Source organism: Pinus tabuliformis, chromosome 6 (assembly GCF_031772625.1).
Source record: "Pinus tabuliformis cultivar Carrire ecotype Pingquan chromosome 6, CPIR1, whole genome shotgun sequence".
NCBI classification, from domain to species: domain Eukaryota; kingdom Viridiplantae; phylum Streptophyta; class Pinopsida; order Pinales; family Pinaceae; genus Pinus; species Pinus tabuliformis.
In genome coordinates this window covers 1,485,885,136-1,485,957,224 of record NC_142292.1, presented here as the reverse complement: position 1 = coordinate 1,485,957,224, position 72,089 = coordinate 1,485,885,136, and the positions used below count along the sequence as shown (strand labels likewise).

General features: G+C 40.3%; 1 pseudogene; it reads left to right on the top strand.

Annotated features, from left to right (window-relative positions):
* Positions 1–45,246: 45,246 nt before the first annotated feature.
* On the top strand, positions 45,247–67,527 carry LOC149264252 (calcium-transporting ATPase 2, endoplasmic reticulum-type-like; annotated as a pseudogene).
* The last annotated feature ends 4,562 nt before the right edge of the window (positions 67,528–72,089 follow it).

Here is a 72,089-nt window from a genome sequence, read left to right as displayed (position 1 = left end):
TATATCCCTTTTTGGTAGGGACAAAGTGGACCTGGTCCATATTAAAACTCTGTCTAATGAACTCAAGGGAAAATATTCTCATAGGTATGAATATAGGTAAGCGGTAAGAAGGAAGCTCACACCCATAGACCTGAATCTTTATTTAATCCTTAAACAGATACCAGTCGCCCACCCTAGTGTCCTTACTCAATTGAAGGATTGCTTTTTGTTGAGGGAGGATTATTGGAGGGGAAATATTATGAATAATTTTAAAAGAAATAGCCATGTAGGAGGATATGAACTATGAATAACCATCATTATCTGGTCTCCTCCTAACAGCAGTGCCCCAGTAAAAAACATACTTCCTCTGTTTTTTTGGGGCCATTAGACTGAGACCCACGCACTCAAACTCATCCACATGGGTGTACACAAATAAATAAAACAACAGTGAATAATACCTTAAGTATGAGGTGGTGGGAAAATGACATAGTTGGAATTTTATGGACTCAACCAAGTAAGAAGGTATGTAAAACATATGGCCTCGCTACATCATCTCCCTTAGAAAGCTTAGGGATGATTTATTGGCCATATTGGCATTATCATCCCAAAAAATATGAGGAATTATAGACAAAATAGGCTGAACAGACTCAAAAAATATAGTTATTGGGAAACTATCAGCAATGGGCAAGGACTGCAAGCGAGGGGTTAGGACCATTTGAAGAAAGGATTGTTGTTCAATAGCTGAGAGGGTTGTATAATTATAAACTAGAGTGGTTTCTATGAATTTCTAGGCTTTAGGGGAGTTTGGGTAAATCATAACTTTTTGAATAACTATGGGGTCGCCTCTAGGATTTTGGCTCCAGTGGGAGAAACAAGAAAAATATTTTCTTCTACGTAAGCAGCAGTTAACCAAGAAACTAACTCAAGGAAATGATGCACTGAAGGAGTGATATGATAATATAGCCCCTAATAAACTACATAGAGCGGGTCCTCTCCTTTGATGTGGTGGCCATACATGTCGACTTGAAGGTCTAATAGGTGGTAAGAACAAAGGGGGTCTAAAATTTGTGCCTCTGTGTCCATGAGAAGTTCATGATTAGAGGAGAATTTGGCTTCCCGAGATTTGGGGGGTTTTGGGGTCCACTTTATTCATTTTAAACAACTATTGATTTAATTCGCAGGTGGAGGGGACCGATAGGCTATCTGATTGACTTGGTGAAAATTGAAAACAACGTTGGAGGGGAGTTTTGGACTAGCTTGGTGATCGAACAACATTTCAGAACGGATGACAACGCGAGGAGTTTTCACTGGGAAAGCAAAATTAAGTAAAAAAAAAATTGGAGCGGGAAGGGTTTTTATAGGCAGAGAGGGGCAATAGTTGTCGTACGTTGGATGAGGGGAGGGGGGCACATGGCGGAGGATGATTGGGTGATGTAGTTGACAAGTGGATGGGACCGTGGGATGAGGAAGTTGTCGTTTTACCTTTAATTTCATCGCTTGCTTGAAAAATGGTGTTGGTTGAACAATGACCCCCTGAAATTAATCTAGGTCGTTAGATCGACGAACTTGCTCATTTGAATATTCCACTTCGGGGGGTAGCGTCGGTATATCATCCGCACATGTTACCCCCCCCCCCGAAATGTTTAAGGTGATTGATCGAGCGGATCTGCCATGCGATCTGCTCAACCTTTAACCAAAACTGTGTGCCTATGCTAATTTCACTTTTTCCCCATTGCGCTTGCTTTGTGGAGCATTCCAGGGATGAGGGATATGGTATTAGAGCTTCTTATTATGACACTAGGGCCTAAATTTTCCATCATCACCAATTTTATTATTTTTTTAAGCTATAGGTCTTGAATGCAACCTTTTAACACCCATACAACAAGAAATAATGAAGGGAAACAACATTGGCTCCAACTAGGGACAATGTATTGTATGCAATGCACTTAGAACCTATAGATTAGTGTCTCATTCCATGGGCATGGAGTCATTTTATTCAAACTTTCATAAAATAAAACAATAGTAATAAAAACACAAAACATTTCTGGTCTTTACAATGGCTCACTAGTATTTACAATGGGTGAGAATGGGCTTCTTCAGTTCTTGAAGTAAAGCTTGAGAAACTACCCATTCATAGGAAGTCCAAGCATTTCACCATCTAAATTTTCTAGCAGGAGAGTATAGTTCCCTTTTGCTTCAACAATCTTTAAAGGTCCAAACCAAAGAGGATCACACTTCCCATGTTTTCCTTTATCTTCTCTTCTGACATCCCACCTAAGTACTAACTCTCCTAGTTGCAAGGATATGTCCTTTTCTTTTCTGTCAAAAAGAGACTTCATCCTCTCTTGACAATTGAGCAAATTTTGGTTTACCTATTTCCTATTTTCTTGAAGCTCTACTAGCTAATTTATCCTTCTAGTCAATGCATTCGACTCCTCCTCAATGCATTATTGGAACTTAGCTCCTAGCATTGCTAATTGTATAGGTAAAATTATAGATTTTCCATACACTAATTCAAAAGGATATTTCCCAGTGGACTTCTTGGCGGTAACCTTATTTTCCCATAGGGAAAACTTCAGTTATGAATCCCAATTCTTTTGATTTTCTACTATTGTCTTCTTTAGAATAGTTACTAAGTTTTTATTAGAGGATTCAACCAATCCATTTCCTTGTGGGTAATAGGTAGTGGAATGACCTACTATAATGTTGTACCTTTGGCAAAAATCAATAAATTTGGATGACTTGAGTACCTTAGAATTGTTAGTTATGATTTTATTTGGGTAGTCGAACCTGGTGAGGATCTTTTCCTCCAGAAACTTGATGACTACTACATCAGTTGCATTTCTAGATAGGGTAGCTTCCACCCACTTAGTGAAATAATCAGTGGGTTTTGAGTATCCATTTGTGTTGGCCATTAGAAGGTGGATGTATTTCTCCAATGAATTCTAACCCCCATTCCCTAAAGATTTCTTCTACAAAAACAAGGATTAAAGGAAGGGGAGCTAACCCCTGTTTTTTTGCAAACATTTGAAATTTATCATAGGCTTGAACATAGGCATGCACCTCACTAAACAACTTAGGCCAATAAAAGCCTTATTTGAGAATTTAATGGGTTGTATCTCTCCAACTATAATGTCCTCCACATACATAATTATGGAAATTGTTAATCACTTTATGGATCTCTTCTTCAACCAGGAATAAGAGTAATATCCCCACTAGATCTTTCCAATACAATTGGCCATTTTAGATCACAAATTTCTGAGCTTATAGCCTCAAATTCCTTTATTTAACTTTATCAAAATTGACTAGACTCCTAAAAAAAAATTAAATAATGGACAATATGTTTATACCATTAGGACATAATGTATTTCACCTGGATTTTTTGAGTTGAGGTCTAAATTCTTTGTTGTTCCTCTACTTTTCCACTTCTTCCATCCTTTTCTGTTAGTAAATTGATCCAGGTGGATATTGGTGGCCACCTGCCAAGTCCACCTGGACCCCCACCATTGTTTCTCTCAACATTTTCAGTTTCCTTAATTGTAGCACAACTTACTATTTTTAGCAGTTTTTCGGGTCCTGAACTTCTGGAGCCGTTTTGAGGCCCTAAATGACGTTTTTTGGGAAATCTGGGGCCCCAAAGTGGTAATGCTCGGATAGATCTTTCTAACGAGCTATTGTACGCGTCAAACAGAGATCATATGCCAAAGTTACGACCCCGGGAAGTTGATGTACCAATTTACCCAAACGGGGCCCACAGTTTGGCGTTTCATCTCCTAGGGTTAGGTTTTGGAATGTTAAGGGTTTTCCATTGTTTCTCAACAATAAATAGGCCTTCGAGCCTCATTGTAACACAGTTCAGAGGCATGTAGCCACCACATCTCTTCTCAGAGATAAGCTACCATCGCCCTAGCTGGTTTATTTCCATTTCTGGTTGTAAGCATATTTCAGTATTTTCCATTAATGAAATGAAGTATTATTTCCGCTGCATCTTTTGTATATGGTTATCTCTGTAATTTGTTGCGTTCCTATTTAAATCCTGATTAGTGGTATCAGAGCGGTATGCTTTTTCTCTGTTTTTCTTTGCATGTCCCCAACAAGGTCGAGATATAAGGAGTTAGGGCTTGAACTGGTCGAACCTTTGCAAGACCAGCCTCGCAAATCCCGACGGCCTCCCATGGCAGATGAGAAGAAAGACGAGGGGGCAGGAGATCGCATCAAAATCTTGCTCGAAGAAGCCCTCGAGCGACAACAGAACGCGATGATGGACAACTTTGCCCAGATCCTTCAGCGGCTACCCAGAAGCGACGCATCGGCTTCCAGCAGCTACTCTGGAAACGCCACGCCCTTTAAGGTACAAGTTAATTTTGAAATCCCCATATTCGAGGGTCAGATAGACGCAGATGCCGTAGATAAATGGTTAAATCTGCTAGAGGGTTATTTTTCTGTTCATGAATTTTCGAGTCGAGAAAAGATTGTTTTCGCTCTTCTCAAAGCAGCCCCCCACGTCAAGGACTGGTGGGAAACCTACTGCGAGCAGAAGGATGAAAGTACCGGCTCACTATTTTCAGCCGCACCCACCTGGAATTCATTCCGGGATGCCATCAAGGAGCAGTACTACCCTGTCGGAAGCTATGAGGATGAATACATAAAGTGGACCACGCTGCAGCAGGGAAGGTACCAAGACGTGCCGGAGTTCACCAATCTCTTCCATACCCTTCGCACAAAGTTGGGTATCAAGGATTCGGAGCAACATTTGATACTCAAATACCGTGGCTGCTTGCACAAGTACATCCAGGAAGAAATACAATTCCTGAACATCTCCTCGCTCGGCGCAGCATACCGATATGCCGTCAAGGTCGAGCAAAAGTTTAAACAAAAGAAGCGAGACTTTGGATCTGCGCATCCAAAGTAGGGGAAAGGTGCCCCTAAACCACAGAACAAAGGACAAAGCCAAAGCGGGACAACCCAAGACAACCCGCTGAAGCTACAATCAAAGAACAACGTCACGAAGCCGAAAAAGGACACTAGAAAATGGTGTGAGTTCCATAAGAGCTCCACTCACAACACAAGTGAGTGTCAGGCCAAGCAGTCATTGGTGGCTGAGCTAAAGGTTTCAGAATCAGATGCATGTTCCGACTCTGAGTCAGAACCCGATAAGGGGAATGACAAAGGGAAGCAGATCATTGATGCGGATCCCAACGCCACTGTTGCTACCGCCAAGATCCAGAAAAATGAACCCGAAGATCCAGAGGAGGAGGAGCGTCTCTTCCACTCCCAGATGTGGGTAAAGGGCTCCCCGATACAGTTCATTATTGATAGCGGGAGTCAAAAGAACCTCATTTCGGCAGAGGTCGTGAAGCGGTTGGGCTTACCGACCACAGCACATCCACAACCATACACCATTGGGTGGCTTCACCAAGGACGAGATCTTCGCGTGAGCCAGCAGTGTCGCCTTCCATACAACATCAAGCCCTTCACGGATGAGGTATTGTGTGACATTGCTCCCCTTGAAGTTTGTGATGTATTATTAGGACATCCATACTTGTGGAAGCGACATGCTGTGTATGAATCAAGGCCCCGTGCTGTTATTATTACATTGGGAAATAAGCTGTACAGGATACCAGAGGTAGCACCACCTACCGCCATCTCTTTGATTACTGCAAAACAATGCAGTAAGATCATTTCCAAAACCAGGAAATTTGTTTTCCTGATGATACGCCCTCAAGGAAAGAAGAAGACGGTGGTCGCGGCCTCCAGACGGGGTCCCTCTGCATGACAACTACAGATGGACAAGGTTGTGGAGGAGTACGAGGACATCTTCACCTCCACTGCAGGGGTTCCTCTGCACTGTCAGGTCAAGCACTCCATTGATCTGACCCCAGGTGCGCCGCTACCCAATGGACTAATTTATCGGCGCTCCGTTCTGGAGAACAATGAAATCAAGAGGCAGATTTAGGAGCTCCTGCAGAAAGGTCACATCCGTCCGAGTTCATCGCCTTGTGGGAGCCCGATCGTGTTGGTACAGAAGAAGGATGGGACGTGGAGACTCTGTATTGACTATCGGGCGCTGAACAAGATCATTGTCCGTAATAGGTACCCGATCCCGCGGATTGATGACCTCCTAAACCAACTAAAGGGGGCAAAATATTTCAGCAAGATCGATCTGAAGTCAGGATATCACCAGGTGCCAATCGAACCCTCTGATGTGTGGAAGACTGCCTTCAAATCCAAGGAGGGCCTTTTCGAATGGTTGGTTATGCCTTTCGGATTGACGAATGCTCCTGCAACCTTCATGAGGCTAATGGATGACATCTCGCGGCCATTCACCAACTCCTTTGTAGTAGTATACTTGGATGACATTCTAATCTTCAGCCAGAGTTGGGAAGAGCACCTCCACCACATCCGACAGGTTCTCCAAACATTGCGGCAACACAAGCTATGTGCCAATTTGGAGAAATGCACTTTTGGCATAACCAAGGTTCAATAGAAGGCATTCATGGAGTTGAAGGATTGCCTCTGCACGACACAAGTGCTCACGTTACTAGATTTACAACAACCATTTGAGGTCGAGACAGATGCCTCTGACTATGCTATTGGGGCAGTCCTTACTCAACATGGACATCCAGTGGCATATCACAGTGAAACACTTTCAGACACAGTCCGGAAGTACCCCACTTATGATAAAGAGATGTTTTCCATTGTACAGGCCTGCCGACAATGGAAGCATCACATTTTGGGGAAGGAAACGGTCATCCACACAGACCACCGACCCCTGCAATTCATACAGACCCAAGGGAAATTGCAGAATGATCGCCATCAGAAGTGGTCTACATACCTGCAACAGTTCCACTTGAATATCAAGTATAAGAAGGGCAGCACCAATAATGTTGCAGATTGCCTCAGTCGACCACCGATCATGGCGTTAACCACCGTGCTCAACTCTTGTGGGCATGAGACTTCTGATTGGCCACTTCTCTACAAAAGCGACTCAGAATTCGGCCACACATACTAGACACTCTTGGAGGGTTGGCATGTTCCAAATTTTCACCTCCAGGATGCCCTGTTATGCCACCTGGGTCACCTTTGTGTTCCTTCAAGTGAGCGTGCCAAGATGATTTGGGAAGCACACTACAGTCGGGCTGCTGGGCATTTCGAGGTCGAGAAAACAGTGGCAGTACTGCAAAATTATTTCTATTGGCCGAATCTTCGATAGGATGTTGGGAAGTACATTAGATCATGTACTGCTTGTGCCATTGCCAAACCGACCATTAAGAAGCACGGCCTCTATACCCCGTTGCCTACCCCTAGTCGACCTTGGGAATCCATCTCCATGGATTACATGTCAGGCCTTCCTTCCACTAAGCATGGAAATGACTGTGTTTTTGTGGTTGTCGACAGGTTCTCGAAGATGGCCATTATGGCGGCATGCAAGAAGAATATCACAACAGAAGCCACTGCTAAACTCTTCTTTGAACGAGTGTGGGTGCACTTTGGGATCCCACAATCTATCATCTCAGATCGGGACAGTCGGTTTCTTAGCACATTTTGGTCCAGTCTCTGGTCAATGCTGGACACCAAACTCACGAAGTCCACAGCCTTCCATCCTCAAACTGATGGCCAGACAGAGGTTGTCAATAGGATGATTGTGCACATTCTGCGCATGTATAACTCAAAGCATCCACGCACATGGGACGAGAGCCTCCCCTATGTTCAGCACAGCTACAACTGAGCTCTTCACAGCTCCACTGGCCATAGCCCTTTTCAGGTGGGTTTGGGATTCCAGCCACTATGCCCCATTGATGTGGCCATGCCACTTGCAGCTACTCACATAAATTCAGCTCATGTCCAGTCCGAAACAGATAAGGCCACCAGCTTCATTGAGCGCATCCAACACATTCGCCAGCAGGTCCATGACATTCTGGAGAAATCAAATGCCAAGTACAAGCAGCGACATGATCAACATCGGGTGCCACACAAGTTTCAGGTGGGCGACAAAGTCTGGTTGCATTTGCAAAAGGAACGCCTTACTAGAGCCTATCGGAAACTGAGACCACTCTGATATGGTCCTTACACCATTACTAAGGCTATGGGAGACAATGCATTTGAGCTCAGCATTCCCCCATTCCTTGGCCTGCACCCAGTGTTCAATGTGGACCGCCTTCGGCCATACTTTCCACCATTGCTAGACACATCCAACATTGCAGAACAACTCAAACCCACAGAATTAAATCCAGATTGCATGGAACAAGCTGCAACTGATTGGATCATGGACACACAGATCAAGAACACTCGCCAATAGAATATCCAACTGTATCGAGTTGTCAAAGCAGGCCAACTCCTTTAGCAGGGCAAGTGGCTCACCAGGGAACAAGTTCAGCAAAAGTTTCCTCATCTCATGGAGGAACTCAACGCAATGGGGACCATTGCTTCCTAAGGGGGGAGGAATGATCCAGGTGGATATTGGTGGCCACCTGCCAAGTCCACTTGGACCCCCACCATTGTTTCTCTCAGCATTTTCAGTTTCCTTAATTGTAGCATAACTTACTATTTTTAGCAGTTTTTCGGGTCCTGAACTTCTGGAGCCATTTTGAGGCCCTAAACAACGTTTTTTGGGTAATCTGGGGGCAACATGGGTCCATGGACCGATGTTGCCCTTCCCAAAGTGGTAGTGCTCGGATAGATCTTTCTAACGAGCTATTGTACGTGTCAAACGGAGATCGTATGCCAAAGTTACGACCCCGGGAAGTTGATGTACCAATTTACCCAAACGGGGCCCACAGTTTGGCGTCTCATCTCCTAGGGTTAGGTTTTGGAATGTTAAGGGTTTTCCATTGTTTCTCAACAATAAATAGGCCTTCGAGCCTCATTGTAACACAGTTCAGAGTGTTGGGTCCCTATAATACTAGTGATTACCCCATTACTATTGTAGTTATACCCCTTATTTATATTGTTGTGCCCCTATTACCCCCATATTGTTATTTCTGTGCCCCATAGAATCCCTCTATTGTTATTTTTGTGGCTTTATATTATTATTGTTAGGTCGACTGGATTATATTGTGACTCCTTAGACTCCTATATATAGAAAGGAGGTTTTGTCATTTGTATCATCCAAGAATTGTTCATTTATGTAATGTAAAGGAGGTTGCCCCCTCAAAGAGGCTGAATTCTAAGGCGTTGATCTATCTTTTCTATCTTTTCTTGAGCTGGTTTCATAACATTTGGTATCAGAGCTTTGGATTCTAGGGTTTCGCTGCTCCAAACAGGTCATCGTGGAATTTTCGCTATAACTTTTTTTATGTGATGTTTCAGAAGTCGCAAAAAAACCCATTTGAGAAGAAATCACGCTGAACCTTGGGTCCAAATTTCAGAGCTTTTCGCGCGATATTTGCGGAGATATGATCTGAGGAAGTTGGTCTTTTTGCAGACTCCTGAATTACATTCAAAACAGGTGACCTAGGGAAAATCGTCATAACTTTCTCTCTGGGGATCAGATTGAAATTTCATAAGAAGGTACAGAAAGAGGACGGACTGTAGTTTCTTGTGTGTGTGTTTCAGATTCAAAGGTTGAAACAGTGACTCGTGGCATGTCGTACAAGTTCGCTCTACTGAACCAGTCTAAAAGCAAGTCACTGTGGGAGATTTCACATAACTCTTCCTTGGAGAATCCAATTTGGCTCAGACTTGTGGCATTGGAAAAAGGACGCAGAAGGCTACTGCAAGTAGCAATTTTAGAACTGGATGATCCGAAATCACAGAGATACATCAGATTCAATATCAGGCTTCTATAAAGTGAAAAAAGGTGTGTAGTTTTTTTTTAAATTTTTGTGTAAGCTTGGTTTAACAGAACTCAAAGGGCATAGTAAATGATTATTATCGGTAACTGATGCCCCGAGGAAAGAAAATGCAAACACCTAGTAAGGAACCTGAAAGCTCTAGCATGACTCATGAAGAAGAGGAAGAAATGCTACATGATATATCAAAATTACAAGAACAAGTGCAACAAATGTCACGCTCACAAAAGCTAACAGAAGCTAAGATAAGTGGCGTGGAATCTAAGATAAATGGCGTGGAATCTAAGATAAAGGGCATGGAAGCTAAGATGGATGATTCGAAGACAGATTTGAAGAGAGACATGGCAGATTTGAAGATAGATTTGAAGACAGACATGGAAGAATTGAAGAAGTTGCTACAAGAAAGGGTCACTAATGGTGAAAAGGTAGTAAAGGAAACTCATGATGAGAAAAAAAGAAATTTTAATCATGATTCCATAGACGCTAATGCTGGATCGAAGAATCACCATATTCCAAAAATCGATATGAGGAAGTTGATGGCAAGGATCCCGCCACATGGATATTACAGATGGAGCAATTCTTCGATCTCAATAATGTGCAAAACGCACAAAAGGTACGTATGGCAACTGTATATTTGGAACCAAATCAGTTTGTATGGTATCAATGGCTTTGCTCTCGTAAACAATTTATCACTTGGGCAATTTTTACGGAAGAATTGATAGCACATTATGAAGATACAAAAAGCAACACTTTTTTTAGCCAATTGATAAGTCTCAAACAAAAGGGTTCAGTAATGGAGCACATTGAGGAGTTCCAAAAATTGAACATAAGGGTAAAAGATATTCCAGAGGAGCATAGGATTGATGTGTTCATAGGGTCTTTAAAGGATAATATCCAACATGATGTTCACCTTTGGGAACCTGATTCATTAGAGAAGGCATTCAGGTTAGCAAGAAAAATGGAAAGCAAAATTATGGCAACCAGGAAGCATACCACTCACAACTATAAAGACGGAAGTGTTGTTGCCCCTAGTCTTCCACAACCTATAAGGTTGACACCACAACAATTGGAAGAAAAAAGAGCAAAAGGGCTTTGTTACAGTTGTGATAGCAAATACACTAAAGGTCATAAGTGTGCTGAGAAGAAATTATTCTACATAGATTGTGAAGAGGAAGAAGAAAAGGAGCAAGAAAGGTCAAAAGAAGAAGATATACTCCAGGAACAAAGCCTAGATGAAGAACAAATAAATCCGACCATATCTTGTAATGCATTGGCGGGAATTACCACTCCTAAAACCATCAAGATAGAAGGAAAAATCAAGAAGAAAAAGGTAATAGTGTTGATTGATTCAGGAAGCACCCACAATTTTATTCATTGTAGGGTAGCAAAAGAATTGAATTGCTTCCTATATCCAGCACTAGAGTGTCAAGTGATGATTGCAAATGGAGGAACAATAAATTGCTCTGGAAAGTGCCATAATATCAAGCTATCCATGGGAGAATATGTATTGACTAGCCCAATGCTTTCCATTCCAATGGGAGGTGCTGATGTTGTACTAGGAGTCCAATGGCTACAATCCTTGGGTACAATAGCTTTTAATTTTCAAGAACTTTTCATCAAATTTTCTACAGAAGGAAAGGAAGTTGAATTAAGGGGTATTGCAGGGAAACCAGGAAAGATAATCAGCTCTAATGGCATGACAAAGCTTCTAAAAAAGGAGCAAAGAGGTGTAATTGCACAATTATGTTCGCTAGATGTTTCCACATTGGAATCATCTATTTCTCTAGATCTCCAAAAAGTCCTGGACAATCATTCCAAGGTATTTGAGACTCCAAAAGGTCTCCCACCTATGCGTGATCATGATCATGCTATTCATCTAATTCCAGGAAGTGTTCCTCCAAACATCAGGCCGTACAGATATCCCTATGTCCAAAAAAGTGAAATTGAACGTATGGTTGTAGAAATGCTAGAGGCTGGTATAATTCAACTGAGTCAAAGTTCTTTCTCAGCTCCAGTAGTATTGGTGCACAAGAAGGATGGATCATGGTGCATGTGTCCGGATTATAGGGAGCTCAACAAGCTCACTATTAAAGATAAGTTCCCCATTCCTATTATTGATGAATTACTGGATGAATTGCATGGATCAATTTACTTCACCAAGTTGGATCTTTGTTTGGGATATCATCAAATCAGAATGAAGATTGAAGACATTCCGAAAACGACATTTAGAACTCATGAGGGTCATTATGAATTTTTGGTCATGCCTTTTGGCCTTACCAATGCACCTTCAACATTTCAAGGTTTGATGAATTCAATTTTCAAACCATTCCTTAGAAAATTTGTGTTAGTATTTTTTGATGATATACTAATCTACAACAAGTCTTGGAAGGATCATGTTGAACATGTTGACAGGGTGCTACAACTATTGGAGGAGAAACAATTATATGCAAAAAGATCCAAATGTTTCTTTTGAGTCTAGGAGGTGGAATATTTGGGTCATATTGTATCTCATGAAGGAGTTAAGGTAGACCCTAGCAAAATTAAAGCCATTAAGGAATGGAAAATCCCCACATCCATAAAGCATCTGCGAGGATTTCTTGGGTTGACAGGGTATTATCGCAAGTTTGTTAAGAATTATGGGAGAATAGCAGCACCTCTAACAACATTATTGAAGAAAGATTCATTTTCATGGACTTCGGAAGCAACAAAGGCCTTTGAACATCTTAAAGAGGCAATGTGCCAAGCACCGGTCTTAGCTACACCAGACTTCACAAAAACCTTTATTGTGGAATGTGATGCTTCAGGAAATGGAATTGGTGCTGTTCTAATGCAAGATGAAAGACCCATTTCTTTTGAAAGTCGTCCAATCAAGGGAAAGTTTTTAAGCAAAGCTATTTATGAGAAGGAAATTTTGGCAATACTCCATGCACTTAAGAGATGGAGACCCTACCTAATGGGAAGACACTTCAAGGTAAAAACGGATCATGATAGCCTTAAATACTTTTTAGAACAAAGATTTTCCTCTGAAGAGAAACAAAAGTGGGTCACAAAGATGTTGGGTTATGACTTTGAAATCATCTACAAAAAAGGGAAGCAAAATGTGGTGGCAGATGCACTCTCAAGAAAGGATGAGGATGTGGAAGCATTGTTGTGTGCCATTTCTATTATCCAACCAGATTGGATAAACGAAGCAAGGGAGGAATGGAAGAATGACGAAGAAGTGTGGGCACTTATTCGAAAGCTACAACAAGATTCCAGTACTTCTGATACATTTAGCTGGCAAAATGATTCGTTATGGTACAAATATCGCTTATACCTCTGTAAGAATTCCCAGCTAAAACAAAAGATTCTTATGGAATTGCACACTTCTCCCTTAGGAGGGCACTCAGGATTTTTAAAAACTTACCACAGGGTTAAGAAGGAATTTTTTTGGGATGGCCTTAAATCAGATATTCAAAAGTTTGTGGCGTAATGTTTGGTTTGCCAGCAAAATAAAGTTGAAACAATTAAGACACCGGGTCTATTACAACCTTTATCCATTCCAAGCCAACGTTGGGAGGAGGTTTCAATGGATTTTATCACAGGTTTACCCAAGTCTGAGGGAAAGAGTGTCATCATGGTGGTAGTTGACAGACTTACCAAGTATGCACACTTTTGTGCATTATCACATCCATTTAAAGCCAGTACAGTTTCTACTGCATTTATGGAAACAGTTCAAAAGCTACATGGAAACCCAAATATTATTGTAAGTGACAGAGACCCCATTTATGGCACTTTATGGGTATCAACCACCATCCATCACATCATATTTAAGAGAAAATTCTAAGGTTCAAGCAGTGGAACATCACATCGAACATCAACAACAAGTCCTCCAACTCTTAAAGGATAACCTCGTGTTGGCACAAAATAGAATGAAACAATAGGAAGATCAACATCGCAGTGAAAGAAGTTTTGATGTAGGTGATTGGGTATTCCTACGGCTACAACCATATAAGAAAATGTCCCTAAAGCAAGCTAAGAAGGATAATAAATTATCACCAAAGTATTATGGTCCGTACAAGGTGTTGCAAAAGATTGGTACTATGGCATACAAATTGGAGCTTCCTGCAGCTTCTCGATTGCACCCAGTTTTCCATGTTTCATGTTTAAAGAAGGTTATAGGTGAAAAGCTCCCAATTCAAACAATATTGCCAGAACTTGACGAGGAAGGAAAAATTATATTGGAACCAGAAGCAGTCACAGAAACAAGAACTCGACAGCTACGAAATCGATCAATTTCAGAGTATCTTATCAAGTGGAAGAACTTATCCGCTGAAGATTCCACATGGGAGGATGAGAATTTTATGCAGAAGTATCCAGAACTACTCAAGCGTTGAGGACAACACTTTTTTGAAGGAGAGGGGCATGTTGGGTCCCTATAATACTAGTGATTACCCCATTACTATTGTAGTTATACCCCTTAGTTATATTGTTGTGCCCCTATTACCCCCATATTGTTATTTCTGTGCCCCATAGAATCCCTCTATTGTTATTTTTGTGGCTTTATATTATTATTGTTAGGTCGGCTGGATTATATTGTGACTCCTTAGACTCCTATATATAGAAAGGAGGTTTTGTCATTTGTATCATCCAAGAATTGTTCATTTATGTAATGTAAAGGAGGTTTCCCCCTCGAAGAGGTTGAATTCTAAGGCGTTGATCTATCTTTTCTATCTTTTCTTGAGCTGGTTTCATAACATAGAGGCATGTAGCCACCACATCTCTTCTCAGAGATAAGCTACCATCGCCCTAGCTGGTTTATTTCCATTTCTGGTTGTAAGCATATTTCAGTATTTTCCATTAATGAAATGAAGTATTATTTCCGCTGCATCTTTGTGTATATGGTTATCTCTGTAATTTGTTGCGTTCCTATTTAAATCCTGATCATAAATTTATTCCCAAAGCTTGGAAATTTGCATTAGACAAAATTTTAGCTTTCCCCTACCCTTTTATCAACTTGGTGGGTTTGATATCAATGTCATATTCATCTATTTTAACAATCCACTTGCCTCTTTTTCCTTCACTGTCACCGCACACAAGGATATATTTCACTATAGTTGTAGGAACATAAGTTGTTATACTAGATTGTAGGACATAGATTCTGAAATATTTCAGGGCTTTGACTAAAACATAGACTTGTTTCTCTAAATTATTGTATTTTAGCTCAAAATCTTGTAACACTTGGTTGAAGAATGTGATTGGTTGCTCGCGTCCTTCATCATTTTTTTGCACCAAGACAACAACCACCATGTGGGGAGAAGCAAAATAAAAGATGAAAAACTATTTTTGATAATCTCCACTGACTAGTATTGGGGCCTCTACAAAATCCTTTTTGATTATGGACAAATATTCTCGAGCTTCCACTGTCCACTCCTTATCCTTCCTCAACATCTCTATGATTTCTTTGACTATTTTATCATAATTGGGTATAAACCTTCTTAAAAAGTTGATTATTCCCAAGAATACCTAGATTTCATTCTTATTTCTTGGTAATGGAATGTTTTTGATGGCCTCCACCCTTTTGAGATCAATCTTTACTCCCTCCTTTGCCACAACATGGCCCAATAGTTTTCCTTCACTTAAAGAAAACTAAGATTTCATGGGGTTTAAAGATAGACTATGCCTTTTGCATTTCTCAAAAGTGAGTTGCAAGTGTTTAATGTGCTCTTCATCTGTTTTTGAGAAAATAGTGATGTCATCCAGGTAAATTACTACAAATTTTTCATGTTCTCAAAAAAATTGTATATCCTTAGCTCTCTCAAAAGTGGCTCCTATGTTTATGAGGCCAAAGGGCATTTTGGCATACATGAACTTTCCTTAGGGTGTAATGGATGTGATTTTCTTCTGATGTTTTGGGTGCATAAAAACTTGGTCGTATCCAGAGAAGATATCCATCATGGACATCCAAGCAGACCCTACCATCTTCTCCATAATGTAGTCCATATTAGGCAAAGGGTAATTATCTCTTAGTGAGGCCTTGTTTAGATTCCTGAAGTTAACACATAACCTTAATTCTCCATTCTTCTTCCTGACAGGCACTAGATTTTCAACCCAATCAAAATACTTCAAAGGTACAATAATTTTTTCCTGGACAAAGTTCCTCACCTCTTTCTCAATTGATCGAAGTAATAGAGGATTAATTTTCCTGAGCTTTTGTTTATATGGTTTCACCCCACTCTTCAGAGGAATTTTGTGTTGAATGATAGTAGTGTCAAGCATTTTCAAGTCATCATATGAACAAGAGAACGCATCCATACAATGCTTAAAATGATCCATATACCTTTTCTTGTATTCTTTAGGAACTCCTTTAGCCAAATTAATTACCTTGGGGTCTTGTCTTGTACCAATGTTATAGTCTTCCGCATGTTCTTCAAACTCTTGTTCAATTGGTTTGGAAGCCACACCATTTGAGTTAAATAATATTTCCAATGGGATCAAACCCCTAGGGATGGTGTTACCCTTCAATTGTAAAGTATTGTGTCCAACAATAGTTTCTCCCTAACTGACTTGTTGTTCATCTATCACTTTCTCATCCTCCTGGTCAATCACTGAGTTTGAAAACTCTCCAATAACCTCCATGAAGCATTTTATTTGTTCCTCATCTTCAAACATCTACCAATACTTGACATTGTCTGGTATTGAAGATATGTACCTGACCGCGACTTCGTATCTAAGCAAGGGGTTTTGAGGAGGCTTAAATTTACTAGTAGCTATAGCCAAGGAGTCAACAATCTGATTTCTATCTCTAGGCAAAAATTGGATATTAAAGGCTAAGAAAAAATTCTCAATCAGTTCCCATACCTCATTTCTATAAGCCTTCAATCTTGGATGTTAGTTTGGAATTGATTCTTGATTCCCTATATAGTCGACATTCCTCTCCACCAAACATGAGAATGGTGGCATGTGTGAAATCTAGTTTGATAGATCCCCCAATTTTCGATCCCCATGACCTAGAAAAAAACATTTCAAACCTTGCGTGGATATCAACAACTACAATATCCATTACAACAATTTTTATATGGATTTGAGCCAAATTGACTACCAAGTCTTTAATCATCCCCAGACATTTTACTCTCTTAGAATAAAAGGAATACAAGTATTTATATGGTTTTGTTATTTGCAGCCCCAACTGCTCCATGACAAACAAGGGCATCAGATTATGAGAAGCTCCTAAGTCAAACATACATTTATGTAGTAGGAGCTCATGGATTAAAAAGGTAACATAGAAAGCGACAGTGGAAGAGTCTTGCTCCTCAACATGAGGTCCAAATACAACCATGGCTCTTTCTTCTTATAGGTTCAGACTATCTTGCATAGGATCTATGATAGGTAGACACATGAAATAAGATACTTGAGATTTATAATTAGGTTTTTTTAGAAATTCAGTTAAGGGAACAAAGTTCTTGGCCTTCTCCTACTGTTTTTGAAGATTAAAGGCAAAGGGGTTCCTATCAGCTATTGCAACTTCATCATGTTCCTTCTCCTTACTACAGATTGAATTCCTTTAGGGAGACAATTGCTCTACTTTAGGGATTTCATGCTTATGAGAAACAAGATTTGAGGACTCCTTCTTGCTTGGTGGGACTGGATCAAGAAGTTTCTTTCCTTTCTCTATTGAATTAGGGGGACTTGAGTGGGGAGGTTATTCATTTTGATATTTTATTGTAGACCTTTTCCTAGGAGACCTGAGATCATATTTTCTATGTAACTGGGCTTGCATGAAGTCGGAAAACTATCTACAATAGTTGTCAATCTCACCATCATCCAGTGGGGCATCGAAGTCATCCCCTTCTTCCTCGTGTGCTTCTATTCATGTTCCTTAACAAAAAGAGAAGAGAACTGGTTTTCTTGAACCTTTATGGTTTCTTCAACATGTTCCTTTGGATCATCTTCCAAATACAAAGGTGGTTGAATATGATCTTCTTGTTCCTTTCTCTCACTTTACAAGAGCTGCAAGAATGGTCTTCTATATTGAGGGTTGAAATTTCGGTTTGGAGATAATTGTCTCTATCGAGGAGGGTTTTTGTTTGCCAACTCTAGTTTTACAAGCTTGTTAGAAAATTTTCTTATCAGCTTATTCATTTCCTCATGCTTCTTTTCTTGGGTTTCCTTCCCATGACTCGAAGAGTTGGCTTCCTCTTTTCCCCTCATCCTATCACCATACTCAATTTTCCTTTTCCATTTCCTGGTGGAGGTGAAATTTGCTTCACCTTCTAAAGCATCTATTTGAATCTAGTCCAAGGTACGAAATTTTTTTTTCTCTACGAGTGAACCCAAATTCAAGTTCAAAAGCCCAACAAAAACCACTTTGGCAGCAACCTCTGGAGGTTTAATTTTAGCTGGAAGACTAATGTATAATTTTCTAAACCTTTTTATGAATTCTGAAACATATTCATTGTGTTTTTTCTTCATTGCATTTAATTCAGTGACAATGTACCCATGGTCACTTTTCTCTCCCCATTTATGCATAAAATAATTTTGCATCTCCTCCCAGGTAGTGATTGAAGCATTTTGGAGAGCTTCGAACCATTTCCTGGCCTCCCCATCTAGGGACTGAACAAAGAGTCTTAACATCACATCCAGGTGTTCTACATTTAGATTTTTTGCAAATGCACAAAAGGTTTTTACATGTCTTTGAGCTAAGATATCATCTTTTCTAGTGAATCTTGGCAAGAGCTTAAGATAATCTTGTGGCATACCATTTAGGGGTTGTGTCAAGTCTAGTAGATTATATTTATTTAGGAGAAAACTAGGGACAACCATGCTTTGCAAGGGAGGTGGATGGGCATTTACAACAGGGCCTTCCTGAGGAGATGTATGAGTTGCAAATAACTGAAGCTCAGTTCGAAAACTATTGATGCTCTGTGTTGGACTATTTATGGGAATATCTTTGACTTTTTCAGGTTCTAGGGAGGTATGAAATGTGAAGGCAGGTGAGCTGACATAAGCTTCTTCAATTTTGACTCTTGAGGAAAATGGGCCAAATAGTGCACAACTTTTCTTAGGATAATCCAAAAATTTGGAAGACTTAGAGTAATTTATTACAACTTTTTGAGAGTTAGAGGATGATACTTATGGAAAAGAGGTCATTGGAATTGGAGTGACATGAGTTCTTTCTTTCCAAACTCTACTAGATATTATCTTTTCAGGGTCAAACATAGGAGGATTTCTTTGTTGTGAAGTATAAGAGCGAGTATGTGGCAAACCTGGGATGCTCAAAATGATATTAAAATAGTGGAGTTGCAAGGGTTTTAGATGGCCTTCCTCTCCATTTCTAGGCAACAAAGGACAATTCCCATCGACAGTGGGGGATGGAGGAAAATTGCCAGAGGCAGTAGGCGGTGATGGCTTGCCAGAGGTGGTGGGTAGTGACGAACAAAGAGACGAAGGAAAATTTCCAGAGGCGACGGATAGTGATGTACAAAGAGACGAAGGCGAAGATGCAGAGGCTTTGGCAGGGAAGATGAAAGAGGGGCACATGTCTTGGAGATCATTGCCTCCAATCGATGTTGCTCCCACTGCTCAATTTCCCTGGTTTGATGCCTCACATAACATAGCGGCCACACGTGAAATTCCAACCAATTTTGTTCCCATTTCTCAATCGCCCTGGTTTGATGCCTCACATAACATAACAGCCACCGGGGAAATAATAAATATGTTCAGATTTTAAAACTGCCTCATGCTTGGTAGGCAATATTATTTTTTATTTAAATGTTAATAGTATAATTTTGTTTTTTGGATTTCTTTTTAAAGTTTGGATTTTTGCAATATTAATGCCCCAAACTTGTGCATAAAATATCCACTTTTTGTGAAAATATTATAAATGTCTGTTTACAGTGGTAAGTTGATCTATGTGTGTTTTTCTATTAGCATTTTTAAACTTATGCAGATAAAGGAAAGCGACCGTTTGAGGGTGAAAGTTTATTCTTGTGCAGGTTTTGTGATAAAATCTTTTCCAAATCACAAGTGCTGGGAGGACACATGAACTGCCATCACAGAGGTAAAACACCACTTGTATGAATGATATTTTTGGAGAATTAAGAGTTTAGCAAAATTTAATTAGATTATAAATTTTTGAAATCTTTCATATTGTTTTGAGACTTAAAATTTAGGGTTTAGTTGAATTTAATAAGATTATAAATTTTTGAAATATTTTGGATAAAGTTATATAAAATTATGAGTTTAACCGAATTTAATTAGATTACAATTTTTTAGAATATTTTTATAAGTTTCATGAAGCATGCAGAATTATGAATTTAGCCGGATTTATTTAGATTATAAAATTATAAAATGTTTAAGATGTTTTTCTGAAACATGCAAAATTATTAACTCACCTATTTGTTTTCATTTAGAGACTTTTAATGGTGCAGTGATTAACTATCCTGCATATGACAAGGAATTGTATGCATTGGTGCAAAGTGTGAAAAAATGGAAACAATACCTGATGGGTAAGGAAACAATCATTCACACTGATCACCAACCATTTCAACATCTGCAATCACAATCAAAGTTGCAGCAATCAAGGCACTTCTGATGGATAGGTTTTCTTCAACAATTCCACTTGGTAATCAGGTATAAGAAAGGTATCTACAATAAAGTTGTTGATATGCTTTCTAGGTCGATTGTTAGTGCAACTACTTTACTCAAGCATAATTATGTTTTACATGAAATTTATATTGAGCAATATGCATTAGATAATGACTTTCAAGATGTTTATGAAAGCTTGAGTCAAGGTAACCAAGTAGAGGAATTGGATTATCATTTGCATGATAACTTGTTGTACTATCTTGGCAAGCTTTGTATTCTGCAGGGAGAAAGAGTTAACACCATAAGGGAGGCACATACTTCTCTTATTGCTGATCATTTTGGTGTAAGTAATATGGTGGCACATCTACATAGGTATTGTTATTGGCCTCGTATTTTTGAAAGTGTATCTCATTTTATTAGAGGATGTTCATTATGTGCAATCAGTAAGCCTAGTAATAGGAAGTTAGGATTGTACACACCACTTCCAGTTCCTTCACGACCGTGGGAGAGTGTTTTTGTGGATTTTGTAGGAGGTATTCTATTGTCGAAAAGAGGTCATGATTATTTGTATGTAGTTGTGGATAGGTTAAAAAAAATGTGTATTTTGATGCCATGTAAAAAGCAAGCTACATCTGAACAAATTTCTCAATTATTCTTTCAGAATGCTTGGGTACATTTTGGATTGTCCACATCCATTGTTAGTGATCAAGATTCTCACTTTGTGGGGAATTTTTTTTCAAACTTGTGGGGATTCATCGACACCAAATTGAAAAAGAGTACAACTTTTCATCCACAAACAAATGGTAAAACAGAGGTAGTGAACAGAACAGTAATACATCTTCTGTGTGGGTATTGCAGCAAGCATCCTCAGTTGTGGGGTGAATGATTGCACTATATTCAACATGCTTACAATCGAGCCAAGCACTCCTCCACTTAAACTTCGACATTTGTGGCATGCATGGGATACTTTCTTAAATCTTCTTTCAATTTTATTTTTGGCAAAGATGTTGCTATTGAAGGTCATAGCGACATAGACAAAGCAAGAAAGTTCATTGAACAAATACAATTAGTACACCAAAAGGTTCAAGAACAACTTGAGAAAATCCAAGGAAAGTACAAAGCGAGGCACACCAAGCATCGTCAAGATCACAAGTTCCAAGTTGGAGATGAAGTTTGGCTTCACATTAACAAAGAAAGGCTCCAAGGAAAAGGTAAAAAGCTAAAACCAATTAGATATGGTCCATTCGGAATTTTGGAAAAAATTGGTAATAACGCCTTCAGGTTGGATTTTCCTTCATATATGAAAATTTATGTTGTTGTTAATGTTGAGAATTTAAGGTTATATGAGCCTCCCTTGATTAAATATCAAGGATAGAATAATCAAATTCCATCTATTGAAGACTTTTCTCCAGAATTCCTTGATGTGCTTCAGCAAGACACTATACTTGACGAAGAACAAGGACAACAAAAAGGGGAAGTATCGATTATCTTTGAGTGGGCTCAAAGGTACAATTCCTTCAAAAGCCAAATGGATAGAGGTTGGAAAGGTGAGGGAATTGTACCCTCACTTGCTGAACAATTGAAAGTGATCCTTTTGGGGTCCAAAAGGCTTCCAGTGGGGAGGAGTGATTACGTGCTCAAAATTATGCTAAAAAATCAAAGTGTTAGAATTTTGTTAATCTTAGCTTCAAATCGAAGACCTCATCATTCTGATTCCAACAGTGTGAATGACACTCAAATCCGAGCTCATAGGTAGAATTTAGAGCAAGTCAAAGTTCATATTTGACTTGCTTACATGGCAGGATTGGATGATGTGGCAGGTCCTTCAGTGAATGAGGAGATGCCAAGTGGCAAGATTCCATTGGTCCCCTCATGTCACAAATCGTAATCGTAGGTAGGTCGGCTTTAAAATTCAGTCCCTAAGCAGGGAAGGGTTACGATGCGATAAGACAGGCGAGAAGGCTCTCAGGTATCGACCCTCAAGCAGGGAAGGGTTGTGATGCGATAAGACAAGCTGGAAGGCTTTGAAGAATCATTCAGAGATGCGATGCGATAGATCACAATCATACATCGGTGAAGGGAAGGCATTATAGAGAATCGGACCCTGGTAGGTACCAGGCTGCGATGCGATATTGCAATCACATATATCAAACAGGGTAGAGTCCCGCACATAAAAGACCACTGATACTCCACGATTGAGATTAGTGAAAGGATCCGGATGTGATAAGTTATAGGCTGCAATTTAATGTCCCATCAGGTACACTGATATCGTAATCACACATTTCTGCCTTATTCACAGACTAGTCGATTTGCGATAAGATAGTCGGTGTCGATGGATTAAGTCGATGGATTAAGGCCCACCGTGTGGAAAAATTCTCGCTCAGTTAGTGGAATTTGGAGCAAAATTATGGGTTCCTATTGGTTGTGTAGCATTTTGTGGAATGAATAGTGGGAGAACTAGGAGAAGTCATAACTTCTTCAGTTTTTCACCAAATTGGATGGCAAAAAGAGGCTAGATGACTATTTTTTGACATTTTGGACTAATTGGAGTAGGTTTCAGAAGCATTTGAGCATTGGAAACACAAATTTTTACACTTTTGATCATAATAGAGAGGCCCAAGCCATTGGAATTTGGACCAATGAGATGTAGCCCAGGAGGGGTGAACTCCTTTATTATGTGCTTGTTGTAATGTGCTTTTGATGATGTTTTGTACATATTTATGTTGTTGTTCAAATTATGATTTATGTTAAATTGCTCATAAAATTAACATAAAAACTCTTCATTTCACTTCCAAAAATTGGTGAATCCTTAAGAACAATGAAAGAATTTTGTTTATAATCTGAGGAAGATCTTAGCACTCCAAATTAATATTCTAAATTAGATCAAGACCCAAGTGTCGATATTGGACAGTGGACATGACGTAGTGTCTCATCTTTGTTGGTCTAAAGCGCCACCTCTCGACATCGTTACTCCAATTCACCTCAGAGTGATGAGGATGTTGAACCAGTTGAGGGAATACCTTTGGCATCAGATCACTTTCACCATGTATGGGAGTGTCACTAGTTCTAGCCATGAGTGTGCAAGAGAGGTACAAAGAATTGTGAGAATTCCAGCCATTCAATGAATTTTCCTAAATGTTATCACTCCTGTCATAGGCCAGAGATGTTGAGTGTGCAAAGAAAGTCACAGGAGGGGTATGTCTCCCATGGAGACCACATGAAGTATGTTAACCTCTGCGAACCCCATGACTAGTGGACTGCTAGACCAGTTCTCCAAACAGGAGAGAAAAATAATATGCTTAGTGTCGATGCTAAGTCAGACTGCTAGAGAACAACTTTTATCACCGACATGCTTGCAAATGACCACCATATCCTTCACCAACGAAATTACCTCACCAAGCTCCATGTGTTCTTTGTAAATATCTTGCACACGCACCTACATTAAACTTCCATGGGATGATCCAAAGTGGGCTAATCGTATAATGATAGCTTCCCATAATGCAAAGATTATCGATGTGCTCGTCGACTAGAGTGCGGATGACTTGCACTTTGCCATAATTAATACCAATGTACACTAGCATTGGGGATCACGCATGTCGATCGAGCTAGCATTGAATTTCACCTAAGGCGATCTTTTCATTCTGATGATCCTCCATTGGCACCTGTGGTAAGGGTGTAAATACATTTATTACAATTATACAAATAATTTATTAAGACTATATTTATAAAAATTATATAAAAATTTATTAAAAAAATTAAATTTATCTTCAATCTCCTTTATATTTCGAATATAAAAGAAATATATATAATATTTTTTTAATACATAGTATTAAATTTTAAAATTTACATATACGTTTTCTTTCTATATATATTCCAAATTAATTAAAAATTTATCATAATTTTAAAATTTTTTAAACTTAGTCTTTTTAAGTGAATTTTTTTTAGTAAAAAAAATCATCTTTACTTTACACTAACTCTTAATAGAGGTAGTCGTATTAAATTGAAATGAATCAATTGTACACGTTTCTTTATCAAATAATTAATTTCCTATTTTCGAATTTTAATATAAGGTAGATGTAGAATGATGCATCTTCAATATAGTTAGGGGTGATATATCTTTTAAATTGTTTTTTTATTTGTAAATTTTGATATCTAAAACAACCATGTGAAATTATGTGAAATTATGTATGTTATAATTTTAAATCCATTTAATTAATTATAAATTTTTATAAAAAAATATATATTTTTAATTTATCTCTCATATATATATATATATATATATATATATTTCCACAGAAAAAGACCATCCTTTTATTAAAAAAAAGGGGTTACATAAAATATGTAAGCATAACGCCGAGACTGTATCCACCAGCAAGCGGGGAAAGTCTCAGCCTACTGCCAAACCTGCTCGCTGATAAAACAGAGCAAGCCACCGCAAGAGGGAAAACCTCCTCCATATCCACACGCTTCGCTGGACTACTGCCAAGCCTTCTTGCTGCTAAAACAAAGCAAGCCACCGCAAGAGGGAAAACCTCCTCCATATCCACACGCTTCGCTGGAAACATGTTCACGCAGATAAACAACCATAGCGCGATCAGAGTGAAAGGCCACAGAGATCCACAGTAAACACTTTGAGGATTCTGAAACCGCTACAAAGAAAAAACTGAAACCGCTGCCCGGGCATCCACAAATAGGGAAAACAACCCAAGAAGCCGGCAGGGAAAAACAGAGAGAAGAAGAACACGGAAAAGAGCAGAAAAACAAAGCGATTATTTACAGGAACCGAAGAAACGAGAAGATAAATTAAGCAAAGATGGGTTGTTCGACAGATTGAACCACCCCATTTTCAACCTCCGAGATAGAACACAACCCCATCTCAAGTTCAACTCCATCTTTAGAAATACGGTCCGCGGCAAAATTCCTTTCCCTGTAGATATGACTAAGAGAGATCTCCATGAAGTGACTCCTAAGGCGAGAAACTTCTATGAACAGAGGAAACATAGTAAGATTGTTGCAACGCTGAGCCCCGTTAAACCACTTCACCACATTCATGGAGTCCCCGAAAAGCTGAGCTTCTCTCACATTTCTTAGAATAAGCCAGCTGAGGAGGAGAAGAAGGGCTTTCAATTCGCCAAAATTATTTGAACCCTGTCCCAAACCTATTGAAGCTTTAACAACCTTCTCCTCTGAAAAGTGGATGATCAAGCCAGCCCTGCATCGACCATTAATATCCGAAGCCCATCAAAATAAGCCCACGGCATAGAGTATCTAATGAGTTCTTGACAAACAGCTCTGGAAGGATTAAGAGCTTGAGGTATAGGAATACTTTCATAAATGACAGCTCCTTCTGCGGCAAGTCTTCCAATAGGGAAGGCAGAGTCCTTGAAAATAACTTGATTTCTAGCTAGCCAAGTCCCCCATGTAATGAGTAATGGAATGGTTCTTTCTCTTTCGTTTGAGGAATTGTTCCACCATCTCTGCTAGGCCTCTAAGAGCCCCTGCCCTTCCCATCTACGAGGGACATTTATCATGCTTAGCATTGCTGCCCAAAGGCTATTATTAAAAGGGCAAAAGAGAAATAAGTGTTGAACTGTTTCAGCACTGTCTTTACACAGTGGACATCTGCCAGGACCAATCCTACCTCTTCTTTGAAGGAAATCCCACGTAGGAACTTTCTGGAATAGGACACACCAGAAGAACAATTTTGATTTAGCTGGTCCTTTTAACTTCCATAACGATTTAGTCCACCAATCCGGATTCTCCCAACCATTTTGAGACATCATCCATTTGTAACCTGCCTTTGGAGAATAAAAACCATTCTGAGCAAAAACCCATTTTAGCTCGTCTGGGTAGTCAGAAACCCTGACTGAGGAATTGAGGAGGTCCCTTGTATACCTGTCCCATTCCTCCAACCTATCATCGGTCAAATCTAAGTCTCTTCCTTGAAGCCACCCTTGATTCCAAATGGAAGAGGCCCGAGGATCAGCTACCTGGTTTAGATTGTATAGACCTCTATCTTTTAAAGATGCAACCAATCCCTGAGATAGAGTAAATCCCTCAGAACAGCCAATCCAAGGATCTCGCCCCAAACGGATCTGAGTTCCATCTCCCACATACCATGCCAAACCCTTCTCTATGATGTTAATAGATGCAACCACTGCTTTCCAGACCACCGAGGAATTTTTGGATGACTTTTGCGGTAGTCTAATCCAATCTAGCGTTGATAATGGATCTATATATTTCCTTTTAGTCACAACAGTCCACAAATTTTCCATAGTAATGATCCTCCAAACTAACTTTGCTACAAGTGATTGGGAGAAACTAGCAAGGTTTTTTATACCCCAGCCTCCCCACTCTTTAGGGCGGGCTATTTTGTCCCAAGCGATCCATGGGGTAACTCTCTCAGACTTGGACCCTGCCCACAGAAAACTACTGCATAATTTCTCAATAGAATTTAGGATTCCTTTGGGCACCCAGGTCAGGCTCGCCCAGTAGACTGGGATTGCCATCAGAACTGATTTAATTAAAACAAGCCTACCTTCCCGAGAGAGCCACTTGTGGCTCCAATGTTTCAGTTTCGAATCCAATTTTACAAGGATCCACTGCCAATCTTTTATCCTATAATTATCTGGTTTCAGATAGAACCCCAGATATTTGAAAGAATCCTCCAACGATTTAACTTCAAAATACAGAACCAAAGCCACTCTGCGCACGTCCTCTCTAGCCAGACCTGAGCAAGTAAGAGTAGATTTTCTCTCGTTTATGCATAGGCCAGTCGCTTTCAGAAAGAGGTCCAAGATCCTCTTGAGCATCCTACAGTCCTCGAGGCTGCCATTACTGAAGAGTATTATATCATCCACGAAGAGAAGGTGAGTGACCCAGAAATTTGGAGCAACTTCGATTCCTTTCAGAAATCCTTGTCTTTTTGCTTCATGGATCAAACGACTGATTCCGTCTGCTGCCAGCAAAAACAAGAGGGGAGAGAGCGGACAGCCTTGGCGCAGGCCACGTTCAGGGCTAAAGAAACTGGAGGCTGCTCCGTTAATCAGAACAACTATGGAAGAAGACGAAACACAACTCATAATCCATCTTACAAATTTGAATCTGAACCCCAGATGAGTTAACAAAAGTCTCAGATATAGCCAGCTGATTCTATCGTAAGCCTTCGATAAATCTATTTTCACAACGACTCCTTTTTTCTTTCCAACTTTAAGATTGTTGAGCATTTCTTGGGCAACTCCCACAGCTTCATGAATTTGCCTGCCATCTAAAAAGCCAAACTGCTCCGGAGAAACATTTTTAGAAAGGAAGGGTTTTAGCCTAACAGCAATGATTTTAGCAATAATTTTGTAAACACATGTACACAGAGAAATGGGCCTGAAATCGCCAAAAGAACATGGGAGATCAGATTTAGGAATGAGTGTTAGAAAAGTAGCATTAAAGGGTTGATAGATAGAACCTGAACGCCTAGATTCTTCCACTACCTCCACTAACTCATCACCAATGAATTCAAAGAAATGCTGGAAGAATTCAACTGTCCAGCCATCCGGACCAGGGCTTTTGTCCTTTTGCATCGATTTAAGGATCCTTTCAACCTCCTCTTTAGAAATAGGTGCCATGATAGAGTCATTGTCTTCCTCCTCTATAAATCGTGGGAAAATCTAGGCAACCCTTATAACTTCTGCAATTGAAGCTTCGACTGGAGCTTCAAAGAGGTGTTTGAAATAATTAACCCCCTCAGTGGCCAACTCTTCGAAAGAAAGCGCTAAATCACCATTTGCTTTCTTCATTTCCCATATTGTGTTTGAGTTTTTTCTCCCTTTAGCATAATTCTGAAAAAACTTGGAATTTTCATCCCCTGCCTGTAACCAGATCGCTTTGCTTTTAAGACGCCAACTTTGCTCCCTGAGCTGCAGAATTCTCCTTCTTTCCATTTCCAACTCATGAATCCTCGATCGAGATTCACCTGTACCATAGCCAAGACTATTTGGATCTTCAAGAAGGGCAAGTTCTGAGTTAACCGCTTTCATTAATTATTCTTCCTTCAGCTTCTTTTGTAGAGCCCAGAGTTTTGAAGTGGTCTTCATCCTTAATAAATTTTCCATAAATAGCTGACTTCGATTCTCATTTTCATTGACCACAGCTTTCCTCCAAGTTTTATGAAAAATACTAGTGTATGATGCATCCAAAATCCAAGAGGAGTTAAATTTGAAAGGGATACCTGGCTTGGATAGATCTCCCTTCACTTCCAGGAAAATCGGTAAGTGATCTGAGAGGCCACCATCTCCAACCCAATGCCTGAACGCTAGTAGTTTCTTAGCCAGCAGATCACTTATTAAGAAACGATCTAGTTTCTTCCCGATCCAGTCATCTCCAATTCTGCGGTTCCTCCAAGTGGGACGCAACTTTAAAGGGATAACATCAACAAGAGGCGACAAGGCCAATTTCTGATGGAAGAAAGCAAAGAGGGGGTCCGCTCTAGCATTGACCCCCAAGATTCAGTGAGGCCCAGAGAAAAATTGAAGTCTCCAGCAATAATAAGATTTGGATGCGCCAAAAAAGACTTAGCGAAGAAAGAGTTCCAGAACTTCTCCCGCTCCGAAATAGGACCAAAGATATTAAGTAAAAGAAAGGGAATACAGAGTTCGTTGGAGAAAAGTTCCACCACCAAAACGTTTTCTGATCCCCAGGAGGAGATTTCACGCGCTACCTTCACGTTAAACCCCAAAACCACACCTCCTGAATGACCATTTGCATCCATTGCATGAAAACTCCAACCCGGCAGAAGCTTATGAAGACAGCCTATAATTTCATCTCCTTTCCCAAGAGTTTCCTGAAGAAAAAGAATATCAGGTTTGTTAGACCTGACCAGATCCTTCAGAGCTAGTTTTCTGGGGATACTAGCAAGACCCCTGCAGTTATAGGATAAAATGATCATCTAAAAACCTCATGGGGTGATTGCTTTGCTCTAAGCACCCCTGGCAGGGACAACTGCTTCCCTCCATCAATATCAATGATAGCCTTCAACTTTGCCTTCAACAAATCCGACTTCCTCCCTATTAACTTCCTCAGACCTATGGACACCTCATCCATTGCCAAACCGCCTACTACCAGCCCTTTTCCTTTCCTAGTGGCTAAAGGCCTTAGCCTGTTATGGGATTCACGGCCTCCATCTCCAGAATGCGTAGAGCTGTGAGAAGGAGGGGATGGAACCGACATTATAACACTATCAGTTGGGTTTAGTCCCTTATTCAGGTCTGTCATATCGTTTGAGAGTTGACATAACAGACCTACCTCGCCACTACACGACCCATGCAGAACGCTTGAAAAGTGAGGGGAGGAGTATTGAGGGGGGAGGGGAAAATCTTGATTCGATTCATCCATTGCAGGGACTACTGAGAAGCCAACTGTAGAGAGCTGAGTTGATACAACAGCACTCGCTGTCACCTCAGGCTGAACGATTCCAATTCCCCCCATGAGCTCCGGACCCATCTCCTGAACGCTTGCCAAGACTTAAGCCTCCTTGAACTGAACCTCTTCCTTCTGAGTAGTAATCTTCATTTTTTCCTTTTCCTCTATCTTAATCCCATTTTTCCTCTGCCTTCGACAACGACGATGGCCAAGAGGGCATTCCCGAGCTAGATGTCCATAAACTTGACATCGATGACATCTAAAAGGAAGGTTTTCGTAGTCCAGGGTCTAGATAAACTCTAGACCATGATACTTCAGAAGCATATCATCCGCCAGACCTTCTTTGGGGTTTAAACTTACCATAAGGCGGGCAACGCTCCAGTCATGAGTGTATAAATAGGATTTATCTGAGTCAAGAAACTTACCCAGAGTGTTTCCGATTGAGGAGAAAGCCGAGTCAGTCCAGAATTGAATAGGGAGACCCATTAGTTTGACCCAGACTGGAAACTCCTATGTTTTTTCTTTCTGGGCATCAAAGAGAGGCGACCATTTCCTGAATAAGATAGGCCTCTTCCCTAGGCTCCATTGCTCTGTCAACACCCATTCGACATGCTCCTTTTGCCCAAACCGAAGACAGAACCAACCTCTGTCAAGCATCTTGATCTCTTCTGGTTGTCCTAGAGCTTCTTTCCATTCAGTCAGAGCCCATTGCTTAATGAAGGCCACCGAGAACTTCCTTCCACGGACTCTGCCAACTAGAAGGGTTTCCGATGCTTCCAGCGCCCGGTCTATGTGGATATCCACTCCAAAAACACAACTAGGTCTTACCGCCTTTTTCCTGAAGATTTTGGGCTTTTTCCTCTTTCCACCCACTTCCTCCATCTTATCTTCTCCCTCTACAGCCTCAAATGACTCAGAACGCTTTTCAGACTGAAGATATTTGCCTTCATTTGGTTCCTCAGCCGTCCTGGAACCCCCACCTGTCGATGCTGAAAAACAACTCTGATTTTGACCCTCTTTTCCTGAATCGTTCAACTCCCTTCCTGCCTCTTCTATAGTCGAGGGCCTAGCAGAGCTTGAAAACAATCCTTTCCGCATTATATTTTCCCCAGAACTCCGTTCAATGGCACCTTTTTCCTTTACTCCTGCTTCCACTGCCATTTCTAAGCTTGCTGACTTTACTGCCTGCTTCGGAAAGAAATAATGCAGGTTCTCCTCTGACTCTTCCAGTCCCCAACAGGCGAGGAGGTCTTCGGGTGTCGGTTCAATATCCAACGGCTCCTTTCGAAAATACCACTCCCGCGCTTCACCTAATCCAGACTCCATTCATGCCAAAAAGAAAGAAGACTTCCAAAGACTCCAGTGGCTTTGGGCCCACAGCATCTAGCTCCCAAAGCTCAGCCATGGCCGCCATGGGAGACCGCGCGGGAAAACCTATTCAAAAAATCCTGTTCTTCCATCCTTGATCATAAGCTCCGGATCTCATGCCAGAGTCATCCTGATGATATCAAAAAATTTACCTATCTCATATATATATAGATGAATGATGATATATAATAAATACTATTAAATAAATTAAAAGTTTCTTAAATCAATTATAAGTGTGTGTTATATTTTTATTTTATTTTCAAAAATATAAATTTGGGGTCTCTATGTTTATGCAAAAAAAAAAAAATAGACATGATAAATATAAAATTCAATTCACATTATTAAAACATGCTAGAATGGTTGTTGAAAACATATAAATAAAATTTTTGTATTATGTGACAGGACATAGCATTGATATATTTTTTTGAGCAAAGTAAAGCTTTACGAGTCAGAAGTGCTCCTTTGGAATTTTGTGTTGCGACAATAAATTGGGAGAGAACTGTGAGGAAGGGAACAAAGATAATGAAATTTATTTTTAAAGTGAAGAATTTTCAATTGGAGAGTATTTTGAAAAAATCAGTGGAATGTATCTCACAGGTACATAATTGTGGCAAGTTTTAGTTTATTTCTTAGAATAAGTTTAAAATGTTAAGAAATATGTGAAACTATAAAGTATTTGTAACAATTATGGTAGATGTGAAAATGTAGTTAATTTAAGGGTAAATTTTTTGAAAGAATGGTCTAGACAAGTTGAATCTTCAATTTTCGGTCATTCATGTTATGGACAACACATTATTGAATTTGTTCTCAAAGTTAACATAGCTCCTTGTGGATTGAAGAAACCATTGCTAAAATATTTGAGAGAGTAGATGAATTTTTTGAGGGTCTTGGAGGGCCTCCCTTTCCATTTCCAAGGGTCAGAGGGCAATTGTTAGCGACGACAGGTGACGAAGGACAATTTCTAAATGCAGCGGGGAGTGGTAGAGGAAGAGACAAAGGCGGAAATGCAATGAATTCGGTAGGGGAGGCGAAGGAGGGGGATTAGTTTCAGTATTTTTTCGGGTCTTGAACTTCTGAAGCCATTTTGATGCATTAAATGGCGTTTTTTTTAAACAAGCTATCTCATAATTTATGGTAGGGGTTTTCAGTCAAAAGTTGTAGTCCTCAAATAGATATTTTTCGATGTATTATATGCATCAAATAGAGATCGTGTGCCAAAGTTATGACCCCAGGAAGTTGATGTACCAACTATCCCTAAAGGCCCATAAAGTTTTGGCGTTTCATCTCCTAGGTTTAGGTTTTTAGATGTTTAGGGTTTTCCCTTGTTTTTCAATAATAAAAATTCCCTCAAGCCTCAATGTAACACAATTTAGAAGGCATTTAGCCCTCATGTCTCTTCTTATAGATAAGCTACCATATCCCAAGCTAGTTTATTTCCATTCTGAATGTAAACAATTTTCAATAATTACTATTAATGAATTGAAGTTTAGTTTTCACTATGGCTTTGTGTTTCTGTTTGATTTTGTATTTCATTATGTTCCTACATAAATATGGATCAATGATATCAGAGTGGTCTTCTCTTTCTTTATTTTTTTGTGCATGTCCCCAACGAGGTCAAGGTATAAGGACTTAAGACTTGAACTGGTTGAACCTTTGCAAGACCGGCCTCACCGATCTTGATGACCTCCCATGACATAAGGAAAGAAAGATGAGGGAGCATGATATCCTTTCAAAATGTTACTTGGATAAGCTCTTAAGTGACAAAGGAATGAGATTATCCTTGGTAGGTATCAGTGGATAAAGCATCCTCATTTGGTAGCCACCTAGGAGGTGCCACCCCCTTCAAGGTACAAGTTAACTTTGACATTCCTATATTTGAAGGATAGATAGATGCAAATGTTGTAGATAAATGGTTGAATATGTTAGAAGGATATATTTTGGTCCATTATTTTTCTAATAGGGAAAATATTACTTTTACACTTCTCAAGGTTGCCCCTCATGTCACAGATTGGTGGGAAACCTACTTTGAGCAGAGGGACAAGAACAAACCCTCACTATTTTTAGCCGCACCCACTTGGAATTCTTTTCGAGATGTATTCAAGGAAGAATATTATCTTTCCTGGAGCTATGAATATAAGTGCATAAAATGGAAAACATTGCAATTGGGAAGGGACTGAGATGTGCCATAGTTCACAAATATTTATCATACCCTTTGCATCCTTTTGGGTATTTCGAGTGACATCTGATACTCAAGTACTAATATGAGATGGAGCTCCTGGACATGTAATCGCTTTCCATTTCATATTAATATGCCGTCAAAATCAAGCATAAATTTAAACAGAATAGGCAGTACTTTGGATCTACGAATCTAAAGCAAGGAAAAGGCACCCCCAAATGACATAACAAAGGAAAGAGCTAAGGTGGGGTGACCCAAGACAACCCATCAAAGCCAAAAGAAAAGAATAACACCACGAAGATGAAGAAGGACACAAGAAAGTGGTGTGAGTTTCCTAAGAGCCCCACTCATAACACAAATTAGTGTCGAACCAAACAGTCATTGGTGGCTGAGTTGAAAGCTTCAGAGTCAAATTCATTTTTTGACATTGAGTTAGAACCCAATAAGGGGACTGATAAGGGAAATAATATTATTGATTCAGAGCCCGATGCCATCATTTCCACTACCAAGGTACAGAATATTAAGCCCAAAGATTTAGAGGAGGGGGAGTGTCTCTTCCACTCACAAATGTGGGTGAAGGGTTCTTTGCTGCAGTTCATTATTGATAGTAGGGACCAAAAGAACCTCATCTTAGTTGAGTTTTTGAAAAATTTCAGCCTATCGACAACACCACATCCAAATTCATACACCATCAAATGGCTCCACCAAAGGTGAGATCTCTTTGTCAACCAATATCGTCACTTGCCCTATAACACCAAGCCCTTCATGGATGAGGTACTGTGTGATGTTGCTCCTCTTGAAGTTCTTGATGTATTATTATGCCAACCATATTTTTGGAAGCATCATGTTGTGTATAAGTCTATACCTCGCACTATTATTATCACTTTGGACAATATTATATACAAGATACTAGAGGTATCTTCTCCTACCACCATTTCTTTGATCTTCGCTAAGAAATGCAACAAGATCATCTCCTAGACTAGGAAATTTATTTTCTTTTTTATTCGCTCTGAAAATAAGGGGAAGATCTTGGCCACATCCATGTCCCCTAAGAAGGGTTCCTCCATGCAGTAGAAGTAGGTGTATAAGGTCATGGAAGAATACTGGGACATCTTCTCCTCACCCATAGGGGTACCTTTACAGTGTCATGTCAAGCATTCGATTGATCTGACCCTCGAAGCATCTCTACCTAATGGTTCGATATACCACCACTATATTCTAGAAAATGAAGAAATCAAGTAGCAGATCTAGGAATTGTTGCAAAAATGGCACATTTGACCAAGTTCCTTACCTTGTGGGAGCTTGATTGCGGGAGATCTTTGTGTTAGCCAATAGTGTCACCTGCCCTACAACATCGAGCCCTTCACGGATGGGGTACTATGTGATGTTTCTCCTCTTGAAGTTTGTAATGTATTATTAGGTCAACCATACTTGTGGAAGTGTCATGTTGTGCTCGCCCTATTATTATCACTTTGGACAATATGCTATACAAGATTCTAGAGGTAGGTTCTCCTACCGCCATTTCTTTGATCTTCACTTAGAAATGCAGTAAGATCATCTCCCAAACTGGGATATTTTTTTTCTTTCTGATTTTCTCTGAAAATAAGGGGAAGATCATCGCTACATCCATGGCCCCCAAGAAGGGTTCCTCCATGCAACAGAAGTAGGTAGATAAGGTCATGGAAGAATACATGGACATGTTCTCCGCACCCATAGGGGTACCTTTGCAGTGTAAGCTAAAGCATTCAATTGATCTGACCCCTGGAGTAGCTTTATCCAATGGGATGATACACTGCCACTTTATTATGGAGAATGAAGAAATCAAGCAGTAGATCCAATACATGTTGTAGAAAGGGCACATTCAATAAAGTTCCTCACCTTGTGGGAGCCCGATTGTACTTGTACATAATAAGGATGGGACCTGGAGACTAAGCATTGACTATTAGGCACTAAATAAAATCACTTTCAGGAACTTGTATCCAATCCCACGAATTGATGACCTTCTTGACCAACTCAAGCGGGCCAAATACTTTACCAAGATTGATTTGAAGTTTAGCTATCACCAGGTTCCAATAGAACCCACAGATGTATGGAATATTACCTTCAAATACAAGGAGGGCCTTTTTGAGTTGTTGTTCATGCCTTTTAGGTTAACAAATGCCCCTACAACTTTTATGAGGCTAATGGATGACACCTTTCAACCCTTCCTGAACTCATTCGTGGTTGTATATATGGACGACATCCTCATCTTCAACAAGAATTGTGAAGAGCATTTGTGACACATTCGACAGGTCCTTCAAACCTCATGACAACACAAACTATGTGAAAACTTTGTGAAATGAACCTTTGGCATGAGCCAAGTCTAATATCTAGGTTACATCATTGATGAGTAAGGTGTGAATGCGGATCTGACTAAGATCCAAGTCATCCGTGATTGGCCATCCTTGACCACTCTAACAGATCTTCACAACTTTTTGGGCCTTTCTAATTTTTATTGGAGGTTTGTGTTGGGATTCTCTCATATCACTTGGCCTTTGAGTCAAGTTACCAAGGGAAGAGAAAAGGTAAAAAAAAATTGGTCTGAGTCCCAAAAGAAGGTGTTTGTTGAGATGAAGCAAGTCCACCTTTTCTTTTCACTGGTACACACATTTATAGACCTGAAACAATCATTTGAAATTGAGACAAAAACCTTATACTATGCTATTGGTGTAGTTCTCATCCAGCAAGGGTATTCAGTGGCCTATCACTATGAGACACTTTCCAGTACAATTCAGTAATACCCCACCTACGATAAATAAATGTATTCCATTGTGCAGTCTTGTTGACAATGGAAACATTACATTGTATGAAGGAGACAATCATCCACATAGATCATCGATAACTTCAGTTTTTATAGACATAAGGGAAGTTGCAGAACAATCACTATCAGAAGTGGTCCACATATATGAAACAATTCCATTTGAACATTAAATACAAGAAGGGAAACACCAATCATGTTGTAGCCTCAATCATCCCCCAGTTATAACAATGACCACTATTATCAAATCTTGTGGCCGTGACACCTTTGGATGGCCACAACTATATAATGATAATCTAGAGTTTTCCACAACATACTAGATGTTAGTAGATGGAAAAAAACTTCCATACTTCGACCTTTAGGATGCATTATCATGCTACCTGGGCCACGTTTGTGTTCCTTCAACCATGCTTGCCATGATGATTTAGGAGGCACACAACAGTTGGGTCGCAGGACACTTTGGTGTGGATAAAACTGTGGCCATACTACAAAAGAATTTTTATTGTCCAAATCTCTAATAAGATGTTGCAAAATACATCAGATCGTGCACTACATGTGTCATCACCAAGCCAACCATTAAGAAGCAAGGCTTGTATACTCCTCTTCATACTCCTAGTTAACCCTAGGAATCCATCTACATGGACTATATATCTGGCCTTCCTTCTACGAAACATTGCAATGACTGTGTATTTGAGGTCATCGACAAATTTTCTAAGATGGCCAGATTGGCTTCTTGCAAGAAGAGTATCACAACAATAGCTACTGCTAAACTCTTATTTGAATGAGAGTGGGCACATTTTGGGGACCTACAGACCATTATATCATATTGATATAGAAGGATCTTAAGCACATTTTGGTCAAGCCTTTGGTCATTGTTGGAAACCAAGCTCACCAATTCGACTACATTCCACCCCCAGATTGATGGTCGGATAGAGGTTGTCAATAGGATGATCATGCACATATTGTGCATGTACAAATCTAAGCATCCCAAAACATGGGATGAGAGTACTCCCTATGTGTAACACAACTATAACATATCTCTCCATAGCTCGACTATCATAGCCCCTTTGAAGTGGGCCTGGGATTTCAACCATCATATCCCCTTAATGTTGCACTGCCTTTTGCAACTACATAGGAAGAATTTTCCCATGTTTAGTCTAAAGTTGATAAATCCACTAGGTTTATTGAGCGCATTCATCACATCCACAAGCAGATTCATGACATATTAGAGAAATCCAACTCTAAGTACAAACAATGACATGATCAACATTGGGTGCCACTTAAGTTTCAGGTGGGCAACAAAGTTTGGTTACATATGCAGAAGAAACGTCTTGTCGGAGCCCATTGAAAGCTTCAAACTCTCTTATATGGATCTTGCACCATTATAAAGGTTGTGGGAGACAAGACTTTCAAGATTAGTATCTTTCGTATTCAATATGGACTACCTTTGGCCATATTTTCCACCATTGCTGGATACGTCATGCATTGTTGAGGAGTTAACACCAATAAAGCTCAACCTAGACTAAATTGAACAAACCAAAACTAATTGGATCATGGAAACACATATCATGAACAATTTCAAATAGAGGATCCAACTTGATCAAGTTGTCAACGCTGGCCAACTCTTGCACTAGGGTAACTAGCTCACCAGGGAACAAGTTCAACAAAAGTTTCCCCGTATAATGGAGGCACTAAATGCAATGGGGTCAATTGCTTCATAATAGTGGAGGACTGATCTAGGTGGATATTAGTGACCACCCACATATTTCACTTGGATCCCAAATAATGTTTCTTTTCGTTTCCTTAATTATAGCACAATTTACTATTTTTGTCAGTTTTTTAGGTCCTGAACTTTCAGAGCCATTTTGAGGCCCTAATAGGCAAACTCTTTTCTTATGTTAGTGGTTTTTGGTTGAAATTTGTATTCCTTAGATAGATATTTCTAACAAGGTATTGTACGCATCTAATGGAGATCATATGCCAAAGTTATGACCCTGGGAAGTTGATGTACCAACTATCCCAAATGGGGCCCACAAACTTTTGGCACTTCATCTCTTAGGGTTAGGTTTTTGGATGTTTAGGATTTTCCCGCGTTTCTTAATAATAAAAATCCCCTTGAGCATCATTGTAACATTGGTCAGAAGGCATGTAGTCGTTACATCTCTTCTCAAAGATAAGCTACCATCGCTCGAGCTAGTTTATTTCCATTTCACATCTAAACAAATTTCAGTGTTTAGTATTAATGAATTGAAGTTCAGTTTTCTTTGTAGCTCCATGTTTCTATTTGATTATTTATTTCATTTCATTCCTACATAAATATGGATCCAATGTTATACAAATTACATTTTGAGCCAGGTTGAGCATTGACTGACAATAACAGTGACTCGTATAGGCTATGGCACAGGAGGATAACAAACTTAATGTGCTAAAGGAGATTGTGAGAGATCTTACAAATTCCAATACAAAGCAATCGGGTGTGTGCAAAGTGTCCATACTTGGGAAGAATACAAATATTAGGGGATTTTTGAGGTATACAATGAGGGTCCTAAGGAAAATAATAAAATAATAGTTAAAATAATGAAATAAGAGTTATGAATGTTTAAAGGAAAATAAAATAAACTTTTATTTATTTATTGTTTTTTGGTTTATCTCCTTATAAGTTTACTCAAATGTCAAGTGTAAACACCCATTGTATGCATAATTAAATTCCACATCCAATAAGTACCCACACTATTTACTTTACAGTCAGTATTTCCATAGTATTTCCTTTACAATCAAGCAAGCGGTTCTGGGTAAATGGTGAAGCTGTTGGCTTCAACCTTTTTGTAAAATAAGTTTCCATTTATATGGGGAAAATAGGGGAACTAGTAAATGTTGAAAAGAAGGTCAAAGCACCTATAGGTGTTGCAAAGATGACCTTTATAAATATTCAAATATGATAAATCATAAATCATAATAACAATGATGATTGATAAACCATGATTCATGTTTTTATCATTTCACCATTTTTAATTTTTAGTTTTTACATTGCATAATGATGAATTTACATGGGATGAATTATTACATTAGGATTTTTTTTTTTTTTTGATTTCCCCCCCCCCCCGCCGCCATGCTAGGAACCTCGACCCCCTGCCCCCCACCCCCATGAATTTCCCTTAAATTTGGGGGCATCCACATACATTGCCCGTGTATGTTACCCCACTCCTATGCTCCAACATCCCAGAAACATCATGGAACATTGGTAACTCTCTATTGCTTGATGACAAAACATTCAATATCTTATTTCAGGGAGTATCTGCCTCCAATAACAATTCTCTACAACAAAAATGGAGTCCCAAACCCTCCAAGAAAAAATTGTTATTTGTAAAATACTCAAATCTCTCTTTTGCAAGTACAGAATGAGCCCAAACATGATCTTTTATATTGGGAAAGATTTGAGATTTTTTTTTTTTCCATTTTAGTTCATTTTTCCCTATCTTGGCTTTTCTCCTATTGCTTCTCAACAAGAAACAACTGAAAACATTGAGATACAATCAGTTATGAGGTTCAAACAACTAAAATTTCTCAGTTGGTTCTCATGGGAGAAACATGTTTCTCCTAAAAAATGGACATGAAACATTGTTATGAAACCATCTCACAAAAAGATAGAAAAGATAGATCAACACCTTAGAAATAAGCCTGTTCGAGGGGTCAACCTCCTTTACATTACACAAACGAAAAATCTTGGATGATACAAATGACAAGACCTCCTTTCTATATATAGGAGTCTAAGTGGTCATAATATAATTAGAGCCGACATAACAATAATAATGTAAGGGAATAATAATAACAATAGTTGCTTTTGTGGGGCATAATAATAACAATATGGGGACTACATGGTCACAACAATATAATAATGGGGTTGTAATAATAACAATAAGCGTTTACACTAGTAGTATAGGGACCTAACATGCCCCTTTCCTTAAAAAAGTGTTGTCCTCAACGCTTGAGTAGTTCTTGATGCTTTTGTATAAATTCTTGTCCTCCCATATGGAATCTTTAGCGGGTAAGTTCTTCCACTTGATGAGATACTCTAAAATTGATCTATTTCATAGTTGTCGATTTCTCGATTCTGTGACTGCTTCAAGTTCCAATATGATTTTTTCTTCCTTGTCAAGTTCTCGCAATACTGTTTGAACTGGGATCTTCTGCAACTTTTGGATGAGTTCCCACTCCTTTTGGCATATGGATATCTATAAGGCCTGACGTTTGGAGGAGCACTTCTTGGAATCAAATGAATAGCATGATCATGATCATGAATAGGTGGGAGGCCTTTGGGAGTCTCAAATACCTTAGAATTATTGTCCAAAACGTTTTGGAGATCTGGAGAAATACATGATTTCAATGTGGGATCCTCTAGTGAACATAATTGTGCAATTACGCCCCATTGTTCTTTATTTAGAAGCTTTTTCATGCTATTAGAGTTGATTATCTTTCCTGGTTTCCCTCCGATACCCCTCAATTCAACTTCCTTTCCTTCCCAAAAAAATTTCAAGAAAAGTTCTTGAAAATTAAAATCTATCATACCCAAAGATTGTAGCCATTAGACTCCTAGTAAAACATCAGCACCCTCCATTGGAATGGAAAACATTGGGCTATTCAATACATATTATCACATGGATAGCTTGATAGTATGGCACTTTCCAGAGCAATTTATGGTTCCTCCACTTGCAACCATCACTTGACACTCTGGTGCTGGATATAGGAAGCAATTCAATTCCTTGACTTTCTTACAATGAACAAAATTATGGGTATTGCCCGAATCAATCAATACTATTACCTTTTTCTTCTTGATATGTCCTTCTATCTTGATAGTTTGAGGAGTGGTAATTTCTTCCAATGCATTAAAAGATATGGTCGGATTCATTTCTTGATGCTCGATGTGATCTTTCGCTTCTTGAACATTTTTCTTCTTGATATGTCCTTCTATATTGATAGTTTGAGTGGTAATTCCGGCCAATGCATTACAAGATATGGTAAGATTCATTTCTTCTTTCTCGATGTGATCTTTCACTTCTTGAACCTTTTTCTTCATGATATGTCCTTCTATTTTGAGAGTTTGAGGAGTGGTAATTCTTTCCAATGCTTTACAAGATATGGTCAGTTTCATTTCTTCTTTCTCTGGGTTGGGTCCTTGGTGTATATCCTCTTCTTTTGATGTTTCTTGATCTTTTTCTTCCTCTTCTTCTAATTTTTCTTGATCCTTTTCTTCCTCTTCTTCATAATCTATGTAAAATAATTTCTTCTCAGCACACTTATGACCTTTAGTGTATTTGCTATCACAATTGTAACAAAGCTCTTTTTCTCTTTTTTCTTCTAATTGTTGTGGTGTAAACCTTGTAGGTTGTGGAAGGCTAGGAGAAAAAGTACTTCCATAATTATAGTTGTGAGTGGTGGGATTCCTTGTTTCCATAATTTCACTTTCAATTTTTCTTGCCAACCTGAATGCCTTCTCTAATGAATCAGGTTCCGAAAGACGAGCCTCGTGTTGAATGTTATCCTTTAAAGTCCCTATGAAGACATCCGCCATTTTCTTCTCTGGAATATCATTTAACCTTATATTCAATTTTTGGAAGTCCTAAATGTGCTCTTCCATTGAACCCTTTTGTTTGAGATTTATCAATTAGCTAAAGGTGTTTATCTTTGTATCCTCATAATGTGCTATCATTTCCTCCGTGAAAATTGACCACGTGACAAGTGGTTTACGAGAACAAAGCCCTTTATACCATAAAAATTGATTTGGTTCTAAATAATTAGATGCAATCCGTACCTTTTGTAACAGTGGTACACCATGTAGATCAAAATATTTCTCCATCTATAGTATCTAATTTACTGGATCCTTGCCATCAAAATTCCTCATCTCGCTTTTTCTTGATTTTAGGAGCTTGATATTGAAACGACTGTAACTCTGTAATTTTAGACCTTCCAGTTCTAAACTCACGACCCACATTAGCCCTCTGCATCCTATTTCCAATGCCACAAATCTGATCAAAATTGAATTCTCCATGAAAGAGTTATGCACAATCTCCCAAGATGACCTGATTATATACATTTTTAGAAGAGCAAATTTCTATGAAGTGCCACGTGTCACTATGTTTACCTTTTGATATGAAAAATATACACAAAAAACTATATTCCGTTCTCTTTCTGCAACATCTTACGAAATTTCAATATGACGCTCAGAGAGATAGTTATGATGATTTTCCTCGGGTCACTTGTTTGGGATGTAATTCGGGAGCCTCCAAAAACCATAAATGTATTGGACTTTATCTCCGCAAATATAGTGAAACAAGATCTAAAATTTAGGCCCGAGCTTCCCTGTGATTTTTGCTCAAATGGGTTTTAATTACAGAGTTTGAAACTTCGTAGAAAACAAATTATAGCAAAAATTCCACAATGGTCTGTTTCAGATGAAATTCTGGAGCTTGCAAAAACCCTAACTTTCTCAGATCATATCTCCAAAAATATAGTGATACAATATCTAAAATTTGGACCCGAGGTGTAGACCAATTGCTTCTCAAATGGGTTTTTGTTTTATCTTCTGAAACTTCGTAGAGAAAAAGTTATAGTGAAAATTCCATGATGACTTGTTTGGAGCAGCGAAACCCTAGAATCCAAAGCTGTGATACCAAATGTTATGAAACCAGCTCATAAAAAGATAGAAAAGATAGATCAACGCCTTAGAAATAATCCTCTTCGAGGCGGAAACCTCCTTTACATTACACAAATGAAAAATTCTTGGATGATACAAATGACAAGACCTCCTTTCTATATATAGGAGTCTAAGGGGTCATAATATAATCAGAGCTGACATAACAATAATAATGTAAGGGCATAATAATAACAATAGTGGCTTCTATGGGGCACAATAATAAAAATATGGGGACTACATGGGCACAAAAATATAATAAGGGGGTTGTACTAATAAGAATAAGGGGTTACACTAGTAGTATAGGGACCTAACAAACATCACTAGGAACCTCAGCCCATTTTGCATAGTCCAAAAACCAAATGGCATCAATTCTGGAAACCATTTTTCAATACAGTTTCTGGGAAAGATACTATTATAGTACCTAGGTAAGAATATGCATAAGCTCCATTTTGAATCAGATCCCTTCTTTTTATCTAAAATCAAGCAAGTTCAGAAAGGAGTGCTAATTTGTAAAAGGTTACCTAAAAGTTCTGATACACTATACTAAGATGTTTTCAACTTGTTGAAAATGGAACAAATTGATTGGAATCGTATCCAAGAGCTTGTGATAATTTGTGTCTTGAATTATAGATTTTTTTCTTGTGGGAAGTTGTCTTTCCAAAAGTTGATCCTATTGTTTAGTTGTTCTTGATTATTTTTTGGGTGTTAACTTTTGATCCTTGGGCATTTTTTTTTACAATATTATCAAAGGGGTTTGATTTTATAAAGATTCTTATTTATGAGTGAACAAATATGAGTGTGATCATCCCATGATAGTCAAGCTTTTAGTTGCTTGTTGTTTGCATTGAAATAATCAGTGTGATGATCTTCTTATCCACATTGTATTACGACTTGTTTTATTGGAAACATTTTATCTATGAGCCAAAATTTTGTTCAATTTGAATATTAAGGTCTGTTGTTGGTTGATATTTTAGCTTATTAATGTTAGAAATGGAATTCGTTGGCATGGTGACATTAAAAGAAGTTGTTTCAGGTTGCGTACATTGAAATCAAATTTGAACTTTGTTTTCACCCTAACAACCTTGGCATGTAAAACCTTAGTTGAAGCTTATGTCAACGGTTATCAACTTATTAGGCTTCTTGAAAGTTTTTCAAGCACATTATAGATATGTTAATGCTAGAACATTTTGTTTGAAATCAAATCATGATCATTTGTTCATAATCCATGGAGGAAAAACCATTCGCTGCTTGGTCCAAAACTGTGGAACAATGCATGAAAGAATATGATGTGCATTTAGAAAAGGGTTTAAGTTCTCATGAAGTGGAGAAAAAACATCAAAGGTATGGATGGAATGAGCTACAAAAAGAAAATGGTAAACCTTTATGAAAGCTAGTTTTGGAGAAATTTGATGATACACTCGTCAAAATACTTCTAGTGGCAGCTGGAATCTCATTTGTTCTTGATTACTTTCATGATGATGAGTCATCTGAGACAGTTATAACAGTCTATGTAGAGCCCCTCATCATTCTCTTGATTCTCATCCTTAATTCCATTGTTGGAGTACGACAGGAGAGTAAATATGAGAAGGATTTGGAAGCTCTCAAAGAAATGCAATTTGAACAAGAAAAGGTCTTGAGAGATGGATGTTATGTTCTAGATTTTCCTGCCCAAGAATTTGTTCCAGGAGATATAGTTTAACTGAGGTTGGGAGACAAGGTTCCTATAAACATGAAAATTACATCTCTCAAGACATCGACCTGTAGGATGGAGCAGAGCTCCCTAACTGGAGAGATAATTCCTGTGATTAAAAGAACATAACCAGTTCCCATGAGTGACTGCGAGATGTAGTCAAAAGATTGCATGGTGTTTGCAGGAACTGCAGTTCTGAATGGTTGATGTACTTTCATTGTTGTGAGAATTGGCATGTCTACATAAATCGGTAAAATTCAGACACAAATTCAGGATGCTTCTATGGAAGGTGTTGATATGCCTTTGAAAAGGAAATTAGATGAATTTGGTGAAAGACTGACAACATTGATTGTTATTTTTTTTCTTGTTTGGATCATCAACCACAAACATTTTCTCTAATGGGATGTCATAGATGGTTGGCCAAAAAATGATAGATTCTTATTTAAGAAATGTAGATACTATTTTAAAATTGTTGTAGCTCTGGTAGTTGCTGCTATACTAGAGGGCTTATCTGTTGTCATTACTACATGTTTGGCTCTTGGTACTTGTAAGATGGAAAAAAAGAATTCTAATGTGCGCAATCTTCCTAGTGCGGAGGCATTAGGCTACAAAACAATAATTTGCTCTGACAAGACAGGAACACTTACGACTAATCAGATGTCGACCACTGATATAATAGCCTCAGGGAGCAGTGCTGGTTCAGTTCAAGAGTTTCATGTTGAAGGAAAAACATAGAATCCTGAGGAAGGTAGCATGTTAAATTGGTTTACACATAATATGGTTGCAAATTTGGAAACTCTAGCAGGATTTGTTGCAGTTTGCAATGATGCAGGGATACCTTATCATGGTTACCAGTTCCATGCTACTAGAATGCCAACCAAGGTTGCTCTAAAGGTTAGTACTTAGATAATTTATTGATTTGTATATTGATTTTCATGTCATCTTCTACCATTTGAAACTGTCGAGGTTAATTTAGAAGTACTAAAACATGTACCGAAGAGCATTCTGCAAAGGATTAATGGGCTAAATGAATTCTCTAGTTTGTAGTAATGAGAAGGGAATAATAAAAGCAACTTAAAGTTTGGATGACACCTGATTGAGATATAGAATTTTGATTTATAATGATCCATGGATTCTTGATGAAAACAAACATGTAATTTGTTTTGCCATTTGTTGTTCTAGCATAACTTACATGTTTCTTTCTCATGACTTGTATGAAGGTCTTGATTGAAATATGGGAGTTCCATATCCAAAGGCAGGCGATCAAAGTTCCATTGTAAAAAATAGCGAAGTAAAATTACATGAGTGCTTATGCGCATGTTTTGATTTAATCATGTGATTTAGAATTTATCATTCTCATCTTTCTGCAATAATGAATTGTATACTAGAGTTATATTCTCTAACTTGTTGAGCCTCATTTTTGGTTTTGTATAGGTAATTGTGATTGGTGGATACATAGATCAAAGAGGTTGTCTCTTTTGTAGTTTGATTGCTATTATAAATCATTGAGTGCTATTGTTAGGGAACCTTTTGGAAAAAATCATCTCTTAGCAAAGGTTGTTATTTTCTAAAAATGTTTTGTTATTTTCCTTTTCAATCCAACGTTAAACTCTATTTATCCAGCATGTGGTATGCTTCTGTAATCTCTTAATTTTCATTATCTATATATATATATATATATATATATATATATATATATATATATATATATATATATATATATATATATATATATATATATATATATATATATATATATATATATATATATATATATATATATATATATATGTATGTATGTATGTATGTATATATATACATATATATACTAAAAATTGCTCAATTTTGTTGATATATCTTAATTTTTTTGTTTTCCCTACATGTCAATCTTAACTTGAAGAATTTGTTTTGTGTTACTTTTTATTATATCTTACTTGTAATTTGTACCATGTAACATTCTAATGTTAAGGCTTCAGATATCTTGTTAAAGGTTAACAATAAAATTTGTGACTTGAAGCAATCCACAGAGCCTCAAACCATCCTTGAGCTTACATTTGTTAGGAAGAATGGAATTACCCAGAGTATTACCAACTACCATGCCAAAGATGTAATGGAAGTCTGGGAAGCCTTCTGCACACAAGGGATGTGTATATGACATGGAAATTGGATCAAAGTTTGGAAATGGTGGTTTCATAAAACGACTAGCTCTAATTTAGACCCATGGTTCTTCCACGATTAGCTTTCTGCCTTTTGGGTTCTGAAAATAATCTATGAAGAAAACCACTGGCACAGAAATTTACCACAAGTTTATATATCAGTTTGCAACAATTTAGACCACAAGTGTTGAATAACTTGGCTAGGATACATTGAAACGACATATCAAGGCTCTTTCCTTGTAGTAATTGTTCCTGTCTTAGGTCATATTGGAATAAACTTGCACCACTAGAGAGAGTTTATTAGTTAGTGACATGAGGGTTAGTCCAAGGACCAAGACTCCTATAATTTTAATACACATAGACCATGGACACAGAAACATGATTTTTTCATATTTTCATGAACCATATGTTTGGATGGCATTATGCACATGGAACATTACCCTAAAAGTGAAACATCTCTAAAATGGAAAAATGTCTGCGAAGTGGTTTGGGTGATAAGTATTGGTTTGTCTTATAGATGCTAATCTACGAAAGGGGTGAATGCCACATGAATCAAAACAAAAAATAGGTCACATAGTTGAAGGAAACAACAATATCACCTCCTTAACCAATGGATCTAGCACATTGAAATGTCTAGGATGCTAGTAAAACTTTGACAAAAGACAATTAGTTGTAACCAACTCTTCTTTGTAGCATGTAGGTCAAGGAAAATTTCAAACACTTAATTAGGCTGACTTAATAAGGTCTCCTGCATGTAATTCCAATTTCAAACTGGAGACAAAAGTGGTCAACATGAAACTTATTCTCTAAAACTAGAGATAAAAGGTTCTTTCTCAGAATAACAAGAATTATTAGATATAAATAAGGTTTCCCCTCACGAAGAACCTTAGGAGCTAAAGAGTGGATGCCATTTAATAATAATATTCAAAATTAAGGACCATCTACTTGTACATTAAAGTGATCACATTATTCATGCAACTTGGCATGCTTTAAGAAGAAAATTTCATGTTTGGCCTTTCGAAGGTCGGATTTGTACCCTTTGATCTTTGAGGCCACTTCAGTAAGACTTTCGTGAGAATTTGGTTTCTACTGACTGAGCAAGCTACAAAAATATTGGTGTTTTCCTGGCCTCAACCTTAGTGAAAGGTTACTATGTAGTAGGCCGAGTTATCCAAGTATGCAACTTTAACAAAAAATGCATATTGTTTGTTTAAGCCTGCCCCTGAAGAAATTTTAGGTTCCTTTTCAAGTCATTACATTTGACTTGGTCAATTAAAATTTTCCTTTCCAAAACCAAAATGTAATAATGTTTCATTTGGTATATCATTTTGTTCACTTGAAGTTTAATTTTCAGTCGCTTTTAGTATGAATTATATGGAATGACAACAATAGCTTAAGCATTTCAAATCCTTTTATCACTTGAAGGCCAAGTTTATCCTTTAGGACACTTCTTATTGGGTTTTGCATGGATCCTGTAAAATATAAAAGGATATTAAAACTTTACATTACTCATATGAAACATGTTGAGGGTGTTATATATTTTCTCCATTTTAAAAGTTTATCTTTAGAATGATAGAAATGAGATGCACTAAATTTATATAGTTTATAAGCTTTTTTTATCCATAAGAATATGCATTTCATAGGAGAGGAAATGTGTATGCTTTACCAAAATATGGATCAAGAACATGCATATAAAATATTCCTAATTTCAATGTTTAAGTTTTTCAAGCACCCAAATTGGCTACAACCATGAATTTTAGTCCTTCTGTAGGCCTTTAAGCTTTAGGAATAGGGGACTTGTGAAAACAATTCAATAGATTCTGCACAAAATATATCTTAATAGACATTGCAATTGTGCATTGATCTCCTGTAATGTTCGAGCATATATAATTTAGTCAGTATTCCCTTCAACTTTACCATAGTACACATTTTTTCAAACAAAGATAATCACAAAACTACAAGTTTCTTATTAGGGATAGGATGCAATGAAATACTGTGACTTACGAGAGAGAAATTGGCAAATCAGAAATTCTTGTTAAACTAAACAAGGGATAATTTGTGGTTCATATCCTTAATAATCCTTGTAAAATTCAAATTCTAGGCAAGAAATTTTGACTTAACTCCATGTTGTCAACACTTATGACTTAGTCTTTGAAAAATTGGGAGCATTTTGTGACCAATAACACAACAATATTTATATTTATTTGTTTGTTTTTAAGACTAGCTACTTTTGTTCAGGTGCAACAAGTTCTTCCTGCTCCAATCTAGGAGTATTACAATTATTGTAGCCAAATTTTAATATTCAAATCATAATTGCATATTCCCTTTACTTCTGGGTGTAGTATATCTTATATCTAGACATATCAGTGTTACTTAATATGAATAGATTTAATGGTTGGATAATATTGCTATGGGAATGATCATAGAAAAACTATTATGATACAAACATGGGAAACAATATTCAAAAGATATCAAGATCGTGGATATCGAGTGGGTTGATATTTTTTCATTTCCTTCCTTAATTTGTATGTTTCACCAACAAAACAGTTTAGGATACCTTTGTTTGGTGATATCAATGCCTATATTTTTTGCAGGGTGTTGTGGAAAATCTACTAGAAATGAGCGCTTTTCAACAAATTGTAGATAGAACAATTGTACAATTGGACCGTGAATCGAGGGAATTATTCTTGATGAAGCTTCACGAAATGAGTTCGAAGGCTCTAAGTTGTTTGAGCCTAGCATACAAGGAAGAATTGGGAATGATTATAGAAAAACTATTATGATATACAAGATCGTGGATATCGAGTGGGTTGATATTTTTGAATTTCCTTTCTTAACTTGTATGTTTCACTAGAAAAACAATTCAGGATACCTTTTTTCAGTGATATCAATGTCTAGATTTTTGCAGGGTGTTGTGGAAAATCTACTGTAAATGAGCACTTTTCAACAACTTGTAGATAGAACAATTGTTGAATTGGGCCAAGCATCGAGGGAATTATTCTTGATGCTCCATGAAATAAGTTCGAAGGCTCCACGTTGTTTGGTTCTGGCATACAAGGATGAATTGGGAGAGCTCAATGACTATTGTTACACAGTAATTTATCACTGCCTTCCTGTCAGTCACCCTGCTGTGTCCAAGAAGTCACAATCACTAAGTGTTTGATCCCTGAACTGGCTAAAAACCCATTTTTCCAAAGTTTTGTGCATCAGCGCGTCTGTTCCTAAAATAACCGCGATGACCAGCGCCCCACAGTCTATTTCGTGCGCTGCCATCGCGGAAGAACATCACTTTTCCGCGATGACGCACAGCGCGGCTTTCACGTGTCCTTCCGCGCTGACATGGCTTGTTCAGTTGTTGTCATGTGCTGACAGCGCGGCAGTCTCCATATAATCCGCGCTGATCCAGTTTGGGCGAATTTGTTCAAACAACCAGCCTTCCAGATCTCTCCAGGCTTGGTTGTTAGCTTTGTGAATGTCGACTTCCTTCTATGGCATGTCTGTTCGACCTTTTGCAACTACTCCCCTTGAAGATAAGCTCATCCTTCCACCTTTTTAGGAGACTCCTTCTCCTATATAAACTTCCACCATTACCATGAGCAGCTGGTTAGAAAATAGCTAGACTTAGCTTGGATTATACAAGAGCTTGTAGTGCTCAGATTGCTGCTATAGGTGTGGTGTGTTAGGAGTGGAAGTGATTGATTGCTTTGGGAAGTTTGTTTGTGACATTTGTGTGAGAGAGAGAGACTAGTTTGTCTTGGGAGAACCATCCTCAAAGGTGAATGCTTGAGATACATGCTGACTGATCCCTCCTGAGAAGTTTATCGACGTCAGAACATTTGGTTGTACTCTTCTCTATTCTGATTAATAATAGATGACTGCTATTATTGTTCCATTCTCGTTTGTTTATGCAATGGATAAATGTGAATTATGTCTTTTCTGACTGGCATATAGTTACTTTTACTAGATTTCACGCTTGCGTTTGCTTTCCCTTCGTGTGTGCAGGTGTCCGTTCGCGGGGATCGCGGAAGACTATGACCAGCTGAAGCGAAGGAGCAAGGGAAACATCCCCTCGTCAAACGACAGCGCAGGAATCCAAGTAGGTGCTCTTTACTTCTTGTCTAATTGTAACTAGGAACATGCGTGGCAGCATTGTGTGATTGTTGCTAGACCCCTGTTGGGCTAGTAGGGATCGCCTCTATCCGTAGAGGGGATTTACCTTCTCAACAATTTGGCGACTCCGCTGGGGATCAGCCTTTTTGTTTTTTGAGTCCACTTTTGTGTTTGGCTTTGATTGATCTCTTTGTGGGTTTTTGGGATTGTCTTTTGTGGCTTATGAACTTTCTGGGTGTTTCTGGAAAGCGTCTTTATTATTAAAAAGCTCCTGCCTTTGGTTTGGGAAGTTTTTGTTTTGGCTTTCCTTGTTTTTTACTCCCAGCGCGTTTTATTTCGGAACAGTCGCGCTGACATCGCGGCCCTGTTCTTTTGGTTTTCTCTTCATCGCGCCTGTACGTCTAACAGTCGCGCTGACCTCGTTTTCAAGGGCAGCGCGCTTTATTCGTGTTCTTCCGCGCTGACATCGCGCCCCCTCTTCTTTGCGATTTCGGTCATCGCGTCTGTGTGTCTTATATCCGCGCTGACCTCGTTTGTCCTAGGGCAGCGCGCTTTTTCCCTGACTTTCCGCGCTGACGTCGCAAAGTTGCTGAAGGCCTCCCCCTGTCAGCGCAAAGTTGCTGAAGGCTACCCGCGCTGAGCCTGAAAAACTTTTTTTTGTCCAATTTGACCTCCTGAACCTCTTGCTGTGACTTTTCCCTGCTTCTCCCCACTTGTCTGATGACTTGTTTTTCACTCTCTGAACTTTGAACTGTTTGATTACGAAGCTCAACTCCATAGGGTTTCGTTTTGCTTGGTTTTAAGTTTGCAAACAACTTCCCTTCTAGCTGCTTGGTTCACGTTTTCGTCCTGACTTTCGCGATTACTGGATTGTGTTTGAGTCTCTAATTGACTGGTTGCAACTCTGGTCCATCGGATGTTTGCTTTTCTCTATTTGATTTCACGCTCTGAACCCTAGGACATCTAGCGGCCGTGTGTGTGTCAAGCCTCCCGCAAGGATCCCTGTTTGCTTGATTGACCAGCTCGTTCTAGACTCGCTTTTCGCATTTTTTCAGTGATTGTTAGAGTGTATTGGTTTGTGCTTCCAAGTGATCTTTTCCGCTTCCTCCTTGCTTGCAATCCTTGCTTGTTTTGCAGAGCTTAGATCACATAGCTCGTGCATTGCCTTGTTTCCTTTTGATTTCGAGACTTTGGTTGAGTGTTTTGGGAACTTCGTGTGCTCTCATTAAGTAGTTTACTTGGTGTTCAAGTTCCTCCAAATTCCTTTAGGTGTGTTATGTCACTAAAAGAAAATGAATTAGTAGCTTATTTTAAAATTCGAGAAGGAAAAGAACATTTCATTGATTTCCATTTTCAAAAGAAAAGTTTCCTTTCCTCGCTTTAGTTGCATTTAGCTACTTGTTTGTTTGTTTTCGTTTTGTTTAAAAAATTCTTTGCCCTCTCATAGCTAGAATTCATCGAATGAAACGAAATTCTTTTGCATATAGATTGCATCTAAGTAATTGTGAGCGAACATACGATAGAGCTTGAAATCGAAACTTAATCTCAAGATCAACTATAAAATGAACCAAATGAATCTAAAAACGCATTGGAACTAAACGCAAATATTTAGAGGTCTAGGTTAGAGACGTGTTCCGGCGTCTTAAAACATAGTCACTGTTGTTTCACATTGGGTTGGGTGATTCCTCCTTCTGTGACTCGATAGTGGTCTAATACGGACTGCGCTCCCACGTACCGTCGAGTATATAGGGAGACCCCACTAGGCTTTTATCCTTTATCCATAGGAAGCCGAGTCGGCCGCCCTACAATTCGCAATGCAGTGAACACAGCATTCACAAAGATTGACCACCCGTACCCTAAAAAGTATTCTGTGGTTTTGCGAAGAGTTTGGCACACCCTCTACCTAGAGTTCCAGAGCAGTCACTTTTGATCCTTTTCGGACTCCCTAAACGAAAAGGTGCCTGTGAGCGTCTTGTCACTTCGTGCTCATTAAACATTCGAAGGAGACTGGAGTCATCTTTTTCCTTTTCTCGACTCCTGAAATATGAAAAGGTCAAGTTTGGTCCTTGCGTCTTAAAAAATTAATTTGGCCACGATAACATCTCCTTTTTAGGTCTTGTGTGCGATAGTTTTGAGTAGGCTTTTATCGATAGTTTCCTTTAAGAGTTCTAAGGGGTCTGGTCATCCTGGCTGACCCATCACCTCCCGGTACAAGTGACTTAGGTTCTCAATCCTCTGTTGCTCCCGAGGTACCAGTTGAAGGCGGTACTCTTCCCATTGTTCCGAGTATCCAGCCTATTAACGTACGGTCCCCAGGCAACCCAGATTACTTGGAGGATTGGAATCCCGTCTGGGAAGAAGATTGGGATACCCCCCAAACCCCCCGTACCCCTTTAGGTATGTCATCTCCAATGGAGGGGGCAGCTTCCAGCACGGGTGAGACACCCGCAGTCACAGATATCGAGACACCCGCGGTCACAGACATTGAGACCCCGATCCCGTCTTCATCCCCCCTCCCTCCACGATATCAATCGCTAAGGGATAGGTATGATGCTAGAACAACTTCTACCACCATATGGGATCCTTCTCTCGCGGCCTCGATTGGCCCTTTTGTTTCACAGCCTCTTTTCCCACCCCTCACCTCAGAACTCAACCCGATCGTCACCTCAGTTCCCGCTCAACCTACTGTTTGTGTAGCACGTTCGACTCCGGTCGTCAGTGCTGCGCCGATTCCCTCGTCTGAAGTTCCTCAAGCTGGTTCTTTTGTTGGAGGCATTCCAGGATCAGGACCGTATGATGCTTATGGGGAACCTATAACAGACCCAGATTACGATGGTCCTGTTTTCTTCTTCGATGCAAATGGTGAGTTCCTTGAGGAAATCTCAGGTCTCCCTCGTCACCCCTTCGAAGAGAACGAGGAATCTTTGAATGTCAGGTATGACCACACTACTAAGTACTTCGGAAACCGAGACCCTCCTCGGCAGCCCATAGGACCACCCAATCAGGACCCGTCATTCTACGTGCAGCCCCCTCAAGGGCAACCATTATATGGCCTGCCTGACCCAGGACAATCTGGGCACCCACAAGGTCAACCTTACCAGGAACAACCTATGGACATGGGAGGTCCGCCATACCCATATCAGAATCAACCTACTGGGCAGCCAGAGCAACCATCTTTTCAAGATCAGCTTGGTTTCCAGCCAGGGTACCCCCCTGGACCAACTGGCTCAGTTTACAATCCCTCAAATCAACCAGCCGTCCAGCAAGGGTATCCTTATGGCCAGGGTGGACAACCCTATATTCAATAGGGCCCACCTACCCCTCGAAACGCAAACCCTTCTGGGCAAGGGGGGCAACCCTCTGCCCAGCCTATATACCAAAGAGGGCAGCCTGCCGTACAGCAAGCCCAACCCTCTTCCCAACCCGGTTACAGTGGGGGACAAACGGGCCAACCGTCTATACAGCCAAATCAAACCGGGGCCTACCCTCACCGTCAACCTGGACAAGCTGGCCAGCCTCAGCGTCAACCAGCTATCCAACCAATTCGACCACCCGTTCCGCGAAGACAGCCCTTGGTGACACATGGACAACCTGGCGTTCAGCAAGGCTATCCTGCTGGCCAACCAGGTCCATCTCGAATCCGACCAAGTCAACCTTCGGGACGTGTAGTCCAACCTCAACCGGTTCAAGGACAATACTCTGGGCCTCAGACTCAAACAGGTTATCAACCTCCATATCAAACGCAGCCTGCCTACCAGGCTCCGTATGCGACCCAGCAGTCACATGGCTACCAGCAACCCCAGGGGCAAAATCAGTATGCTCCTTACCAAAATTATCAGCGACCACAGGTCACTCCCTATCAAAATTATCAATATGGTCAACCTGGTGGGCAAGCTGCTAATTCATGGGGAGCTGGGGGGCAAACACAGGGACAGTCGTCCGCACACGGACAAAACTCCTACGGACAAACTCCCTATGTGCCAGGTCCTTTCGGACCAGGTCCGTCGGGACAAAATTCCTATGCGGCCGGTCCTTTCGGGCCAGGTCCGTCTGGACAAAGTTCGTGGGGGCAACCCCAATCTGGGTGGAACCCTAATATCGCCTCGAACCCTCAGCCACAGATGTCCTTCAACCCGCAGCTACCATTTTTGGCTACGTTGGAACTTCCCGATGTGTCCAAGTTAACAAATGATCCTATTTTGCATAACTCATGGTGGCCACCGGTTCCGACCAAAATACCAGGTGACTGTCCAAAGTTCGACGGCAAAGCCGGAGAGGATCCTCAAGCCCACGTAATGACCTATCACCTCTGGTGTTCATCTAACTCATGGCTTGATGATTCTATCCGACTGCGCCTCTTCCAGAGGACCCTCACTGGTTCAGCCGCAAAATGGTACATCGAACTTCATCGCGGTATGTTTTCAGACTTTAACTCGTTGGCTATGGCCTTTCTTACTCATTTTCAGTTACCCATTCGGTACGAGACTGGGACCCATTTGCTCACGTCTCTAAAACAGGATACGGCAACGCACATCTCTGATCATATACATGAATGGAGAAGGCGCCGTCGTTTGATTAAATTTTGGATTCCCGATCAACTCCTGACCGACTGGTTTACCACGTCCTTTGTTCCTAAAATTGCCAAAGATATTGCAATGGGGGCGTGTGTAACTGAAGAGCAAGCGATTGCGCGAGCTCAATACCTTGACTTAGTATATTCTCAGTCAGGTACTTTGTATGACTATTTGCCAGATGCCCCGAGGCACGGACAAACCAAAGCTCCACCGAAACCGTCTGTGGATGGAGTTATTGGCTCCGTGAATTCACCAAGTAAGAAATCAACCGCAAACTCTGGGAAGCAGAAACAAAACGCCTCTAACGAGAATGCTTCTCAGAGCCCATCTATTCCTGGGAATACCTCCGAGGTAAATGCCGTTCAGTCCACCGCGGCAGACAAATCCTCGAAAGGCAAAAAGAAAGGAAAGGCCAAAGAAAAATCCGGACAACCTAAGCAAAATTCTCCTAAACCTCCCACCGAGGACGGAGCCAAGCGGAAGCCTAAGTATCCCTGCCTCATTTGCGAGGAGGATCACTACACCAAGGACTGCCCTAGGCGGTCCGAGGTTAGTCGGCTTTTAAAAGGCGCTTCAGGGTCCCCCGCCGTCCTTAAAGAGCCTTTCCCATCCCAGCAGACGCATCAGGTGGCCGACCCTTCTCAATCCTCTTCCTCGTTCGGTTCTCAAGTATTCATGGCAGGAACCATCCCTGTCCACGTCACGACTCGAACGAAAGAATATCCATCTTCAGCCGGGAAGGAGCCGGAGGTCCCCTCCAGCGCTCCCGCGTCTAGTTCTGGCCCTCTTCACATTGAACGGCCCAGCACCGAGACGATCCCCCGACCCCCTCCCAAAGGTGTACTCAGGAAGTCATCTTATAACCCCAATGCTCGTGCCGCACAGCATTATAGCATTGTCGAGGACTTAGCTCAGGCTCCGTCTGCTATGTCCGCGTTAGAAGTCCTCCAGAGCTGCCCCTCCCAGAGGAAGTCCCTGCTATCAGCAATTGGTGGCATCGACCCGGCAGATTCGGATCTCATTTCTTTCGACCTCGAAGGTTTCACGCAGAGATTACCTCATCAGGTGGCCTTCCTTATACAAGTTCTCATCAAAGGCAAGACGATTCACCGTACTGTCATTGATGAAGGAGCCTCAACCTGCATCATGTCGGTTGCTTGTTGGAAGGCTCTTGGTTCGCCTGCTCTGAGCCAGTCTCCCACCACCCTAGAGGCGTTCGATGGAAGAGAATCTCGTCCACTTGGTATCCTCCCACGTTTACCTATCTCTTTAGAAGGGAAAACTGTAGAAGTCGAGGTTGAAGTCGTTGACGCTAATCTCACTTACAACCTCCTTCTAGGACGAAGCTGGACTTATGCCATGCAGGCCGTGGCTTCCTCTTTATTCCGTGTCGTTCGCTTTCCCCATCAAGGAAAAATCGTCACGGTGGACCAGCTGTCCTTTTTTGCTTCCTCTTCTGAAGGGAATGTACCATTCGTGGAGCATACCTTCAAATCGCTCGAGAGTGTGGGTGCCGGATTATTTAAAGATCCCTCCTTGATGGGAGTCTTTCCCCTCCCACCTCCAAATCTCGCCTCCGTTAACATGATCAGGACGCATTCTGATCCATGGGTTCTCCCTCCCGTGAATCAAGAAGACTCATGGGGCGAGATGATGCCGTTGAGCCCAGCCGAGCTCAACTACATCGAAATAGTTGCTGCATCGGCTTCAAACTCCGGACCTGCTTTTCCAAGCAGCGTTCCCGATTCACCTCAAACCTTCCCCTGGTTGGGAGAGAAGGCCACCTCGGACCCCCTGAAAGAATCATTCCCATCCGACGAGGCTATTATCGAGACTATGTCTCCCGAAGAGCTCCCTTGGTTTGATCACCACCATCGCTCTTCGTTCCTCCCTCCTTATTCGGAAATGGCCACGTGTCTCGGAAAGTTTGCTTCATGTCTCCCACATGTCCCTCTCCAAACACCTATCCAGTTATATCAAGTGTCCTCGGAAGGGAACATGGGTAACATTACACAAACTTTGGCTATCGACATCTCTGTCAAAACAGGAGTTGTCGAAAATATTCATATTGGAGTCACATGTACTCCCGAGGAAATTCAAATCTACACAGATCTATTTCGTGAATTTCGTGATGTTTTCGCATGGTCTTACGAAGAAATGCCCGGCATTGACCCCAGTATCGTGGAGCACGAAATCCCTACCTATCCCGGGGCTAAGCCTGTTCGTCAGCGTTTACGCCCGGTGCACCCTCGAAAGGCTGCAGCCATCAAGGCCGAAGTTGAAAAGCTTTTTCGAGCTGGTTTCATTTATGCCATTCCCCTCACAGAATGGGTATCTAATATAGTTCCTGTCAATAAAAAACAGGGCACTATTCGGGTTTGTGTTGACTATCGCGATATCAATCGCGCCTGTCCAAAAGATAACTTCCCTACGCCTTTTATTGATCAGCTTATCGATGATTGCGCAGGAAGCGAAATTTATTCGTTCATGGACGGCTTTTCTGGTTACAACCAGATCAACATAGCCCCCGCAGACCAGCACAAGACCGCTTTCATTTGTCCTTGGGGCACCTTCGCTTACAAGAAGCTACCTTTCGGTCTTAAAAATGCCGGTGCCACTTTCCAGCGTGCGATGTCGTATGCTTTCCATGATATCCGAAACATCGTACAACCTTACCTGGATGATCTACCCGCTCATTCAGCTAAACGTCAAGACCATCCATCTCATTTACGCGAAATCTTCCTTCGCTGTCGACACTACCGTATTCGACTCAATCCGCATAAGTGTGTCTTCTGCGTGGAATCTGGCCGACTACTCGGGTTTATCGTCTCCCGAGAAGGCATCCGTTTGGATCCCCTTAAAGTCGAGGCCATTGTGAATCTTCCTCCCCCTGCCACTCTACAGCAATTACAAAGCTTGCAGGGAAAAGCTAATTTTCTCAGACGATTCATCCCAAATTATGCCGAGGTGGCCAAGGGTTTCACGCGATTACTAAAGCGAGACACGCCCTTTCATTGGGACGCTATCGCTCAGCAATCTTTTGAGCATCTTAAAGACCTTCTGGTCTCAGCTCCGCTCCTAAGACCTCCAAATTACCACCGTGACTACACCCTTTATCTGGCCGCCGCCGATACCACCATCGGCATGGTTTTAGTGCAAGATGATGACGATGGCTCAGAGCACGTTGTATACTATCTTAGTCGCAACCTCCTTGATACGGAGACTCGCTATGCATATGTCGAAAAGTTGGCATTGGCTGCTGTATGTGCCGTCCAACGTTTCCGTCATTACATCCTGTTGCGCACGACGACCGTGATCTCTGACTGCAACCCCATGACCTATATTTTATCACGTCAGTTGCTGGGGGGCAAATACTCGAAGTGGATCGTAATTCTCCAAGAGTTCGACTTGGAATTTACTGCCGCCAAGTCCAAGAAATCACTGGTCTTTGCTGAACTGCTCTGTTCCTTACCATCTCAATCTGCACCATCTCATTTAGAGGAGCAAATTCCGGATGAAACACTCTTTCTCATCAGCACTCTCGACCCATGGTACGGGGACATCATTGTATATTTACAAACGTCTTCGTTTCGTCCCAATACATCAAAGGAAGCCCGACGACGGATACGTCATCAGGCTCAACCGTATCGCATTTTGGGCGACACCCTGTACCGCCTCGGCGTCGATTCCCTTCTTCGCCGATGCTTAACTCTCGAGGAAGCTGAGCGAGTCATGAATGACTGCCACTCCGGCGCTTGTGGTGGCCACATGTCCGGATACGCTACCGCTCAAAAGATCCTCCGCGCTGGTTATTTCTGGCCCTCTATATTCAAGGATTGTATCCTTGCTGTACGCGCATGCCATGAATGCCAGGTTTACCACCGGAAGATGCGTGCACCTGTTGCACCACTGCACCCTGTTGTAACCGTAGGTCCATTTGCCAAATGGGGCATCGATTATACGTCCTGTAACCCTCGTTCGGCCGGGGGGCATGGGTACATTATCGTTGCCGTGGATTATTTCACCAAGTGGGCCGAAGCAATGCCTACATTAAACGAAGACGGTCACACAGCGGCGCAGTTTCTATTCAATCATATCATTACTCGCTTCGGAGTCCCTCAGGCTATCGTTACAGATCATGGAAAGCATTTCCGAAATCATATGATGACAGAGTTAACAAACCAGTTAGGCTTGCGTCAAGATAGTTCGTCACCCTACTATCCTCAATCTAACGGTCAAGTTGAAGCTGTGAACAAAGTCTTGATCACCATGCTTCAACGCACCGTCAATACGCACAAGTCAAACTGGCATCTAATGCTTTTCCCAGCCTTGTGGGCCTACCGGACTTCTGTGAAGGATGCCACCGGTTTCACCCCGTTTCAACTAGTCTATGGACTGGAGGCTACCCTTCCCGTCGAATGTGAAATTCCTTCATTAAAATTAGCTGTCGAGTTGCTTCCCAACACCACTTCGGTGGAGGAACGACTTCTTTACCTAGAACGGTTAGACGAGACTCGTCGTTTGGCCTCTCTAGCTATCGAAGCGCAGAAGAAGAGAGTCAAGGCTCACTTCGATCAAAATATTCATCCCCGTTCCTTTGTTGAGGGAGATTTAGTACTGCTCTACGATCAAGCTAAGGATAAGCTGGGGGCAGGAAAACTCGAATCCATGTGGTTAGGCCCCTACATCGTGAAACGTGTTTTACAAAAGGGCGCATATGAGTTGATTGATTATGAAGGGAATCCTCTTGACAAGCCCCGAAATGGGCTCTATCTGAAGAAGTACTATGCATAACTGCTCACAGTCACTTTGTATATACGTGTGTTTTTGAGTTTTTACTGCATGAGTTTCTTTTGCTTTGGTGTGAAGGCGTGTTTTTGCCCCTTATTATGCTTTCTCTTTCCTGCGCAGATGTCTCGTACTCCTTATGTTGGTTTCGCTGATGGTGCCTGCCGTAGTACTTGTAATTTGTCTTCGGCAGCGTGGGTGATCTACGATCCTCACGGGGAGTTGATAAACCTACAGGGTGTGTGCCTAGGTCGTACCACTAACAATGTTGCCGAGTACAGTGCTGTAATAGAATTGCTTGCCGAAGCAGTTGACCTCGGCATCCGAGAGCTAGTGGTAAACCTGGACTCCCAGTTGGTGGTCCATCAACTAAACAGGCAATATTCCGTCAGAGACCAGCGCATATTAAGGTTATACCTACGTGTGAGATTGTTAGAACGGAGTTTTGATTTCATTACTTATCAGCATATTCCAAGACGATTAAATACGTTGACTGATGCATTGGCAAATCGTGTATTAGACAGACATTTGCGAAACAGATGAACATCATACAAAGAAGGAAAGAACAGCATAGTAAGACCATAAGCATATGTAAATAAATCATTCCAAGCATAGTTTGCACGTGTGTTTTTAAGCTTGCATTAAACATATAAAATCCATGAGTCAAGTGTCATGCAAATCCATACATAAGATCACAAATTGTACTGAACGAACGCATAACACAAGATAACACATCATCACATGTAACAACGACTCATCCAAAAACCGGTATGTATATATATATATATCGTGTGGCGCACTGAGGCGCTCAAAAATAGAAGTACGTGTCCAAAAATCTCAGTACATCCGAGTCATAATGTCTCAAAATAAACAGTGGAAATAAAACCTAGGTGACTAATCGGCTGGGTGGTGCTCTCTGTAGTACACGGCCGCTCGTGCTACCCGCCTCAGAAGGCGGTGCACTCTGGGTTCCACACCCACTGTGTGGATCTGATGCTCCACAGGGACCTCCTCAACCCCCTGGAAATCCGGTACCCCCTCCAGCAACCCCTCAAGGTTGCGAGCCACAACCTCTGGCGTGTTGGCCTCTGGAGGGGCTAAGGCCAAAGCTCCGGCTCCTGGGCCCTCTCTCCGTGCCGTGACAGCCAGGCCAATCGGTCTAGTAGGCCCTACATCTGCGTGACAAGACATTTATTAGGACATGTACATAATAGAAAAAAATATACAAAACTCAAAAAGACAAAAAGTGTCATACCTGCATCATCCCACTGTTCACCCGGAGGCAGCACCAAGTCAGGATCATTGCGGAAATCCATCCCTGCATATGGCCAATCCTGTACGAAGATCTCCTGTTGGTCCAACCAGTCTCTGAAATATACCCCCCAGCTATGTGGTCGGCCACCACCCCCACGTGGCATAATCCGAGCCCATCGAGTGGCCCTCGTCTCTCGAGGATCTCTGGGGGCATCCACAGCCATAGACTGCAGCCGCATGGCTGGTACTCGCTCCAGAATAAGCGGGACCAGGATCGATCCATACCCGAACTGCTTCGTCTCTCCGCGACGGCAGTTGCTCAACTGCCTTTTCATATTGTTGCACACTGCAGTGCACCAGTCGAACACGGTAGGCTCGAGACACTCGAGGGCTAGTAGGAGATGAGTCTTGGACGCCTCATGGTTCGCCATGCTGCCCGCTGCCCGGGTCACCATGAACAGGATGGTGCGCAACACTATGTCTCTCACTGTGGGGATCGAGCACTTCCCACTCCGCGTCTTTACTGCCCCTGGGCAAACCTCAGCCATTAAGTCATCCAGGGTACCACCGCTAGGTCGCTGCCCCTCTAAGATGGGCCTCCCACCTCGGCGCGACAGCCCAGTCAAGAAGAAGATGTCCATATGATCGAACTCGATGTCGTGACCGCGGATGGTGAATTTTTGGTCCACCGGGTTCCATGCCCTGATCAGCAGCTCCAGCAAATCATGTTGGGCCCTTAGACGCGGCGTCAGGAAGAATTTCATGAATCCACACGCCCGCATGGCGTTGCAACAATTTACGTCTCCCCAAGCAGCCACATCCTCCACATCGTGAACTCTCTCTTGCCATTGAAAAGCCATGATGTCCTGCATGAACAATAAAACCGATCAGAAGTGCTTCCAGGAAAAAATTCACGTTCATTTTCAAAGAAACAAAATTTTTCCGCGCCAGCGCGACTGTTTTAGAAACAGCCGCGCTGACAATGGCAGCTCTTTGTTAAAAATGCGAGGTCAGCGCGGAAGAACACGCCTTTTCCGCGCTGACCCGAAGTTGGTTACATTGCCTATTTTTCGATCAGCGCGACCCCGTGGGCAATTTCCGCGCTGACCGAGGGCGCACCCATGCAAATAAAAAATGCCCAATTGGGCCTATCCGACCGTTAAAAAACTCCTAAAATGAACCAGAATGCAGGGCAAAGGAATGGGAACCTACCTGGAAGAAGCAGATCTGAAAATGGTCTCCGGATGGGCTGGAAATCGCTCCGTCAACTTTTGGCTTCTCCACGTTCTTCGCACTCCAAATAGTAAAATGGTAAAAATGACTTATTACCTCCCCCTATTTATAGTAAAAACTCCTAAATTACCATATTTTTTGAGTTTTTACCATTTTTTGCCATAAAACTAGCCTTGGTTCTGTTTTCAAGCATGTTTCAAAATGTTTTTACGTATATCGAATGGATTTATGCGGGTAGTGCCCTTGTGCAGGTACAGGTATCGCAGCTTGGTCATGACAGTCCACGATTCATGTGATTCCCAAAGTGTCGTCTCTAAGCTCTTCTCCGACGTTAAACAAGAGAAGATGGCCGAGCTCCCTTTCAGCTCGTTAAAGGGAACGAAAGGCGGTCGTTTTTAAGCTCTTTTTCCGACCGTTAAACCAAAAAGATCGCCGGGTGCTTGTCGTTTCGCACTCGATATTGGCTCTAAAACGACGTGTCTTCGACCACTTTTTTACTTTTTCCGGTCGGCGACACTATTTATGAAAAGTACTCCTCGGTTGTAATGACCGGGCGGTTCTTTCGAGCACAGTTTTATACTTTTTCGGGCTCGAGAGACACAACTGTACGAAAAAGGACCCCCCTGGAGCCTCCTTTTCCGCATTCTTTTCAGACTCTCGAAACAAGAAAAGAAGCCGAGTTTTTCCTTTGTCAGGCTCGTTAAACACTTAATGACATCGGATATTGTCAACATGACACACATCAAGCATATGTTACCCCCGTCAAGCTTGTCGTCCAAAAATAATCGGGGTACCTGCCTGCAAAGGTGGGGAAAATGGAACTTTGATTACAGTCGTCTCGGCAGTACGTCGCTCTTGAACACGGCACTCCGCTGTTTCGTGTCTGGGTGGGGTCATCTCATCTCGTTTTCACTAACCTCCATGGGTTTGGGACATCCTATTTGACCTCTCATCTGTTTATTGCCATCATCATCCTACCCGCTGCTCATTTGATGTCAAGTACTGCCAAATCCGTTATAGTGCCGTTATGTGTTCAAGAGAAGTTGTCCTCTGCCACAAAGCAACCTCGTTCGCTATCTCATCACAAATTATTATACCTCTGTCTCGTGTCGCTGATGTGGGAATCATTATGGCCCACCTTCGATCAAGGCCACTTCTCGTCGACTTCAACTCATTATCCGAGAAAGTGACTTAGAGACTCCTTCCAGGTGCCTTGGAGCCTGCATGCCTCAATGGCAGGTTCCTCGTGTTCGACGCAAGGTTTACATCATTGACCTACGATCGAATGATTCCGTGGGTGTTCGACACCAACTCATTGATTCACACGCTACGGATTGTACCTATAGTACCTTGAGGGCCATTGTCATTATTGGTGGTACCTCTCGCGTCTGTTAACGGTTCTCATCATTGACCGGTAATCAGGCGATGTTCATACATGTTCGACTCCAACCCCTGTATTCACATGTGTGGACCTGTACTCTGTTCGGGTCGAGATGGAGCGCAAGACCCTGGATCCTTGCTCGCTGTGGTCCAGGCTGCGATTTTGTGGATGATCATTACATGACTCATCGATGGATGGCTGCGCCCATACCTGAGTCTTCATGGATGGCTGCGACCATACCTTGTCTTTATTATGGTCTCTTTAGCTGGGTGGCTGCGTCCATACCATAGACCAGTCTTGCATGTCTTTTGGATGGCTGCGCCCATACCTAGACTGCGTGTACATGATTGTCAGAGATTTTTCGGTACTTCCTGGTGGTGTTCCAGTTCGGCGTGTGTTGTAAAGCATTTCACCCCTCCCACTCTCTCGGTCTTCATGCTTTAGGGGGCATCTGTTACACAGTAATTTATCACTGCCTTCCTGTCAGTCACCCTGCTGTGTCCAAGAAGTCACAATCACTAAGTGTTTGATCCCTGAACTGGCTAAAAACCCATTTTTCCAAAGTTTTGTGCATCAGCGCGTCTGTTCCTAAAATAACCGCGATGACCAGCGCCCCACAGTCTATTTCGTGCGCTGCCATCGCGGAAGAACATCACTTTTCCGCGATGACGCACAGCGCGGCTTTCACGTGTCCTTCCGCGCTGACATGGCTTGTTCAGTTGTTGTCATGTGCTGACAGCGCGGCAGTCTCCATATAATCCGCGCTGATCCAGTTTGGGCGAATTTGTTCAAACAACCAGCCTTCCAGATCTCTCCAGGCTTGGTTGTTAGCTTTGTGAATGTCGACTCCCTTCTATGGCATGTCTGTTCGACCTTTTGCAACTACTCCCCTTGAAGATAAGCTCATCCTTCCACCTTTTTAGGAGACTCCTTCTCCTATATAAACTTCCACCATTACCATGAGCAGCTGGTTAGAAAATAGCTAGACTTAGCTTGGATTATACAAGAGCTTGTAGTGCTCAGATTGCTGCTATAGGTGTGGTGTGTTAGGAGTGGAAGTGATTGATTGCTTTGGGAAGTTTGTTTGTGACATTTGTGTGAGAGAGAGAGACTAGTTTGTCTTGGGAGAACCATCCTCAAAGGTGAATGCTTGAGATACATGCTGACTGATCCCTCCTGAGAAGTTTATCGACGTCAGAACATTTGGTTGTACTCTTCTCTATTCTGATTAATAATAGATGACTGCTATTATTGTTCCATTCTCGTTTGTTTATGCAATGGATAAATGTGAATTATGTCTTTTCTGACTGGCATATAGTTACTTTTACTAGATTTCACGCTTGCGTTTGCTTTCCCTTCGTGTGTGCAGGTGTCCGTTCGCGGGGATCGCGGAAGACTATGACCAGCTGAAGCGAAGGAGCAAGGGAAACATCCCCTCGTCAAACGACAGCGCAGGAATCCAAGTAGGTGCTCTTTACTTCTTGTCTAATTGTAACTAGGAACATGCGTGGCAGCATTGTGTGATTGTTGCTAGACCCCTGTTGGGCTAGTAGGGATCGCCTCTATCCGTAGAGGGGATTTACCTTCTCAACAACTATGTTGGAGAGAAGCATCCCGCTCATATGAAATTGTTGGACCCAATGAATTATTCTAGTATTGAAAGTGACCTTCTCTTTGTTGGTTTGGTTGGATTAAGAGCAAGTTCTGACATGTTGGATTAGTGTGCCTAACTTTTTGTCTCTTACCTTTAACTCACTGTGATATTTGAATTATGGCCTATCATGGGCCTTATTATATTTATTTCTCCCCAGTTTATTCGCCTACGTCTATGTTAGGATTCCTGTTGTCATGAATATGTTGTATTATTTTCAGTGATTCTCCTAACATTGACTTACTTGAAACTAACAAGATCCTCCTTGTGAAGAAGTTCACAAGGCAATATAGGATTTTCGAGACATAGGTATTCAAGTAATGGTGATTACTGGTGATAACAAGTCCATAGTTGAAGCCATATGTCGGGAAGTTGGTGTCTTCCATGAAGGAGAGGATCTAAGTGATAAAAGTGTTACTGGAAGAGAATTGATGGTACTATCTGTGGATAAGCATGTTGAAATCTTCGCAAAACCTGGTGGTCAAGTTTTCTGTTTTCTGTTGAGAAAAACCAAAGCATAAATAGGATATAGTTTGAATGCTCAAAGAAGCTGGAAAAGTGGTGGCAATGATTGGAGATGGTGTTAATGATGCACCTACCTTGAAGCTTGCAGAAATTGGAATTTCCATGCGAATTGTTGGAACAAAGGTATGCTAGTGTTCTCTTTCAGAGGATTTTCTATTTGTTTCATTTTGTCTTTAGCCATTCACCCACTTCTTTATTAGTTGTTTTCTTTGCCACAATATCTTAATTAATTAGTTTCATCCCTAGTAGTGTTAGGCATTAACTTCTAATGTATATGAGATAGGGTACTGACAAAAGATGCAATTGGATTTAAAAAATGTTAGGTTCTAACATCTGATGTATATGAGCTAACATATGCATTGTTGATTGGAAAAATGTAACTATATCATCTCTGTATTGGGGAATTCTTGGCACTATCACTTGTGTAGTTATATGGCTTTTGGAATCCTATTCTATAACATGTCATGTTTATTTCCAACAGAGTCAGGGTAAGTGTTTTTTCTTCTGTATTCATTCGAACTCATAGTGGGCAACTAAAATAAACTAATAAAGAAAAAACTTTATGGCCGTATGAAAGCAATGTGCGTTGCGTCTAGTTAAATGGATGGATCATTGGTGGCAAAGTCATATAAATATCAAGAAATGAACCCAAACATATCAGAAATTCAAGCTTGGAGCAATAATGGCCATTAAGAAGCAAAGGAGACTACTGTCAGATACTCTAATTAACAACACCTTTCCAAATTGAAAATTTTCCACAATGCAAATTTTTTGACTTCCAAGCTTACTAAGAATTTTAAAATACATAAGTTTGCCTCAGAAAAGTTCCATCTAAGATATAATGACTTACATAGTTCATCTTTCATTGTTACTATCATATAATGAATTTGAGCCTTATAAGCCCTGTACATATTTCATTTGCGTTTCAGGTCGCCAAGGAAGCATCAAATATGGTTTAAACCAATGATAATTTTAGTACTATTGTTTCTTCCATTTTAGAAGGTTGTTCCATCTACAACAACATGAAAGCTTTCATAATATTTACTTTTGAAAATACAAATTTGAGATCAACTTGAAAATGTATTATTATTGATATGGTAGTTCTTGGTAGGCTCATTTTCCTGGTTTGTGGGTTTTTTTTTTCTCTTTCTAGTCTAGCATACTCCTTTGCCCTACTCTTATTTTTTTAACAATTGTTGCAGGTACATGATATCATCTAATGTGGGTGAGGTGGCTTCTATATTTATAACTGCTGCATTAGGCATTCCTTAAGGCTTTATTCCTATGCAACTTCTGTGGGTGAACTTGGTCACAGATGGTCCTCCTGCAATAGCTCTTGGATTCAATCATGATGACATAGATATAATGAAAAAACCACCAACATAGTAAAACTATTACACTTGTTAAATGAAACTTTTGGGGAAAGGTTTTCACACTTTGCAAGATAGAACTACTCATTTATAGCTAGCAAGGAGCACAAGAACTAGCAACGCCAGTCAATCTCTGACTAAATGTTTTACCTCGATTAGTAGTTGTTTTAATTAAGCTATTTGGAAGTCTTTTTTCCTACTAATACTTTCCTGGAATGAAAATTACTTGAGTTTGTGCCCACATAGGATTTTTTTTCCACTTTATAAGATATCTTTCTATTTTAAGGCATGAAATAACATCCACAACCATGAAAATACCATCAACCATAACCATCCACCAAATAAGAGTCAGCCTTATCCAACTGAAAACACCAATGCAACCAAGAAGTAGCATCTTCGAGAAAATAAAGTGTGTGTACCACCAATCCATCCAAAAATCTCCAAGGGTACTATTTGTAAACTCCATCAATGTGATGACAATCACAATATGGAACCTCATACAATATGAAGTGTAAAATAGTTGAATTTCATCTGTCTTTGAGGCCATAGAATGATTGTTAAGGATTGGGTCCTCATTAGAGGTAGTGTCCCCTAAAAAGGGATGCGAGGAGAATTCCATGGGTAGGCCAAGATGAACCATAGTTATGTCAATAAGCTGCTAGAGGGAGATTATTTTTAAAATTAGTTCCAAGTGATGTAGAATGTGTATGGTAGAGTTGATCACATAGTTATCTTGGCATTATTTTCGTTCTTAAGCTAGTCGATGAACTCGTCTTTCTAGCAATTCTAGCACATTGTCTAGTTCAAAACACCACATTAGGCTTCAACGAAGCCCTTTTTATTCTTATTAGTCCACATTGTACCATGTTCAAATTCATCGAGTATGCGGAAAATTTTTGTATGGTGATAGTTGGCCATCATGATTCCACTAGATTCTATTTCCCTAGAAACTTTCCCAAGCTTCACCCAATCTCTACCCACCATGCAATTAAACCTGCAAAAAAATTCACCTAAAAATGAGAGAGTAGGAATGTTGGCCTTGTTCCCAACTACATGCAAGGATGTTCATGGACATAGATGCTTTCATAGACACTAGAGAAGAAAATATCTGGTCAAGAGCCAAGCTTTGGGGAAACACCTACATACTAGTTTCTAGGTCCAATTGATAGGATGGAAGGTTATTCTTCCCAAATGCAAAACATGGGGATTAAAGTCCCACATTTATCATTGACACCACCATTGTACAAGTATTACCTCTCTCTACTGACCTGTAGGTAGGAAAAAATGATGAAGATTCCAATGCATAATTTCCGATTTGCATGTTGCATGATGTGTCATGGTGATGGTTGCACTCCCTTTATAAAATAATGGTTATAGGGGTAGTACAGGGATGAACTCTGCATTTATCTCACACATGCCTTCCACTAGCCTAGTTCCTTAGTTAGCTTCAACATTGCTCACTTCTTTTGATCTTGGAGAATATGAAAAAACTCTATATCCTCCATGACATGAATTTCAGATAATTGTTTTAGACGAGCCTATTCATGGGAAATGCCTTGGGAGGCTTTTGATATCAGAGAGCTTTGATTATTAACATTGAGTGCCCCACTACTGATGCTTGTAAAATTTCTTTGCCTTCCACAATGAAAAGGCCTTGGAATAAGGAACTTCCACTTCATTCCAAGGTGAGAGCTTCAACTTCATTTTCCAAACTATTGGTAAGTTCTATATTTCCATTGGGATATAGTACAATGTCCCCTGCCACCCCTAGAAAGTAGCTTCTTGTTACATAAATCATAATTTTTGGTTTGTGATTGTAGAATTCTTATTTTCCAGATCTACAATTCATCACTTGGCAAATGGTTCTAAGATATAGATATGTAGTATCTAATATATTAATCCACACTCCCATGCCTTCAATTTTTGAAAACCAAAATATTTAATTGGTCTTTCTTAACATTCGAAATTTCAGTTGCAGAGTAGAATCTTTGAGTGCAGGTCTGTTATCATGAACTTGGAAAATGAACACTTTTTGTGCTAATGAGTTCTACAATTTTAAGAAGAGGCGGCCTCCAACAAGAGTAATTCTAGAGCTTCTAAAGAAAGGGAGAACGAGGGAACCCATATCTTATCCCACTCAAGCTTATGAAAAACTTTGATGGGGATCCATTGATAAGGGAAACAAAGGATACTATCTAAAAGAATTCATATACCCAATTAAACCTTCTAACCAAAAGTCTAATTTAAACAAAATCTTATTTACAATTCCAAACTTTATCATAAGTTTTTGCTAGGTCTAATTTCAAGGGCATACATTTATATTTGTTGAGATTTACTCTGTGAACAGTTTCTTGGGCCACTATAAGGCTCTTTGATTTATCTTCCTAAATTTGTCTTCCTTTCAAGAAGTGACCTTGTTACTCTAAATGCAGCTTAGTCAAGTATTTCTTAAGCCTTCCAACTATTTGTATAGATATTATTTCATGAGTTGTATTGCAATAATTTCTTAGGCCTTCTAACTATCTTTATAGATATTATTTTATGAATTGTATTGCAAAAAGAGATAGGCCTGAAGGATAAGAATTCCTTTGCTTCATACTTCTTTGGGAGGAGTGCTATAAAATTCTTCAGGGTTTTAAGAATTCACCTCGAGGCTCTTGAATTTCTATTACATACACCGCATCCCTTTTAACAATTTCCTAGAAGCACTTGAAGACCTCTAAAATCTTATTAGCAAATTTAGTGGTTAAGGGCTCCTTTATCATAACATGGGTTATGGTATTCCAATAGATTAAGCATATCTAATATTTCTTTGTGTTGAACGATAGTAGTGTCAAACATTTTCAAGTCATCATATGACCTAGAGAACACATCCATACACTGCTTAAAATGATCCAAATATGTTTTCTTGCATTCTTAGAAACTCCTTAGCCAAGTTAATTACCTTGGGGTCTTGTTCTGTACCAATGTTACAGTCTTCTACATGTTCTTCAAGCTCTTGTTCAGTTGCTTTGGAAGCCACACTATTTGAGTTAAATAATATTTCCAATGGAATCAAACCCCTGGGGATGGTGTTACCCTTTAGTTGTAAGATCTTGTGTCCAACAATAGTTTCTCCTCAACTGACTTGTTGTTCATCTATGACTTTCTCATCCTCCTGGTCAATCACTGAGTTTGAAAAATCTCCAATAACCTCCATGAAACATTTTATTTGTTCCTCATCTTCAAACACTTGCCAATACTTGACATTCTCTGGTATTGAAGGTATGTACCTAAAACACATATTTCATTAAATATGGAAGTATTCAGTGGATCTAGAATTTAGAACTTTAACTAAATTAAGTTTTTTCAAAATGAGGAATTAGAAAGTCACTTAATCCACTAATTTTAATGTAGATATTCACCATTTTTGTGTAAAAATTATCATGATAGACTTTATAAAACAAATTTATATAAACTTGCTAAAAAAAATATTTCACATTTTAATCTTGGATTCCTTACATTATCTATTTTAATATTTTTTATGGTTTATAGTAAAAAATAAGTTTGTTAAGGTTATTTTATGAAAATAATGATGCATATGTTACTATTGTTAATCCATTTAATTATAATCTGATATAGTAAATATCATGTATGTGAAAAGTCATGATTATTACTAAGGCAGTGTTGGCACAATTTAAAAGTCTATCACCTTTGCAACACTAGTTATATTATGGTTGAAGATTAAAAAACCCTCAAAGCATCGAGTTTATACTCGTATTAGAATTAAATTTCAATATATTTGTGACGGTACCAACCTTTTTGATTGTTTAACTAAACAAAATTATGATGATATTGAAACACTTCTTTTAATGCTTTTTTTTTTTTTTTTGTGTAAGTTAGAAGATTATATTATAGAACAGAGTATAATACAAAAAATCTGCCGAGGCAGAACAAAGCAGGGATGTACAATAAACGAGAGCTAATCACCTGCTTAGAAGTTCAAACACAAAAAGACCAACTAGAAGCCCACCGCGCAGGGTGGCTCGAACAGAGCAAAACAAAACCTTAACACTGATACTGCCGACACATTACAGTAAGAAACAACAACACAAACAGACTTATGCCGAGACAGAAAGAAAGCAGAGGAGAACTACACAGGTGCCTCCTTAGATGTATTTGCCCATCTGGGCGATGGTGTCCAGTCCTATCTCCCGCACATGGCGATCCACCTTCGCTTGCATTGCTTCAAGGGATTCGGGCTTGTACTCTTCAGTGGTAGCCGGCTGTGGGGTCGGAGGGGCCGAGTTAATAGTGTCTCTCAGAAGCCTAATGAGCAGCGTTAGCATCCGATTGAGAGTCTTAACCGCCTCATGCACAGTGGAGATCTTGCTGTCCAGCGCGCTATTGTAATCAACAATCTTAGCCATTTGCGCCTCCGTAAGGTTCACCTCTGTGACAATGTGCTCCTTCTCCTTTTCAATCGACTCCAGAGCCTTGGCTATAAGGGTCTTGGTGCGCCAGCTCTCCGCCTTTGTCCTGACAAATTGAGTTGCCCTTTTCGAGGGGGTTCCCAGGTCCTTCAGCCAGTCCACCTCC